Raw genomic sequence first — 60,978 nt, 5'->3', positions numbered from 1 at the left:
CTTTAAGCCAGAGAATTTAACACATATTGTATATCAATACAGCATGCAGATTAGTATGCAGATCTCATAACTTTCTGTGATATCAGGTCAGTGTCACATGTATGTTTGGTTCTGTTTTAGGCCTAATCCACACGTACACAAGTTTTTTCTCTACCATGAAAGTGCAAAAAAATAAAAAATAAACACGCTATGAAGCCCTGTCAAGAGCATGCCAAACCAACAGGCGGTGATATAACCCTAACCAAAAAGCCATGTGTGCACTCCGACATCACAAGCCAAAGGCCCTGTCCCAAATGGAACACTTTACGTGCATTTGCGGTCTTACAGACTTACAATGGATGTCTAGTCCTCATGTTAAGTGCACAAGACCATAGAGTGTCCCATTTGTCTTTTTAATATTCAGAAGGGTGCTCGCATGCGCCCCCTTTGTGGCCCCTATGCGCCCTCGATACGCACTTCTGCCAAGCCCGCACTGAGGCGAGCTCAATGGCCGTCAAAGTGGCATTATGTCACGAAAGTGCAGACTCAGAGGAAGGGTTTAGGGCCTGGCAGAAAACCCTGGCAGGAGTTTAAAAAAAAAAAGCTTTAATGACCTGATACTGCATTTGCGTGTGGACGAATGGCCGTACCCCATAGAAAAAGCTGCGGTTTTGAAAGTACCCATGTTCGTTTGGACTTAGTTCGTTCTAGTTGTCCTTGTTCCTGTGTTCGACCAAGTTTCTTTTATGCCCATTTTTCCTGCTGTTGGTTAGGTTCTATGGTTTCACACCTGTTTCTGTTCAACCTGATTAGTTCTCTGTGTATTAAGCCCTGTGTTTGGTTCAGTTCAGTTGTCTGTTATTGTTGTGTTCTACTTGGCTGTTTTGTCCTGTGTTTCATGCATCCTGGGTTTTGTTTATTAAATTTTAATATTGCTGTGAATAAGTCCCGTTTCAACAACTACTACTTTTGACAGAATAACAGACCAAATTACAATGGATCTAGCAGAAAAACGAGAGCCTCTAGGGACTTTTTGGAGTACATGGAGTAGGTACCCCTCCACAATGGTTCCCATCGCAGACGATGAGTCTGATGAGCCTTCCACAATAGGAGAGCCTGAGCTGAAGCCAGGACAGAAATCTCTCCAGAGAGCGAGCCAACTAAGTCTGACCAGGTGCGTGAGCCAGCAAAATCACCAGTGTGCCAGTGGAATTGCTGATAGAGGGCATGTCGTGGAGCCCTACCCCATCAATAGCAGCAGAAGATGGAGACACCACACTTTAAGAGTGTTTCCACCCTGCCTTTAATCTCCTGTGTCTCAGCTGGTTCCGCCCAGCTCTGATTACCTGTGTTGTCAGAAAACCTGTCCAACCTGCCTCCCCCGCTGCCTCATCCAAAGCCAACCAGTCTTTCGTCTCTGTCTCTGATTGTTCCCTCCAGCTCTCCCCATTGTTCTCCACACTGCAAGGTGGATGAGCCTCAGATCTTCCAATATTTATCTCCGTCCTGGGGTGTCGGCCTCATGGCTCCACCTCAGTCCTCCGAGCTCTGAGCTACACCTTCTGACCCTTCAGCTCCTTGGCTCCACACTCCCTTGGCTCCACCAGATTCTGTCAGTCCTCTGACTCCACTGGGCTCGCTCGTCACCCCAGCTCCACCATGGTCAGTTGTCGATGTGTCTCCACCACTGTCTTCTGCTCCTCTGGCTCCTCATCCCTCCATTCCCCTGGCTCTGCCAGGCTGCTCCTTCCCTCAGGCTCCACCTTGGTCCTCAGTCACACAGGCTACACCCAGGCTTGCCAAGCCTCCGTCTCCACCAAGCCTGTGGCTCCACCTTGGCCCTCCAGGCCTTTAGTGTCACCCTGGGTCTCAGTCTCCTCAGCTTCCCCTGGGTCTCTATTCCTTTAGCTCTGTCTCAGTCTGTTGTCTCCCTGGTTTTGCCTGGTAGCCATGGCTTCTCCTTCGACTATGGGTCTCCATTCTGGCTCTTCTGATTGGAGTTCCACCCTGGTCTCCCTCCTTCATCTCCACCCTGGCTCCTCCTGCCTCTGCTTCCACCTTGGCGTCTCCCTCCTTCATCTTCACCCTGGCTCCTCCTGTCTCTGCTTCCACCTTGGCGTCTCCCTCCTTCATCTTCACCATGGCTCCTCCTGTCTCTGCTTCCACCTTGGCGTCTCCCTCCTTCATCTTCACCCTGGCTCCTCCTGTCTCTGCTTCCATCTTGGCGTCTCCCTCCTTCATCTTCACCATGGCTCCTCCTGTCTCTGCTTCCACCTTGGCGTCTCCCTCCTTCATCTTCACCCTGGCTCCTCCTGTCTCTGCTTCCACTTTGGCGTCTCCCTCCTTCATCTTCACCATGGCTCCTCCTGTCTCTGCTTCTGCTCTGGCTCCTCCTTCCATCATCTCCTCTGTGGTGGTTCCCTCAGTCAGCCTCCCCTTGGTCATGCCTCACTCCAGCTCCACGTCCTAAGCCCCCATGGTCCCTCCTCTGGACTTTAGTTTGGGCTAATGTCACTTATGTCTGGTTCTGTTTTGGTTTTGTTCTAGTTGTCCTTGTTCCAGTGTTTGACCCAGTTTCTTTTATGCCCATTTTTCCTGCTGCTGGTTAATTTCTATGGTTTCTGTTTACTTTGATTAGTTCTTTGTGTATTTAAGTCCTGCGTTTGGTTCAGCTGTCCATTATTGTTGTGTTCTACTGTGTGGTTCTGTCCCATCCTGAGTTTTGTTTAATAATTTCAATAACATTTCAACTACTACTTTTGCAACTATCCGTGAAAGTCAGGTAGCTTTAATGGCAGCTACTTGATGCCACCTTGTAACTAAATTACACTCCTACATACTGGCTATGACTCTGATCAGTTACAAAACGACAACAGAACTGGAACTCTAGTCAATAACAGCAATGTCAATAGTAGTTGATTAAAAATGCAATGTAGGTGGTTTTTAGCAAAGAAACATCTATCTTTTTGTGCTCTAGGATGTGCACTGATTTCCAGCTGGAGCTGAGGAGGTTGGCTGGAGGGAAAGGTGTGAAGACATGTCTTCCTTAGGATGAAAGTCTCATCTCATCATTCTACTCATATGTAGACCTTTAGTCATTGTGACTCAGACACAAGGACATATGTATCAGTCTATTAATATTCTGTACTTACACATTGTGCAAATTCACCCTTGTGCATTCATTGCATTCTGTTCATGCAAGAAAGGAAATACGGCCTCCCTGAAAAAGAAAAAAGCAACATAAGGCCACTTACAATGTAATTACAATGTAATTAATTGCATTCAAAGTGACTGTTAAACGTACTGCTACTGACATGATACATCTTGTGCTACTTAAGCACAGAATAAACTAAAAATGTCTCCTGCATATGTTAGGTCATTTGTAGGACAATCTAGATTTTTGTCATATTGTTGTTGGTGTCAAATCATATGACTTCTACAAAAGTGAGTCAAAAGAATAAAATGCTATTATTACAATAATAAATATCTGAATGTGTAGACTTGTTATGTGTATGGCAACTGTAATAAAACATTCCCCTGTGAAAGTATTTAAACATACTTAATAACACTTGTGTATTAATTAAAGTAGCCACATGATGGCACTGTTGTACTATATTCTAAGTTAGCTAAGTGGGACAGCTTGAGGTTAAAATCATTCCTTCATTATTCGTTCAGTCATTTATACTTTCATTACTTCATTTATTCAACCACTCAGTCAATCAATACATTTATTTTTCACATTTAAATGTAGGCACCACAGGATCTGTTGTTCTCTCAGGCAAACTAACACTAACAATAAACACAATGCCCCATAGTGGTCAGAGTGGATGACACTGACTAACAGTGGTATTCTGGATGCAAGTTGTCCTGAAGTATATGTTTTTATGAAAATGTATATATAATATTGGAATTATGACTGAGTTTGAAGAGTGTCTTGTCATTCCACTGTTCTTAAGTAAGATAACTGAGGACTCTTCGTGCTAAACCTAGTTAGTTAAAATAGCAGCCTATATAACTTCATAATGCATGGCTGTATTGTTTAAAGCCATTTTATTTAGGAGACGGCTATTGTTATGTAATTATACAATACACAATACTAAACTCCTATATATAATACAATTACAATGTATAAATGTATAAATAATGCATTTGATAGCACAGGCTTGTTAACATAATGATACAAGCTGCTGTGGGTGGAAATGCCTCTGTGTTTGTTGAATTTATTTGTTTGTGTATTAATCACAGATAAAATATCAGACAAACTGTTGTATTCCTGTCTGCCATTTGCTACACAGACATATGATTGTGTTTGTGCATATGTGTTTGCAAATGTTTGTTTTTATACACTTTGAAAGGTCAAAAGGAGGTCTTCTGCCTTATTCAAGCTGAACCATATGGCCGAAATGTCTGTCACAGAGCCAAAAGGCAAAAACAAACAAGCTAACTAAGAAATATTAAAATATCATTAACAGTGTTTTAAAAATGAATGACATTTTTCTTCAAAAATGAGTCAGGAGCAAAATTTAGCCGAACACATATTGCAAAAGTCTTTGAAGAGAGTGTCTGTGTATGTGTGTTTGTGACACATGACAGCTGTGTGGTTCTTTGATGTTTGGGATTACAGTTGGATTACATCATGGTAGTTTGGATGGGAGCACCTGTATTGTGATAAGAAAAAAATGGTAAAATACACAGATGAAAAGAGAGGCTGAACTGAGGTCTCTCCTGAAGCAGAAGAAAACAGTAACACTTTTTGTCTGTGTGCCCATGTGAATGTATGTTTGTTTCTTTAAATATTTTTTTACTGAATGTCCCTGTACGATTTCAGTATTGTATTTGTTTTAGAAGCAGTAGCCATCAGGTAGCTAACTGCTATTATTTACAAAGACCTCTTGATTACTAGATTCTGATTGGTCAATCATGGCATTTAGCAAATACATTATATTCATATATGTGACCCTGGACCACAAAACCAGTCGTAAGGGTCAATTTTTTAAAATTGAGATTTATACATAATCTGAAAGCTGAATAAATAAGCTTTCCATTGATGTATGGTTTGTTAGGACGATATTTGGCTGGGATTAAAAAAAATTGAAAATCTTGAATTTGAGAGTGCAAATAAATAAATAAATAAATAAATAAATAAAAATACATAAAGTTGTCCAAATGAAGTTCTTAGCAATGTATATTACTAATCAAAAATTACATAGATCTTCATGGAACAAGACCTTTACCTAATATCCCAATGATTTTTGGCATAAAATCTATTATTATTATTTTATTATTATTATTTTACTATTATTATTATTTTAAATTATATAAATTTATTTATTTATATAAAATCTATAATTTTGACCTATATAATGTATTGTTGGCTATTGCTACAAATATACCTGTGCTACTTAAGACTGGTTTTGTGGTCCAGGGTCACATATTACATTCTAATCTATTCTATTCTATTCTATTCTATTCTATTCTATTCTATTGTAGTTGTATCCTTACATTATCTTGTTTTATAGAGTTGTTATTGTAAATAAAAATTGTTTTTGGTAAATAGAAAAGTATATATATATATATATATATATATATATATATATATATATATATCAGATGAAAAACTGAAATAAATGAAAATAGTTTTCTACCAAAAGTTTCTCTCTCTCTCTCTCTCTCTCTCTCTCTCTCTATATATATATAAAATTGAAATAAATGAGCTGAAGTTGACATACTAAAATTATTAAAAACTAAAACTGAAATAAAAATAAATTAAAGCTATACAGAAATGTTAAATGTTAAATGTTTGTCATTATAATAAAAATGACAAAAACATAACAAAATGACTACAACTTCAAATAAAATATATTTATATAGAATAAAAGCTAAATCAAAATAATATTTAGCATTTATTTATAATACATAATATATCATAATAATAATATATAAATTAGTATAATTTTAATACCAAATAAATAATTATATTACTACAGCAACAACAATACTTAATAATAATTTAACTATCACATTATATATCTATATATCATTATAATCCTTGTAGTAAAATACAGCAACATATCAGCAGCAAACTTCAACCAGTCAACACCAGTCTCTTAATCGAAGCCAGAGCTCTGCAGGGCGTCGAGCTGAATGCTTAATGACTGAATTACAATCAGGTTTGGGTGAGAACAGGATTAGTTCTGTCTTTGAAGGTCCGAGGTCTGATGTGGTTTCTGGTTTCACAGTGCAGCAGTGCCTTGCATTTTGAGAACAGAGGCTGTGTGTGTGTGTGTGTGTGTGTAGGAATGTTGTGTGTGTTTATGGAACAAAACAGAACTGAATGTTGCACAATCCAGCTACACGCCTTTAGCCCATGCTATGCTTGCCACGCTAGTTTTCTTCTTCTCTCTTTCTGCCTTCTCTCCACTGATTTTTCCCCTCTCTTACTGTTTTCCCCCATGTGAGCCTCTGACACCCCCATCACTCTCTCTCTCTCTCACTCTCTGTATCTATATTTTCTGAGATCAGCCCTGGTTGGGTAGATTGAAGTGGACAGCAGTGCAGAGCACACGCTCACTACTGCCTCTCTGCCTAATCCCTGACCTAGAAACAGAGAGAGAGAAAAAGAGAGAATACTAAAAGGTTACTGAGAGGATAGAAGTGTCCTGTGTGGGTGGCTTTACTTGGCTGAGACTTCTGGAAAAACCCCTACAAGTGAGCTACATCTTGCCATGAACTTCCGTCGGAGATGTTCTAGATTTAGAATTATAATCATAGAGTTAGTATTTAACTCACATGTGAAAAATTTGAAGGATTGAGTTTGAGATGAATATAATTGCATGAATTTAAGATGTAACATGTTATCACAGATGAACAGTGTAAGGCAATTTGGTCAGGTTATGAGCTACCAAACAAGTTAGTTGCGCAGGAGCTCCACACCTGGTCTGGAGGTAAATTTACACTCCTGTGTGACTAGGTCTGGCTGGCACGTAGTTAAAAATGCATAAGCCATTTTCTTATTAATATTTCACACAAGCAAGCTCCCTATCACCAGTGCAGCTGTAACCATGCAAGCAGTACAGTGAGTGAGAGAGAGAAAATGTGAGAGAGAGATGAGGAAAAAGACTAAAAGACTATAAAAGAGAAGAAAAAAGAGAGGGGAAAGCGGTAAATTACATAGAAAAAAAAAATAGGTTGAAATCCTGTTTTCCAGTGTTATTGTTATTAAACCAGTTCTATGTAGAATTAATTTTCCAGACGAAATAAGCAAGACGCAGGTCTCATGTTTAAACAGTGTTTCTGAATCATTTCTGAATGGTGATTCTCACTTGAAACAATATGTGTACTTATCACTGTAAGTACAGCAGAAAAGTGTTTTCTCATAATCATGTATTTTTTCTCGTCGTATTGTGCTGAATTATAGTTTTAATGATCACTGTAAGCATAGTGCAGAGCAGCACCATCTAGTGGTAGTATGGCCAAACAGTAAAAATAAGAATACTGTAAAATATTGTTTAAAATAAATACTTTCTATTTTAATATATTTTACTTTTTTTATTTATTCCTGTAATGACAAAGCTGAATTTTCAGCAGCCATTACACCAGTTTTCAGTGTCACATGATCCGTCAGAAATCATTCTAATATACGGATTTGCTGCTCAAGAAACATTTCTTATAATTATTATTATATTATATTCTTATTATTATATTGAAATGGTATTATTTATTTATTATTACAGTATTATTTTTTGAAGAGACCATTATACATTTTTTTTTTCAAGATTCTTGGATAAACATAAAGTTAAAAGCATTTATTTAAAATAGTAAAAAAGAAATAAATAAACAACAAATAAAAACCAATATAAGTCGTATAAGTCTTTACTATCAATGTGCATGAACTGAATGCATCTTTGTGGAAAATACATGCATTTTCTTAAAAAAACAAATCAAAACAAAATGGTACATGTAATTATCACATTTATTTGCATACAGCATTGTAATTGGTCTTCCATGGGTATGTGGACCAGTTTCCATATGATAATACAGTATTACAATGTCGTCAATGGATATTTTCCCTGACATTTACAAATACAGATACAAAAAAATGTAAAGATGTAATGTGTCCTCGCTGAACAGAAGTATGAATTTAAAAACATGGCTGTATATCGGCACGGCTGTGATTTGGCCATAGGTAATCACAGTGTGCTGATATTCAGCCATATCACACGGCTACGTGTGTGATATTGCATTTATACAACCGTTTGACGGCACAAGTGTGTAAATACATAAGAAACAACAATGGAGACTCTTTAAAAACCCTCTTTTGTGCAAACTGCTTCCTTCTGCCATGAATTCAAATTTCAGTTTGACAAATCTCAACAGCTAAACCCAAGTTTTCGTTACTAATTCAAAAACATAACATTAGAACTAGTAACAAAGGAATGTTGAGCACTAAACGCACGTTGACGAGCTCCGAAAACACTGAAGCTAATTTTCAAATAGATATTATCTTATTAACAAACCACATATTTTAAGTCTAAACAAGTAAATTCTCAACTAAAAAACTCTTAAAACTACATTCCGTGATACAAAAACAGTATTATTTATAAAATTATAGAGGATTTGTGCATCCGCCATGACACTCACTGTGAGAAATACTGCAAGCGGAGGGATACAAACAATGAAAGTTCCGATATGACTAGACTATTTGACTCCTCTCAGCCAATCAGTTTCGAGAACCAAAAATAACTGTTGTATCCATCTTATTTTTGCCATTTGCAAATTTAATGTGTCTGGCTTCTGGTCTCATCCACATCCAGCTATTTTTAGCTGCAGAATACAGCTTGTTTTGCTGCTTGATACTGAAAACTAGTGTGTCTTATCATATCATTTTAATTTATTGTCTTAATTGTGAACACACTGGTTTGTAGTGCAAACAGTTTTACCGTTTACTGCACTTCGATATTCTTTTCATTATTTCCCAACGGCGGATTATGAACTGAAAGTCTAACACATTACCGGAAAACAGCTTACTTCCACATCGAAAAATAATGTGGATAAATTCACATATTTAACAGAATCGAGCAAATATATGTGTACATATGAAACTGCATAATTAAAGCACACATTAAAGCAGTAATAACTGAAAGTTCACCTGCCATTTCATCTTTATCATCCTGCATTTTTCCAGCAAGATGCATTTTGTCTAGTAATTTTAGTGATACAAGTCATACAACTATGTTGTGAACACCCAGTGTGTGAACTACCTTTTATTCTTATTCTGGTTAATTATTTCATTTTCCCCCGACTTCGCTAGAAAAGACGTCTGTGTTTATAGCGCTAATTATTTGATTAAAATCATAATCAATTTCTCTTCAACCAAGTAGGCTTGGTGACACCTAGGGAAAAGCTGTGTCCCCACAATTCTTTAAAAATGTTAATGTGTCCTGATTTCATCTGCTAGACACATTCGCTTAAAATTATGTATCTTCAGTGCCCTTCTACCTACTGTCTCTGGTATAGTTTGTTCTTCTCAATAGCTGTTTCTTTGCCATTGCAAGTTGATTTGCTGATACTTTCATTCTAGAATGTCTTTTCGCAAATCACTTTGCAATGTATCTGGCTGCCATAACAATAACTTTACACGCTCGCTGCTGTTCGCTGCCGTCCTCTCAGTGCAAGCAGCTTCTCAATTTAGCTCGCTAGCTAAGCTGGAGAAATGCCCAAACGAAAATGCGCTTTCAACGATGCAAGTGAAGTGTTTTGCTGTCACTGTAAACGTTCATTTTCTGTTGCCAGCAAAGGTGAATTAAACATTGCAGATCACAATAACCTCTAACACTGTTATATGTGGAATTACATTTCATTGTTTATGTTGTCATATTTTGTTTTTCAAAATTATTAAATGAAATGTTCATAATGCATTTTTTGAGGAACACATTTCCTTAAGTTTTTTTGTATCAGTGCCAGAGAACTGATGACAGTGGGACAAAATATAATGTGTTGATTTACATGACATTAGGAAGTGTGCTCATCGAGACTCAACATTTTGGTTAATTTTGCATTGCAAAAGGACATACACACTCATATAGGCACAGGCGTACACAAGAACAATTACACGAGAGGACACTTTTTGCAGTTCCTGCCAAAAAAAAAAAAAAAACACTTTAATTTGTAAAATCTCATTTGAGTTGGACATAATGAACCAAACAACTCTGAGTAAATCAACAACCGTTTTGAACGATTCATTGATTCAGTGAGATTAGACTGATTCAAACTGATAACTCTTCTGAACAAACTGGCTGCAGCAGTTGTTGTCGTGTGCAACCAGTAACGATGCAATACAAGGATGTGTTGTCTATTTATAGTCTTATTTATTAACATCACCATAGTTTTATACATTATACTTTATAGGTAATAGGTCTTATAACGTATCCTGTTATGCTTTGAGAAACTTCAGACCTTTTAGCAAACCTATTTTACAGATTTAAACAAAAAAAGTAATTTATCTGTCTGGTTAGAAAACACATGGCATGATTGTGGAGCTGTTATCACGGAAAATGATCGTCAGGTCGGTATTTGGTAATCTTCATTGCCAAACAAGCATTTATCATTTTACCAGAATAATTTCGCTAGGACTCCTGCCCCAACAAATTTCTTTTGCAGTGGTGCAGTGGATTCAACACCATGCCTGGCAAAACATTTTTTGCCTTCAAATAGTTAAGCTTTGTAATATTTACTACATATAAACTATACATAAACCACCCTTTGAATAATCCATTCGTGATATAGCATGTCCAGGCTTTCTGATAAAATCTGAAACATTTTTTATCATGGCCATTTGGCAAAACCCTTAACACGTTTTGTTTTACAAATGATTTAATTTAACAAAAATAAAATCCCATAAACAGCTATTGCTTGCAAATCATATTTTAATGCAACATTTTGGTTATGCAACCTTCATCAGACACTGTTTTCTGATTTAATGAAATATTGCCATTATTGCAAGTTCACAAGTAAATGTCAAAATCTACATAATCATTTTTTATTCATTTATTTGAAGAAAAAGTTTGCAGAAACTGATTTTTGATATTGTTGTAGATGCACAGAAAATGAAGAGCTGCTTCGTTGCTGACAAGCAATAGAAGATATTTACTCATTTTCATTTGTTTTTTATAGATAAAACCAGTCATCTAGTCAATCTACTTGGAGTTGAAGTCAAAAGTTTACATATACCTGGCAGAATCTGCAAAATGTTAATTATTTTACCAAAATAAGGGATTATACAAAATGCATGATATTTTTTATTTAGTACTGACCTAAATAAGATATTTCACATAAAAGACGTTTACATATAGAAAATAAATTGAATTTATTCAATTTATTCAAATTTATTCAAGAATCACAACGCTTGATTCTTAATACTGAGCTGTTAACTGAATGATTCACAGCTGTGTTTGTTTATTTGTTTGTTTGTTTGTTTAGTGATAGTTGTTCATGAGTCCCTTGCTTGTCCTGAACAGTTAAACTGCACGCTGTTCTTCAGAAAAATCCTTCAGGTCCCTCAAGTTCTTTGTTTTTTCAGCATTTGTGTGTATTTGAACCCTTTCCAACAATGATTTTATGATTTTGAGATCCATCTTTTCACACTGAGGACAACTGAGGGACTCAGGCTCAACTATTACAGAGTGTTTAAACACTCACTGATGCTCCAGAAGGAAAAACAATGCATTAAGAGCCCGGGGGTGAAAACTTTTGGAATTTAAAGATCAGGGTAAATTTAACTTATTTTGTCTTCTGGGAAACAAGCAAGTATCTTCTGTAGATTCTGAAAGACAGCCCTAAATGGAAAAAAAATATGATATTTAGGCAAAATAAGAAAAATATACACATCTTTATTCTGTTCAAAAGTTCTTAATGCATTGTTTTTCCTTCTGAAGCATCAGTGAGCATTTGAACCTTCTGTAATAGATGCATAAGTCCCTCAGTAGTCCTCAGTGCAAAAAGATGCAACTCAAAATCACACAGTCATTGTTGGAAAGGGTTCAAAAACACAAAAATGCACAATTCTAGCTTTTTTCCTTGCAATTGTGAGTTCACATCTCACAATTCAGATTTTTTTTCCTCAGTTGTGAGATACAAACTCACAACTCTTATCAGTCTTTTTTCCCCCTCAACACTGGACTTTTTATATATATATATATATATATATATATATATATTTTTTTTTTTTTTTAAAAAAGGAAAAATTGCGAGAATATATCACGCAATTCTGAGAAATAAAAAAATCACAATTATGAGTTTAAAATTTGCAGTAACCTTTATTACATTTTTTTTATTTAGTGGTGGAAACAGGCTTTCGTAAATATGAGATGATTCATAATGATGGAAATAATAATAACACACACACACACAACCAGCATGCAAGGCTGCAGCAGTAGCAGCGACATGTCTTGGCATCCTGTTGCAAAACTCGGGCCTGTATGCCTGAGTATGTGCGTGTTTGTGTGCGTGCAGAGGATCGATCCAGCCATCGCTAGCACCAGGGCCCTGAGAGACATGAGGCGGGTAGAGCGAGGGGGATGGATGAAGAGAGAGAGAGAGAGCAGCAATAGCTGCAGCACAGCTATTCAAGCTAACTCGTTATGTCCAGGGCTTATTGGAAAACAGTCCGACTGAGGCTCGGCACTGAAATTAGTTATTGATCTTGCCTTCCCATCCCCAACCTGCCTCTCTCTTGCCCTCCTCCTCCCCCTCTGCTTTGGGACCGCAAAAGCCTCTTCTGCTGATTCCTACTCTTTTTCATTTGTTCCCCTCTTCCTCGTTCATTCCCTGGCTCTCGCTTTTGCCATACACCCCTTTTCGTTCCATACATTCATCCGTGTTTTACGTTTGTGGTCCTTTGTTTCCAAGAGCCAGGCTTCCACGGTTTTGATCAGTTCTCTCTCACTCGAAGGTGGCTCTCTTATTGGTTAATCTTCTGCCGATTTCTCTCTCTCTTCTTCTGTTCTAACTTCTTCTCTTCCTTTGCCTACCTATCACTCTTTTTAATTCTGTTTTGTTTCCCATCCACTGCCTTCCCTCTACCCTGTCTCACTATCGTTCTCCCTTGTTGTTCTTTTCTCATCCACGAGTGACTCTTTCTTTTCCATTGCTCTCTTTTTATTTCTCGTCTTCGCCTCCTTTCTCTCAGCTGCATCAATTCTGCAGTCAGCTGCACAAACTAGTTATAATTTAAAGGAAAGACAGAGCGAGAGAGAGAGGGAGAGAGAGAAATGGAGAGAGACAGAGCTGAGGGATAAATGCAGATGTAATTGGTGCAGTGAGGGGGAAAAGAAATTAAGAATGTGTCACAATGGTTATGCCATAATCCTAGAAAATTACACACAAAACAAAATGTGCATTGAAATATTAACACACACCTGAAGCCAGTGCATGATGCCATTGTGACAAATACTATTAAATATATAAATAATCAATCATTTAAAAAAATATAATTAATATAAATATAATTAATATAATTTGCAGTTCCTGAAGAAAACACTAGAACTTACAATGCAGCAAAAATAGTGTTAAACTTTAAGGTGAGTTTGGGTTTAAGGCTTTGGTTTCTGTGTAAATGAGATGCTGTTGTCATGACACTCTTGTGTCTTGTGTTCTGTCAGCTGTACCTGAGCATCAACATGCACAGAAATACCATCTTCATGGTGTAAATGTGGCTATAAATCATTTAACAGATGCTAGAAAGAAAGACCAATTACAATTCTGTATGCAAATAAAAACTTTTTTTTTTCACGCCAAGTTTTCTATTTTAATGTTTTAAAATCATTCTAATATGCTGATTTGGCACTTAAAAATTAGTGGTTATTGTTTCTTATTTATTGTTATTTTGAAAATGGTTGTGCTGCTTAAAGCAAAATGGGCTCACTGGAAATACGTGCCTCTATATACACTTCTGCAAAACTGAAAAAACATACCTAAATGTACAAATCACTTAAGTTTCCAGTTGAAATGATCACTAGAGGCAATAAAACTGACAACTTTTATTCCTTTTCAAACACACAATTACTTGAAGAATATTATTTATTAGCAATTTTAACATCCTGTGCGATGTGAAAACTGATACTTTTGAATGTTGTTGTCATATATACAGCTTTATATGAAAGAGTTTTTTAATTCAGTAGGTTTGTAACTCATGCAATATGGTGTTGAACTTTAGTAATGAAGAGCTCCCAGTTTGACAAAATAACTAAAATCTGCATAAGGAAGGTAAAATAGCACGGCTGCATCAACAATTGCATTTTTATATCACTTTTGCATTTGTTAATAATATCACATAGGTTTAGGGTTGGGTTTGGTGTAAGGGGTGTTTCCAACACGATAGAGAATTAACCTTTAGCAACACTCCCTGGATATTTAAATTCTGAACAGCTGAAATATGTACCTCACGCACCATATTAAAAACGCAGCAATACATGCCTGTACCAACCTATTAAAACTGTGCTATTGAACGTGCGTTTTAGCGGCACTGTCTGGACATTTCACTAGTGCGAAATATGCAGTAAGGTTGTTGCAGAAATGTATATAGAGGCACGTATTTTCATGAGCCCGGGTTGGCTTAAAAGGGTTAGTTAAAAAATCAAAATTCTGTCATTAATGTCATTTTAAACCCATTAGACCTTCATTCATCTTTGAAACACAACTTAAGATATTTCTGATGAAATCCAAAAACTTTCTGACCCTGCATAGACAGTAACGCAACTGACGCGTTCAAGGTCCAGAAAGGTAGTAGGGACATCAATAAAATAGTTTAAAAGGACAGTTCATCCAAAAATCCACTAGTCTAAATCACATAAAAATAACTTTAGGGGGCATTTTGTAGCACTGTCCTGTTGCTTTGTAGCTTTATTACACTCAGGGCAGAGAGAGGCCCCCACATGACTCAGTATCAGTCCTTCAGTTACATGAGCATTAACATGTGGAAAACTAAAATTCCTAATGTAGCTTGACAAACAGTTCAGGGTAGAGTTTCTGACTCAAGTTCCCAGACTGCATTGCTTTCTCATATCAACACCACTAGGAAGGCAGCTTGAAAAGGACTTGACCTCGGATTGGGTCATTAATCGAAGTGTCAATGACTCATGCTCAAATTACAACTGGACAACAGAAATAATCTAACACGCACACTGAGGTGATTTAGACAGGGAACGGGGGAGATTCTGTGCTTGGCAACAACGTTGTTGGCTCATTTATTCTGCTTCTGCCATTTGGCCACCAAACCCACAATTCTGTGGGAAAACAGTTGTCTGTTCATGCTTGTCAGGGTTCAGATTGAGGTTGCACAAATGAAAGGAAAATTTTACATCTAAGAAACAGACCACAAAGTTTATTTCTCTTCTTGCCTCTAAGAAATGGATTTCAGCTTTTCACTATTTTTGTGATAATGACTTTTTGAAAGGGCCCTTCAGATATATGTGATCCTGTTTAATTTATCTTTAAAGAGTTTTCAGGATTATTATATTTTAAAATGTATTTCTTATTTCTATTTCTTTTTTTCTTTCAGTTTGTCTTTTCAGTTTATTTTACCCTATGTTTGGTTTAGTTTAGTGTTTCATAGTTGCATTTTCACATTTAATAAAGGTGGGTTGTAACAATTAATTATACACTATAAATAAATACATTTTTGGGTGAATTTTTTCCCCCCCAAGAAATTAAGATTTTTGCCCATGCATTACGTTGATCAAAAATAATATTACAAAAGATTTCTATTTCAAATAAATGCTGTTCTTTTGAACTTTTGAATATTAAGCACCACAACTATTTTCAACATTTATAATAATAGGAAAAGTTTCTTGAGAAGGAAATCAGCATATTGGAATGATTTGTGAAGGATCCTGTGACACTGAAATCTGGAGTAATAGCTTCTGAAAATTCAGGTTTACCATTAAAGGAATAAATTACATTTTAAAATATACTGAAATAGAAAATGGTTATTTTAAATTGTAATAATATTTCACATTATTACAGCTTTTTGGTGAAATAAATCAGCATTGGTGAACAAAAGAAAAAGAAAAAAACTCTTTTATGTAGTTTTTGTTAACACACAACTTTACCGTTCTTAGGCTGAAGCCATCGAGAAACTCCACAGGACAGGAAGTTATATTTTGGAGTCAAACAGGAAGTAGTAACCTCAGCTCAATTAACCCTCAGCCCTCCCACTCTTACTGCTCCATACGCTCTTACTCTCTTCTGATCTCCCTAGGCTGGGAAACAGAGCTCCAGGAGGAGAAAACGAAGGAACGGGAATAGTAAGGGGGGTTGGTGGAGAACATGGGAACAAAGCAGGAATTTAAATGGAACCCCTCAACCTCCCCCTCCTCCTCCTCCTCCTCCCTTCGAACCCCCTCCGCACCCCCAGCCCAAATGCCTCCCAGCCCCCGCCTTTTCATGCGCCTGTCAGGGCTCTGCAGCGCGGGGGTAGCGGTGCAGCCCGGCTTCAGGGGGAGTGTGGAGCGATAAGGGTCTGCACGGCATGCGTGGATGTGGGATGTGGCAGGGAGGGTGTTTTAGGGTCACGGCGAGAGCGTGATGGTGAGGTGAAAGGAATGTTTACATTATTGGGATCCCCCACTTGCTCTCCCAAATGGAAAAAAGAGGCCTTCCTGGAGCCTACCACATATCACCTGGCTCTGGTTTAGCCTCTTTGTGTGTGCGTGTGTGTTAAAGTCCATTAGACCCCTAAATTCCAGTAAGGTAGTCCAATAACCCCCGTTCCAGAGAGCAGAGCTGGTCTCATGGCTAACCAAGAGTAAAGATTAACCGTAATACATGCAGCTCTATAAAACAAATGGCTTACCAGCACCTACTAGAGAAATTACCTCTGTGTTTTATGAGAAAAATGGTGTTCGTCCTTCTCAACAGATGAGATGACTGGTGATGTATAGGAAACAGGAGCTCTTATGTTCCATAGGAGTAATGACCTCCAGTATTCAGTGGAAGACAGGGTTTTCTGCAATACAGAAATAGCAGTCATTCATAGTGCAAATATATCAATGGCAAAATCAATTTGCTGGTCTTGATGGGTGATTTTGTTCTGTGCTGCCTTTAAACCTTTGCGGTCTAAAACATTAAATTTCTGTCATTATTTACTCACCCTCATGTCATTCCACAGTTTCTTCTATGAAACACAAAATTAAATATTTTCAAGAATGTTTGTAACCAGTTTCAGTCCCCATTGCATTTTTTGATGTTTCCAGCATTCTTCATAGTTATATTCTTTTGTGTTAGTCATATGGGTTTGGAACAACATGAGAGTGAGTAAACGATGACAGAATTTTCATTTTTGGGTTAACTATATCTTTTTTTAGCACAATAATAAAAAGGAAGGTCAAAATCATTTTCAACAAATGTACACTAAAACAGCATATAATGTATCTCTGAGGTTCAGCTTCTCTTCATCATGTCACCTATTGTTGTGAGATTAACCTCTTTCTCCCTCCACATAATAGTGATGGAATCTGAAAATGTGAGTCAGGAAAACAGTCATCTCCTTCCATGAGTTCTCTTCTCCACCCACTGTTTCCTCCTATTGCACAGAAACCGTCAGGAAGTGCGTCATAAGTAAGGAAGCACTTCCAGGAAATGGAGCAAAGGCACAAAATAAGGAGGGAGGATATAAATACGGTAAAAAATGACAATCCTTTCTTTAGCTTGTTTGTTTCATCAAAATGTGCATAAGGATAGAACAGAACCAGAATATAAAGAATGAGGTAGACTTTCAGAAACTAAATTCTGAAAATCAAAGTACTTCTGTGGGGGAATAAAAATGTTAAGGGTAAATCTCTGATGTGCAGTTGTGGCATTTAGCCTGTGGTGGTGCTCTAGTTCCTAGCAACTGTCATGTGATTAATGTAGTAGCAACCATTGGCCATCAGGTGGCACTGTTAGTTAGGGCACCTCCCTGTATTCTTGACCCAGCCCTTGCAAGGTACTCAGTGCTGCTAGCACAGGAAGAGATGAAGTGGACTATTTGGCCCATAAAAAGTACATGGGGCTGAGTTCAGTGACTGGAAATCACAGAGGAGATAGGGCAGGGAGCGGAGGTGAGTCAACCTCATCTGCCTCAGCAGGACTCTGGAGCCTACTCATGCTTTTATCACCAAGTAGATCAGTAACGAATTCACCGCCTCACTTTGTTGATGAAAAATCAGAGTTGTTCCCATTTAGCAAGTAAAAATGTTCTATCAAATTCCACAGTTTTATGAACAAGGACAAGTGGTTCTGTTCAACCTCAATTAATTTGGTTTAAACGAACATTTAAAAAAGTAAAAGGCCTTTTGATGCTTTTTTAAAAAGTCATAGTTTGAAGCTACTCAACTGCTAAAGCTCAACAGGGGTCACGTGTATGTTTTTTTCTCCCCATTAAACAAAATTCTCACAAACTCGAGTTTTGCCAGCTCAACTCATCGCAATGTTCTTCTACCACACTTGACATTTTTAAAAGAGCCAAGGTGCCTTTGCAAAACATGGAGGCATAAAGAAGAGCTGGATGGTTGTGTACTGTAGGCAAAACTGTCTCTGTCAGAGTTAGCTTTAATGTGCGCTCTAAAACCTCTTCAGCTCCAGAGCAGCGCAGCTCTTGTTTACCAGGAAGAGAATGACGTGGGACGTTACATAAGATTGAGTCTGCTTTTCACAAAAAGCAGTATGGAGCAATCTTTATAACCTGCTTGTTGTATGTTAACTAGGCTACACCGCACCAAGCAACAATATCACCTTCTGTATTGGGTGTGTGACGTGCTAAATGGGCTGAATGACTCTTCAGGGTGTGGCAAGGCAGGTTTGTGTATGCTCACATGTGTTGTGTACTGACTCCTGGTAATTTAATACGAGATCTGGTACTTCTGATTTCGCATTCTCATTTTAATTATATAGACTCTTGTAATAAAGGTTTCAAAGATGGGTCTTTGCAGCAATGCAATTTTTGGGTTCCCCAAAGAACTTAAAAGAACCATTTTGATCATTTATGGAGCCATTTTAATAACCATTTAATAATCTATTAAAGAACTTTTTGCAAAATTGAAAGGTTTCATTAATGTTAAAGGTTCTTCATGGATACTAATAAAGAAACTTTTTACAGTGCTGGGTGTTGTAGACTGTTGTAGTATACAGATAGTCACAAAGGTTTGTTTTGTCTTTCATTTCTTTAAAATTTTAACGTTTAAATACAAAGTTTAAAATTTGCAATCTTTGTGTGCGCAAAAGTTTTTGCCCCTAGAATGTGATGGCCAAATTACATGTAATTGTGATTGGCTGTTTTGAAAACAAAATCAGTTTATTTATAAAGGACATCTGAATAACAACCAAGGTTGATCAAATTGCCATATAAGATGTTAGCAACTAGAGAAAAACACACAGCAATGGTACAGAAAAAAAAACAAAAACACAGATAGCAATAATAAAGGAACGTTGTTTGACGAGTTTTTATGTAGGCTGTCCCTGCTCAACATAAATCAGACATTTACCTTTACATTTAGAGTGAATTTGGCAGTACTGTGTTAGTTAAGCCAGGTGCATCTTACCACAAAGGAAGGAAATTTCTGCAGACTGCAAAAAAAGAGTAGCTTGTCAGCCTGGAAAAGGTTACAATGCCATTTCTGAGGCTCAAGGGCCCAGAAGAACCACAAACAGAGCCATAATATCCAAATGGAGAATGTCTGGAATAGAATCTTAAAATGAGGATCGATCTTGGCCTACGATGACGCCTGAAGCCTAAAATACACTACACGATTTTTGTCCTGATTTTCTGCCGACTTACAGTCTAGATAAGTTGATGCTAGTTGCAAAAAGTCAGAGCCAGTCTGCAAGTTGACAGATTCCACAGAAAATCACGTAGCGTATGATGGTCACAGACTTCGATTTTTTAGCTTCAGACTCTGATTCAATCCAATCGGTGGATATCAAACATATTTAATATTTTCTGCCAATTTTAGAACACAAATTGTTTTCCTTTGTGATACATCTCTTAGCAAAAAAGGCACATGTTTCCGCATGAGATTGTTGTGATCAGAACAACTTCAAAGTTTGGTAGTGTGTGATCCTCAGTTGTGTAGTGAGTGATGGCCAGTCTTCCTTTGTCACCATTTGGAAAGTTGGTAAGTTTATGATGCCCAGTGTTTTAAAAATCTGTTCAGATTTTAAAAGTCATGTAATGCATTCCAGCTTTACGTTGTGTTCAGGGTTACCAGGTTTTCACAACAAAACCCACCTAATTGTTACACAAAACAAGCCCAAAACTAGCCCGTTCGCATTCCGGGGGGTAAAATATATGTTTTTTGGCTGGATCCCCTGGTGAAATTCACATTCCAGGAGCCAAATATCACATTATTAGGGTTGTTTCAACCTGTAGACATGAAAAACAACCTGTGGCAACAGTGTTAAAGTAGCTCAATTTGTTCAACTTGGCAACACTGTTTGTGTCAAAAATTTGGTGTTGCAGTCATGCAGTGTGATATTGTTGATGTTGTACAGTGTGGCATGGATTTTACCCAAGATCTCACTGGAATCATATCATACAGTCTCAAAGTAACAATTGTAAAGGACTATAAAAAGATCTGAACACTTTTTGCTTTCATGTCTGCAAGGCATATCTTAAAGTTATTAAAGTTTTCCACATTTATTTGCTACAGATTACTTAAAAAAAAATAAAATAAAAATTTAGTAAACATTTTATTCAACAAAGTTGGAAAAAATATTGAACAAATACATATACTCCATGACTTTGTCTACTCCATGACATTTCTATTTCTTACACTTTGGAGTAAGTTTTGAATTAATGCTATATATTAAATTAAATAAGAGAACCTATTGATTCAGATGACACCTGCACTCTCATTTCCATCCATTCATTTCATCATTCAAGCCAAAGTAACAAACTATAACACAGAATTATTCATACACAAAGACTTTCTCTTATTTGTACACAAAGACCGGTATTGGGCATGTTACTAAAAAGTAATTAGTTACTAGTTACTTCTCACAAATAGTAACTGAGTTAGTAACTAAGTTACATCATCATAAAAGTAACTAATTACCAGGGAAAGTAACTATAGTGTTACTTTTTAAAAAATGTTTGAATATGTTAAATAACTTGGATGCTTCCAACACTAAATATGTTAAATGAATAAAACATTGTACACTATTCTACACTAATTTAATGTTGCTTTGGGACAACATGAGAGACACCTTCCAGGGGCTAAATATCAAGTTACTGGGGTCACTTCAACCCACTGACAAGAAAAACATCCCACAGATAAGAATAAGGCATTGTTTGAAACCGCAAAGAGTCTACTTTTATTTGTGTACAGTCATAATAACAACAAAACAATGTACTTTTGTAAAATAAAGAAAATAAACAGCGCGCTCTCTGCCGTTTCAGTCTCCGTCACCTGTCTTCAGCAACACGTAAATAAAACAACCTGAACCTCAGTGAATACCTACTTTGAGGACATGAGAAATATATGTATAGAAAGCTTGAAATGTCTGCTTTTAAATGAAGTAAGTCACGTCGAAAACAAATATTCTCTGATAAAGTAGTCCGTATGATACCAATGCAAGCTCCAGTTTTTTCCCATCTAAACTGCGTAAACAAACGTGAACATTCAACAACTTAATCTCGGCTACTTTTTGTTTCTGGAAGAAGACGCGCTGAAAGGAATAAGCCAGAATTTACCTCAAAAGAAGTACGCAACGCAATGCACAGCTTTGTAGGTTCTATGGCTGCGAGAGAGCCTACTTGGATGAAAACCACTTCCGTGAGCTCAATTTTAGTAACACCGCATTTTATTGTCAGTAACAGTAACAGCGTTGTAACGGGGGAAACAGTAATTTGTTTGATTACTCGTTACTGAAAAATGTAATGCCGTTATTAACGCTGTTTATTTATAACGCCGCTATTCTCATCACTGACAAAGACAAAGACAGTCTAATGTCACCACTGGAAGCTAATGGTGTTTCTTGTACCTAATTTCTAAGTGGTTTAAACTAACCAACAGTTGTTACAGTTGAACCCTGTGTTACAACCATTTCCAGTCTCCTCTATATGTCGTTGTTTTCTCATTTTCATACATTCACGGGTTTGGAGATCTGATGACATTTAGGGTAAAACTAAGCACAAATACAGAAAACCAGACACTTTTTCAGAGCGCTGTAGTTAATGTGACTCTCTAAAGTAAAATTGTCCTCTCTCCCCCTCCCTTCTGGTGAGTCAAACTGTAACATTTCCTTCTCCATCTCAACTGCTTTGCCGTTTCTCCCTCTCGCTCTCTCTCTCTCTCTGTTTGGAGATTAAATGGGCATCCTGCCAGTTTTTCATATTTCCTGGCAGCAAAGGGGCCAGCCAACTTCCTGGAGGGGAGGGGCTTACTGAAAGGTTACATTTGCACAATGTGCCTATGGAAAAACACAGAGCGGGGAGAGAACACGAGAGAGGGAGAAAGAGAGAGGGGAGGGGCGGCAGGGGAACAGATAGGGTGAGAGAAAGGGAGGGGGAGCTTGAGAGAGCGTTAGGCAGCTTGGGCTAAACTAAACGACTCCACCATTCTGCTGTGCTCGGGTAATGGAAAAAGCCCTCCAGGGGAATATTCAGCATGCAAGAGTATCGAGTTGCTCTCCATCATTACAATGCTGCCTAACACCCCCCCTCCTCCTCTCCGCGCACCCCTTTCGGTCCCTCCCCCGCATCGGCCCCCCTCCTCCTCCCGAGCTTCATTTTTCCCTCCTTTTTCTCCCGTCCATGCGTCTGTGAAATGAAAAGGCTTTCTGGGAGGCTAGCTGAGGGCCACGGGAGGTTGTTTGAGCCTGGCCTATTTGAAGTCGATGTATAGGTGTTCATGTGCATCTATGTGTTTGTGTGAGTGGCAGGAGTTGGTTGGTTAGTTATGAGAATGGGGTTGTAGTGAAGTTGTATTGGTTCACGTGTAGTAGATGTGCGATGGAAACAAGCATCCTTGTCATTGTCTATTCATAGAGTGGAAGGAAAAACAGAGCGAGACTGATGGAGATAGGAATAAAGAAGTGACTGCTGTAAAGCCATTTGGTTGGTAAAAAGCCTCAGTTGGGTTTAGAACGGCAGTGTAAAGGCCACACCAACACAAATGTTTGGTGCGGAAAACATTTTACTTTGAATAAACAGCTGTTAATGTGTCTTTTTAGGCCGTCACAAGTTTGTCGCCAATGCTTTTTATATATATATATATATATATATATATATATATATATATAGGATATGTAGGATACCAATAGGATATGTGCTTTGGTCACATTACTAGTGCTGCTGCTGTTACATAAAACTAAAACATGGTGGTGCTTATGAACAGAGTAATTTGCTAAGAAATAGTAAATAGCAGAGGAACAATCTAGAACCAGCTTTCTTGTCAATGTACTCCTATGGTGATCTTATGGAAGCCCGTTTCTGCCACTGAATAACTGCAAACTCGGAATTCTGACATTTTTCTTGGAATTGTGAGATATAAAACTCTATTGCAGAACTGTGAGAGATAAACTCGCAATTGCGAGTTATAAAGTAAGAATACAGTTAAAAAGTCAGAAGACAATTCAGACTTTATTTTTCTGAATTGTGAATTTATCTCTTGCAATTCTGACTTTATAACACACAATTGCGAGTTAATATAAACTCGCAATTCTGAGAACATCAGTCTTTTTCTCCCTCAGAACTGGACTTCATAACTCACAATTGCTAGTTTACTTCTCACAATTCCGGGGAAAAAGATATAAAGTAACAATTCTGAATTTTTTTTCTCAGAATTGCATGATATAAACTCACAATTGCAAGAAATAGAGTTGCGATAAAACTCGCAATTCTGACTTTTTTTCTCACAAATGCAAGTTTGTACCTAGTAATCCAGTTTTTTTACCAGGAAGTTCTCAAAATTGAGTTTATATCTCACAATTCTCAACAAAACAAAAAATATCAGCGTTGCAAGATATAAACATGAAATTCTGAAAAATAAAGTCCGAATTGTGAATTTATAACTTGCAATTGCAAATTTATATTTCACAATTCTGAGAAAATAGGCAGAATTGCGGCATGTAAACTCGCAATTGTGAGAAAAAAGTTAGAATTGTGAAATAAAAGGTTGCAATTACTTTTCATTTTTTATTCGGTGGCAGAAACGGGCTTACATATGTTCTTTGCTAAAAACCATTGGGATTACTAAAATCTGAACAGCTGTTTGACAACATCTGAATAGTTTGACTTACTCTGTGAGAATAAGCACAACCTACTGTCAGAAAGAAAATTTGCATTTTAATTCAGTTTGTCTGCCTTTTTTTCACATTGTGTGAACAGACAAATCTTGTGGCGACAATTCATGTGGCTGTGAACAGACCTTGAAGGGATACCCCAAAAAAGAAAATTCAGTCCTAATTTATTCACTTTTATGTTGTTCTAAATCTGTCTGACTTGTCCTGCTGTGAAACACAAGACATTTTTTCTGTTCATTAAAAAACTTTTGAATAGACAGAAATTGAAATTACAGTGTCTACACACACTACCACTTATTTTAAAGATTTTTCTGTTCAATCATTTGCAGAGATTGCCACACCATATTTAGATTTTTCTGTGCTGGTCTATAATTTTTGAATAACTATTTTATAATGAATATGATGTGCCCGTAAAAGCCACATAAAAACAAACGGAACTGTGATTGGTCACTTTACATGTTCGATACCCTTACAGACAGAAACTTGAATCTGAGACTTACAGCAGAGAAAACAAATCCCAGTTATCTTAGTTACCCCCTTCAATTACTATGAAGAAAAGGAGGTCTTTCCTAGCCAGAATAAGACTTATTTGTGGATATTCTCTTATGTCCTTCTTTTACGTAATCAATATCTGTGACAAAATAGATTAGCTCTAATGATAGTAGTGATGACATTTATAAAGCCAGGCATACTGCACACTGCTAAGAATGGACTGCACCACACCCTTCCCACTCCTACTCACTCAGCATTTCAAGTGTAAGAACACTGCTAAATTCTGGCAGGACTGGCAAACCTTCAAAGGACTTAGACAACCAAAAATAAACTGTACGTACTCACAGCGGCCTGAAGTGTCAGTGTAAACATTTTGAACTTAATATTGAATGGATAGTCTTCTTGAACAATACTTCATTCCATCCTTCTTGCCCAGGCTTTGAAATGCCTATAAAGAAAAAGGAGGAAAGAAGCAGAGGAGAGGAAAAGCTAAATTATTGTCCCCCAAATCCTTTTCAAGTCTGTTTGAGCTCTAGCACTGCAGCCACCCACTGAGAGGTTAGTACAGTTTAGCACAGCACGGCACGGCATGCATCGTCCACAAGACTCCTGCACACTCTCATACTATCTTTTTTCGCGTTATACTTCATTTTCTCTCACAAACACACTGGTATGTTCTTTGATGTTTAGAATCAAAACTAGTAATGTGTATTCTGAATAAACCTGTGAATGAATCTCTTTTGAGTCAGTTCCTTTCAACAAAATAGTCAAACTAATTAGCAAAATGATCTGAATTGGTTTGTGAAATCTCACTCAGATGTACTCGTTTTGGAGTGGTTTTTCACTCTGTAAAACAGTAAACAGGATACTTTATATAGAAGAGAACATGAACAACTCTGAAAGAAGTTATTATTAGTGTTTTTTGAAAATTAATTCAAACCAGTGATGAATTTTTTATTAGAATTACATTAAGACTGTATATGTTATATAGCTTTGGCATGACTACTGTCTGACAAAGAGGACACAGAATATGCAAAAATATGGCAAAAACAGTAATACTGTGAAATTTTATTACAATTTTAAAAAAACTGTATTCTATTTGAATATATATTGAAATATAATTTATTCCTGTGATGGGAAAGCTGAATTTTCAGCATCATTACTCCAGTCTTCAGTGTCACATGATCCATCAGAAATCATTCTAATTTTCTGATCTGGTGCTCATGAAACATTTTTTATTATTTTCAATGTTAATGACAGCTGTGGTGCTTAATATTTATATATATAATACGTTTTCTGGTGCAAAAAACATAAATTAAACATTTGAAAACACTGACTTAAAAAAAAAAATGAAATAATACCTTTTTTCATGAACAAAACTAAGCATATTCTATTTTATTGGCCCTAAATTGATATTAGCCATTTGTAAGTTGGCTTTTGTAGTATTAACTATAACACCAAAGTATTATAGTATTACCATTTTCTGCACTTTGTTATTCTTATAGTTATCTACCAATAGAGACTAATGAAACAGAAATCTTATGCATTCAAAGAAAAAAACTTACTTCGGTGTTGCAAAACAAGGCGAATAAGGTGTTTTTATATATAACTTGTGAGCTGAAGCTCAAAAAGGGGTCCAGTATGCTGATTAATAAGGCTTACTGTGACTAGTGCAAAGAGACACTGAAGTGCTATCCAAAATAAAGCTGTAGATGTGTAAGACACCAACTTTATCAGAGTGAAAACAAAGCTGGTTTGAGGTCAGTAAGCCAGCAGAACTCATTTGCTCACCCCCATAGACCACAGGAGGACTGACGCTGAATGAAACACTTCCATCTAATGCAGCTCTCGTACTGTAAATCATCCACCCACTGCAATCAGGCTCTGACATCCTTTATTTCACTGGAGGGATCCAGACCGTTTGTAACTCGTTTTAATCCCATTGCATTCTCTCCTCATCCCCCTCCCCCCTCTTATGCTCAATGTGCGTGTCTGTTTCCCATACCAGACAGTGTCTAGACCGAAGCAATTACAGACAGCGCTTGAGCGCCTTGCCGCGGCCTGACGTTTGAGGGCCCTGGGACTGTCCTGGCAGCGGACAGTAAGAAGAAGGGAGGGAGGAGGCTTAGTGGAAGGCCTTATCACCCAAACACTGCATTTGCTCATATGGTTACAAGAACAGCTCTTATTGTTCATTTCACCTCTTAATCTCACCTCCAAATCTACTTGGAAGATCAGGCTCTCTTATGGAGTCCTGGAGAAGTGAGGATGAAGAGGTGAAAGATATGGACCCCGGCTCCCTGTGGCCAGGCCTACATCTTGAGTATTGTGCTAGAAGCTGCAAGGAAAAATTTCATGTGCTGGAAATTCCCTGCTGTATGGAGCTGGAGGAGGGCTGCTGAATCTAAATATGAAGCTGTGAGATTGAGAAAAGTAACATAAATATTTAATCCTGAGCAACTCATTATGGGGTATCTAAGATTTGAATGCATTATCGCGCTTTGGAAAGATCACCTCTTAATTACAGATACAAAGGAAAATGGAGGACACTGGATGTACACATTTCTTCTATCTCCTGCTAGTTTGAGAAACTGAGATTGTTGTTTAAAAAATGTTTATGTCTATTCAATCTGGTTAATAATAGCATACTTAAATCCCTGAGAAATGAACAAGTCACTAACCAAAGCTATATAGTCTATACATCAAGTTAAACTTTTAATCCAAGGTTTTCAAGTTTTGTGATCTAATATTTAGCTCGAGAGCTCAGTGCCAGCACATCAGTCTTGACTGGACATGGGAAATATAAAGGAAAATAACAATTCTGCTTCTAATTTCAATTGCATTCAACTATTTGATTTCCTTAATGGTTCTGTTAACGATTCTATATGTACTTTTGTAGAAGAAACAAAGGACAGTATTTGGAAAACAGTTCTTACTGCACTGCACTTAGAGACATTAACAGAACAATAACAAATCAGAATAATACTGAAACAGAACTAAACTTATATATTTTTGGGGAGGAAAAACAGTTTTTTATCTGGTAACTGTGTTGACAGTCTTGACCATTGGGTTTGATGCTCATGTTCTATTTTTATTACAGTGTATTAGTGTTCTGTCTGCGTCTGAGGAAGAATGTACGTTCCAGAACACTTAAAGAAGTCGTTCACACAAAATGTAAATTCATCATTAAAAAACCTTAATTTACTCACATTCATGTCATTCCAAATCTGTATGACTTTCTTTTTTTCTCTGGAATGTAAAAGATGTTTTGAAGAATATTTTTTATCAGTGTTTATCCATACGTTGAAAGTCAGTTGGGGTCCAATGTTGTTTTGTTGGACAAACACTGATCAGAAATATTTCTCAAAAGAATAAAGTCATGTATGTTTGGAACAACATAAGGGTGATCAAATGGCAGAATTTTTATTTTATGGCTGAAGAATATAACTGTTCCTTATCATAACACGTCTCCACCTTATTCTTATTTTCCATTTATTATCCCCTCGTTTATGTCTCATCCCACTTTCTTTTTAGTTGTAAAAACTCTCACTCTTCCTCTTTCTGTCCAGCCTCACTATAGCTCTCTTTCTCATCCACCTCTATCTATTTTCAGTCTTCTCACCTGCACTTGTTTTACCCTCTCTCTCTTTCCTTGCCACTATCTCTCGTTTCTCTCTTATTTGTGTCTCTCTCTTTCCATCCTTCTCTTTCCACTCTCTCTCTCTTTCTCTCGTTCTATCTCAACCCAAAACCCCTGCAGTGGTGTACTCCCACCCACTCGCACCGACGCTGACACACAGAGACGGCTGTGTGTGCGTGTGGACAGCACTGCTCTCCCATCGCCACAGACAGGGTGACTTCAGCGGGAAAGAATGCTCTCTCCTTCTGCTCTCGCTATGACTTCCTTCTTTTCCCAGAGCCTCTGCCCTCCACACAGCACAGAGAGCGCACACGCAAGCACACACACACACAATGAGATGAAGACAGAAAGGACACACACACAATACATTTATGTTAAAATAGATTTCTTTTTTAAATAGATGCTGTTAATTTGTAATTTGAACTTTCTGTTAAACAAAAATATTAAGCAGTACAACTGTTTTCAACATTGCTAATAATAAGAAATGCTTTTGAGCATCAAATCAGCATATTAGAATGATTTCTGAAGAATCATGTGACACTGAAGACTGCTGTAATGCCTGCTGAAAATTCACAGGAATAAATTATATGAATATTAATAAATAAATATTATAATAATTATATAAAATATATTCATATAGAAAAAAATTATTTTGAAAAAACATTTCACATTATTACTGTTTTAGAATCTTTTTTTATCAAATAAATGCAGGCTTTGTGAGGATAAGAGACTACTTAATAAAACATAAAAATCTTAGTTACCAACATTTGAACTGACAACATATAATAGCTAAATATATACAGCTGAAGTAAAAAATGTACATACATCTTGCAGAATCTGCAAAATGTTATTTTACCAAAATAAGAGGGATCATACAATATGCATGTTATTTTTCAGTACTGACCTGAATAAGATAGAGAAAATAATAGTTGAATTTATAAAAATGACCCTGTTCAAAAGTTTACATATTTTTGATTATTACTGTATTGTTATCTGAATGATCCACAACTGTGTTTTTTTGTTTATTCATAGCTGTTCATGAGTCCCTTGTTTGTCCAGAACAGTTAAACTGCCTGCTGTTCTTCAGAAAAATCCTTCAGGACCCACAAATTCTTTGGTTTTTTAGCATTATTGTGTATTTGAACCCTTTCCAACAATGACTTTGAGATGCATCTTTTCACACTGAGGACAACTGAGAGACACATATGCAACTATTACAAGGTTCAAACACTCACTGATGCTTCAGAAGGAAACAATGCATTAAGAGCCAGGGGTGTAAACTTTTGAACAGAATGAAGATGTGTACATTTTTCTTATTTTACCTAAATATCATTTTTTTTCCATTTAGTACTGCCCTTCAGAAGCTACAGAAGTTACTTACATGTTTCCCAGAAGACTAAATAAGTTACATTTACACTGATCTTCAAATTCCAAAAGTTTTCAGCTCTTAATGCATTGTGTTTCCTTCTGGAGCATCAGTAAACGTTTGAACCTTCTGTAATAGCTGCATATGAGTCCCTCAGTTGTCCTTAGTGTCAAAAGATGGATCACAAAACCATACAGAGTCATTGTTGGAAAGGGTTCAAATACACAAAAATGCTAAAAAAACCAAATAATCTGTGGGACCTGAAGCATTTTTTTGAAGAACAGGGGGCAGTTTAACTGTTTAGGACTCATGAAGGACAAGGGACTCATGAACAGGTATCACTAAACAACAACAACAACAAAAAACAGCTGTGGATCACTGAGTTAACAACACAGTATTAAGAATCAAGTGTATGGTCATTTTAATAAATTCAACTATTATTTTCTCTTGTGGACTACATGTATTTATAAGGTCTGTATTTTATATTAACAAATACAAATATTTACAAAATAAAAGAGTAAACATAAAACAAAACAATAATAATAATAAATTCAATGGATATACAAGATATGGTACATTTCTTGTGAAACCCAAACACACTCAGTTTCACTTGAACTTTCCAGCCTTCTAGATAAAGTCTAATAGGCCTATCAATGTCTTTCGTGTCACCGACTCGGCCCGCTGTCCTTCAAGCATCTTCTCATTCTCCTCTCACCCGTTCAGCACAATCATTACGGGATGGAGGCTGTGCCCTTGGTGAGACCATTTGCTAGGTGCAGTAAAGGTACTTTGTTTGACCTGCCTTTTCTCCCCCAAAACACATTCTGATGCACCAGCAGCAATTAAAGACTCAAGCCCGGAGGCTTGTAGTCAGTCATTAATGAGGATCGATGATGGACCCCAGTGGTGTTCAAAAAGGAAGAAGTCTATCACCTTCCCCACATCTTTTTCTCCGATGTGGTAGAGAATTATAGGCATTGCATCTTGTTTGACTCTGTCGATGAGCATAAACTGCGGTGTGATATACATTGCCATTCAAAAGTTAGGGATTGATAAAATTTTTTTGTAAAGAAGTCTCATATGCTCACCAAGGCTGCATATATTTTAATCAAAAATACAAAAACAGCAATATTGTAAAATATTAGAATTTAAAATATTATTTATTCCTGATGACAAGGCTGAATTTTTATCAACCATAACATGATCTTCAGAAATCATTTTAATATGCTGATTTGGTGCCGAGGAAACATTTCTTTGTATTGTAAATGCTGAAAACAGTTATGCTACTTAATATTTTTGTGGAAACTGTGATATGGTTTGCATTCTTTGATAAACAGAAAGTTTAACAGAACATCATTAATTTGAAATAGACATTTTTTGCAACTATATAAAAGTCTTTCCTGTCACTTTTAATCAATTTAATCCATCATTGCTGAATAAAATGATTAATTTCTTTAAAAAGACAATCATGTAGACATCATCAAAATGCATCAAAGATACTCAAAGTGTATTTAGGTTAATTACCAATGTGTCATTTGTAATGCCTGCTGGTTAATATCCTGTATCGGCTGGGTATGGTATGTCTTTGAAAATATGTGACGTAAGTGTTTTTTAACATCATCCTAGATAAACAAACAGCCTGAGTTTTTGGATTACGGCATTACAAAAGGATTGCGGTTGCAGATTAGAGAATCTGGATCTCCGGAGTGTATATGTGTATGTGTTGTGTTTTTATTCTCACACTCCAACTGTGTGTGCTTGTGGGGGATTGTTAATGGCAGCAGGGGGTTATGGGTAGCCCTTTTGATTCAGATCCGTCAATATGAGGAACTTTTAACCCCACAGACAGCAGAGCAGATCTTAGAGAAGGGAAATCCTGCTTTCATCCTACCAGTCATGTCCTCAATGATATCAACAGGACATCTATATTGGAAATGTAAATTCCTTCTTTGTAGTTATTTTCTCAAGTTTATTCAGTGTTAAAAGCTGCAGAGTAGTGAAAATAATAACAGTTAAACGATAGTTTACCCAAAAATGAAAGTTCTGTCATTAATTACTAAAACTCATGCTGTTCCAAACCCATAAGATTTATCTTCGGAACACAAATTAAGATATTTCTGATGAAATATGAGAGCTTTCTGACCCAGCATAGACAGCAAAACAACTATTCTTGTAGCTTCATAACACTGCGGTTAAACCACTGATGTCACATGGACTATTTTAATGTTATCCTTACTACCTTTCTGGGCCTTGAACATGTTAGTTGCATTGCTGTCTATGCAGGGTCAGAAAGCTCTCAGAATTTCAAAAATATCTTCATTTGTGTTTCGAAGATAAACAAAGGCCTTACAGGTTTGGAACAACATGAGAGTAAGTAATTAATGACAACATTTTCATTTTTGGGTGAACTATCCCTTTAATGTATCAACTGTTATAGAGCACAACTGTCTCAAAATGTTCTCTCTTATGAATAATATTTTGTCCTTGATTAGATGCAGTTTAGCTTTAAAAGAATAATCATAGATTTGAATATTGTTTGTCATGTGAGTCAGGTTTGTCACTGTTCTTATTATAGTCAAGTATAAAACAAGATCAATAGAAGCACAGTGTGATATGTCACAAGGGAGATGACTATAACAGTTTTTTAGCTGAAAGTGGCAGCAGACACAGACTTCAGACGTTCTGCAATACAACAGAAGACAAAAAACACTAAATACAAAAGAACAGAAAATACAAGTGTAAATAATATACAGTACCGTATAGAGCAGGGATTCCCAACCTGTTTTGTCAGCTGAACCTCTGTGACTGGAATTAATTACCTGAAGCAACTTTTAGGATGTTAAGTGATCAAAAATCTTAAGAGGTCAAATCTTAACGGAGAAGTCCACTTCCAGAACAAAAATTTACAGATAATGTACTCACCCCCTTGTCATCCAAGATGTTCATGTCTTTTTTTCTTCAGCCATAAAGAAATTATGTTTTTTGAGTTAAAAAACATAAGCATTTTTCTCCATATAATGGACTGCTATGGTGCCCCGAGTTTGAAGAAAATCAAACACCCTCAACAAAAAAGGTAAAACAGCGATATAAGACTATTTTGAAGTTGAGGGAGAACATGAGATGGGAATTTTTCGACATACCATAACTGTCATGAACCGGACCAAAACAGTTTAGGCAGAGTAACACAAGACGAGCGTTTGCCATTAAAAGTATATAAACTGTATTATTTTAATGAAAACAACCGATCATTTTGCTAGATAAGACCCTTCTTCCTCGGCTGGGATCGTTTACAACCGCATTTGGGATTGTTTGAAGCAGCATTTAAACTGCATTTTGGAAGTTCAAAATTGGGGCACCATACCAGTCCATTATATGGAGAAAAATGCTGAAATGTTTCCCTCAAAAAACATAATTTCTTTATGGCTGAAAGAAGAAAGACATGAACATCTTGGATGACAAGGGGGTGAGTACATTATCTGTCAATTTGTTTCTTGAGATATTACTATAACAACAGCGATGTTTCCATCACCCTGTTTTTATGCGCATTTTGAAGTATTGCATCAGAAATGAGTGATGGAAACACCACATTTCGAATAAAAATCACTTAATTCACAAAAAAATTTTACACTCGCTTGAGGTGGTTTTTGACCTTATATGTTTGTTAATGTGAATAATAGGAGATGGAAACGTATTTACCCAATAAATTCCTCTATACGCAACCAAAAAGTCATGTGACTTTGTGCTATGGGACAGCAAAACCTGACTAACCAGCAAAACAATCTCTCTGCACAGCATCTAGAATGCTGTTACGGTCATTTTTAAATGCCCAATCAAAGTCTATCATCAAAGTATTTTTGTTTAATGGCCATTAGAACTGTCTTACACAACTGCGTTCCCAAACAGCAGGCATCCACCTCCGAAAGCAACGACCACGTTTATTTTGTTTCATCTGCTCGTTCTGAGGTGTAAGTAATTTATTATATAAGAAAATCATTATATTCAATGGCTTCTCCTACTTTTCTTAAGATCCTTGCACATTGAGTCTGAAAGTTTCGCATGTTGTGTCAATCAGGTTTACACAATGTCTCAGAAACTTTTGTCCGTCAAAAAAATCTGTATTGGGTTCAATTTTCAGCATTTTTCGCATACATAGGAAGCATTTTGAGAGGTGTTTTGACAGTTCTGAGCCACCATGATGTTCTGTGCATGACAAACTTTGGCAAATATGAAAAACACATATGAAAATTTCAGACCTTGATACATAGTGTCAGTTTATCAGGAAGTGACTATTCTGTTTTCCTTGACTTGTTTGATGGAAACTGTGCTTATTTGCAAATGTTTTATGTGATACACCAATTTTGCCCACAAGTTAAATTTCTGGATGGAAACCTGGCTAATGTGTACAGGAAATCAATTTTAAAATATACTGGTATTATCTATATACTTTACTTTTAAAAATGACTGGTAATAAATTTACATGTTTGGAGTGACTCAAAAGTGTGTGTTGTGGGAAATGGGAAAACCCTGAGAGGAGCTGGAATTGAGTATTTACAGAACATTTTAATTTAGAGCGTTTCTCTGCATTAGTCTCAAATGTTTGGCATTGAGTAAAGTGTTGCTGTGCCTGGAAGATTTAAAGCAGATCATTTTAGTCAGAAGGAGTTGTGCGAAGAAGCTGGTTTTCGGTCCCCTTGTTTGTCCAATAAATCTGCTCTTCATGTGATCTTGAACTGCTTCAGTTGCAACTTGCTCTCCTTAATGTATAATGACCAGGTTAAATTCACCAGATCGACCCAATTAGCTGACTCAATAGCAGCTATTAAGCACCTGAATCTCAAAAAAAGAAAATTAGAGAACTTAACCTCAAGCTTTTTTTTTTTTTTTTAGATTGAATTTAGCTTCATATTGTTCTTTGAAATATTAGCTTGTTGACCAAGCACTAGTGAATCTGTGAGAATCCAGAATTGACTCTGTTTCACACCAATAATGGTGATCCTTTGACCTCAACCCTTGGTCTGGACAGCAGTGTCTCAGGTGACCACTTCTTGTCTCATTAGACCGAAACAGCCAAGATGAGACACACCAGCCGTTCTATAAAACTTCCTCTCGTCACGCTTTCTTTAATTCTTTTCATCTATTCGCCCTCTCTTTCCTCTACTCGCCCTTTCTTTATTTTCCTCCTCCATTTTTCATCCTGGAGGCCCTTCACTTCTGTTTTTCTCAGTCCATTCCCCTCTATTTCAATATATCTGTCACACAGCCACACACCACACATGAGAGGCAGTAAAAAAGAGAAGCACAATACGGGCTGCAAATACACGTATTTATTGCACATAAAAGAGAATAAACAAGAAAGCGTAAAGACGTAAAACTCCAGCTAACAAATAGAGAGTGTGTGTTTTGGTACTACCAGCCCACTTTCATTATTATGTCCACTTCTCGGTGTGTGTCTTTTTATTCTTATTCCCTGTGCTATCTTTCTGTTTTCATCTGGTTGAATTCAGTCTGAGCCCAACATTTGGAACCACTTCTGGTCCGGGGCGTTTCACACTGAAACACTCTGAGCCTTTCCTTCTCCAGAACAGGCTGTTCTCTCTCACTTTTTCCCTCCCTCGCTATTCTCCGTACTCTTTCGCATACACATCCACACAAGCACACAGCGCTCTGTTTAGATTCTGTTTATGTTTCCCACACAAAAGCCTCTCTGAACTAGATTGCATGTTGGTTTCTAGTGGAGTGAGTACAGAGAAGTGAGAAGCAGCAGGTTTACAGCGTTGTGACTCTGCTATGCAGTGAGAGTTCACTGTGTTCATGTTTGCTCCATCAGGCCTCAGCACACTGTGGGTGATGAAATGAACAGGGGGGAAAGCAGATGCTTGGGTCTGGAATGCCTTCCGCAGCCTGAAACAATTTTAGGGTGGAGAGGAACGAACGGCCTGAGAGGGATGTATTGACAGGGCGAACGAGCAGGAATGTGTGATATATGCTGGATTTACCATTCAGTAAAGACTATATGTTTGTTGTGCAAAATTAAACATTTTGTTTTGTTTTGTTTTTCTGTTAAAGTATTGATTAATATTTGGAATTAGCTTTTTTTTTTTGAAACAGTTTAGATTAGGCACCACACACATTCACTATTAACTAAGAGCTTTCCCTCAATAAACTTCTATTTAAACTTACTGATAGTAAATAAGGTAGCTGTTGTAGTAGTTATGTTTCAGTATTGGGTAGGGTTAAGGAATCTAGAATATTGTCACATGCTTTGTAAGTACTAATAAACAGCCAATATGCTAGTAATATGCATGCTAATAACTAGTGCTACCCCCTAATAGTCGACTAACCATAAGTCGACGATAAGAGGCTTGGTCGACCAAAATAAGTCACTTAATCGCAGGGAAAAAATTCCACATGAAGTGCCGAAGTCAAGCAGTCCGTAATGGACAGATCGTTAACGGCTGGTCTATGTGGTAATAAACACTGAGCAGAATATCTATATGCTCACCTATCATTCATCGACTTCAAATATGGCTTTTCATCAGAGAGATGTATGTAGTAGCAACTTCACATGGCCGCTCATTCTAATGTTAACCTAAAAAATGTGTGCTATTCAAGTGTCTGTGGAGTGTGGAAGCTGAACAGTAGCGGGCTCACTGCTCCGTCATTTTTGGTCATACAGATAAAACTAATACATCTTTCGAATCTGTAAAGATTATGTTAATTTGTGTGCACTCACAATAACAACAAAGCGTTGCGCTTTTGTAAAATAATGAAAGCAAAAAGGATGCGCTTTCTGCCGTCTCGTCTCTGTGAACTTGAGCGTGAAACTTCGAAACTCCGTGTACACTTGCCTAACAGACATGAAAAAATATATCTGTAGAGAATGAAATGTCTACTTTTAAATGAACCAATTCAAACGGAAAACAAATATTCTCAGATTATGTAATAATCCGTAATGAAACATGTATACAGACGCATCACTACTGCAGAGATGATGAGTCAGTGTCGCCACCTTCATCTCGTAAGACGAAAACAAAGAAAGCACTAGTTTATCAATAAATTATTCAAATGTGGATGTAGTCTCCTTGCTGTTTTTCCCTGACACATTTATAATTATTATATCTGCCAGTGCATTGTGGCAAGCTTTTTTTGTGTGTGCTTGAGCGCTTATCAGGCTGTGTAGGCAATTAAAAGCTCACTATTATGATTTATACGGTTTATTTAATAAACATGCGACTAATAGTCGACTAATGCTGAAAATGAACGACTACTAGTCGACCAGAAAAGCCCTACTAATAACCAACTAGTTAATACTATCTGTTACCAGCTTTTTTATATTTTAGTTAATTTTAGTAATTTGATATTTTAATTAGTTTTTCTATACAGCTTTAATTTATTTTTATTTCAGTTTTAGTTTTAGTAATTGTAGTAGTTCAACTTTACTACAATCAATAAACACATTTGTAACACAGACAAAAAAAAAAAAAAATTATGGTACAAGCAATAAATAGACAATCTTTTGCTTTGCTTAAAGTTACAACAAAGTGTTTTGCAATTTGTAGGAACGTTTACTTGTCAGCATTTACTGACTAAATGCAAATAAAACCTTTAAATGTCATTAAAGAGGAATCTGTAAATAATGAAAGCTAAAATCATTTTACTGCAGACTGAAACTACTGAACGGAATGGTAAATAAAAACAAACAAACAAACACGGACCAATCAGTTTGGCCCATTCATGAACAGAATGTACAAAACAAAGACAAGTTTTTTAGCAAGAAAACTATAACAAACCTACTAGTTCAACTTATTTTAGCTAGTTGCCAAGACACCATTTCTAATTTTATTTATTTATTGTTTTTAGGTTTAAATTGAAGTTTTTTCAGTTATCTTTAATTTTGTATTCATTTCAATTACAAAAAAAAATAAAAATAAAAATAAAACAATTTTTAGTAATTTTAGTTAACAATAACAACAGTATTTTTCTCAAATAAAATGATTTCTTGAATAATATTAAAGAATTAATTCCCCTAAAATGAGAATTGTGTTAATAATTTACATACCCTGACAAAGTGTAGCTATGACAATTGGGGACTGAAGCTTTCAAGTTTCAGAAAAGATGCAGAAGCACCTTAAAAGTTGTTCATATGAGTCTGTGCCCTATATTTCAAGTCTTTGAAACCATACAATAGCTTTGTGTGAGTAACAGAGAGACAAATGCAAGTCATTATTCAGTGAAAATCTTGCTCTAGCAACACGATGCATTCATGAGTGAAGTGGCAATGATGATTTGCGAACAAATCATTTTAGGTTTAATCTTTCGAATGAATCATTTGATCCAGTTTATATTTAAGTGAATCATTCAAAGTCGATTTGAATGATTCATGTTTTTAATGTGACTGAAATAAAAAGAAATGACCAGTAATTCTTCAAAATATCTTGTTTTGAGCTCCGCAGAAGTAAAAACATTAAACAGGTTTAACGCAACATAAGGGTGAGTAAATGATGACAGAATTTAAATTTTTAGGTGAACTGTCCCTTTAAAAACAACTAGACGAAAGCTGTGTGCAGTGTTGTCGGCATAAAGCCACATAGAGAAAAAAAGAACAAATCTCAGTCTAAAATAAACCTGAAACTAAACCGGCTTCGCCAAAATCACGATAGCATTACGCATAACGCTACTGTGTCGGCATCATCAGCATTAAAACTACAATCGTCTGCTTTGTATACTTATTTATTAATTTTTGATGCCGGCCACAAAGCGAGATAGCTAGCTTAGCATACACCCGACACCTCCGCCCGCTTCGCCTGTGTGGCTGTCGCTTTTGAAATAACAACCCTTTTTCTGCTACACTCAATCACCCACACACATACACACACACACCAAGCGAATCTCTCTCTTTCCCCCCGCTTGCCTGCTCTCCCTCTCTCCCTATTTCTTGCTCGTTTTCTCTCTTCCATCCACCACCCCCCCTCCCGTTCAGCTTCTATAATTCAAATCCTGTCAGCCCTGTTCCAGACTGCTGGCGCCAGCCTCTCTCTCCAGGAAAAAAAAGAGAGAGGGGAAAAAAAAGCAAAGGAAGAAAAAAAGCTCTTTGAGGGACAAAGCCGACAGAGCCACACACACACATACACACACACACACAGAGGCCGAAAAGCAGAATGAAGTTTTTTTTTTTTGGTTAAAAAAAAAAAAAAAAAAAAAAAAAAGGAGGCAGCTGTGGGTGGACTTTTCAGGACCCAATATTTTTCCTCTTTTTCACTCCCTTCTTTTTCCCTTTTTTCTCTTTTGTTTTAATCTTTCTCTCTCACTCTATTCCCCTCCGTTGCTCGCACTCTTTGATCTTTCCACTGCCTTAACTGGTCAATGCTATAAAATCCCACTCTGATATTTTCTTAGCTAGTTTTATTGACCTTTTAAAATGAGTTACAACATGGACAACTTAAGCGAATGTTTTAAACCTGGACTAAACTTCTATTTTTCCATCCACATTTAATATTGTCTAATTCAGGCTTTGGCAAATTGTATGGAGAGAGAGCAAGAGAAAGGTCCAAAAGTCAAATGCAGGACCTGCCACTGCTTGTCAGCATTTAAACTGGGCTAAATATAGCCCATGAGACCAAATCCATCTATTTCAGGTCTTAATGAGCAGTCTAGTCATGTGACGCAAACAGGCAGAAATGACAGCCATCGTCTGCGACTCTAGCGTTCCCTCACTCCTCATCAGACTCTCCCACAATCCCTCGCTCGTTCGCACTTGCACGAACTCTCACTTTTGTCTTCCACGGGTGTGTGCGACACAAACACACCCTTGTTTACTTTAACACACAAAGTATCCCAAAAGCTTCTACACTCTTAAAAATAAAGGTGCTTTAAAAGGTTCTTCACAGCGATGCCATAGAAGAACCATTTTGGTTCCACAAAGAACCATTCAGCCAAAGGTTCTTTAAAGAACCATCTCTTTCTTACCTTTTTATAATCTGAAGAACCTTCTTACACCACAAAGAACCTTTTATGAAACAGAAAGGTTCCTCAGATGTTAAAGGTTCTTTATGGAACCATTCAGACAAAGAAGGTTCTTCTATGGCATCGTGAAGCACCTTTATTTTTATGAGTGTAGTGACTTAAACAGTCCTTCTGTATATGAACTGTTGTTCATTCTTTCTGGAACAATAAAGGACTACCGCTTCTTCTCTGTTTCTTTATCTGTCCTCACACAGACCGATGCTGAGCGCTGCAGCCGCTTCTGCGGGACAGGACGACCCCTACGTGTCCTGCTCAGAGACAGAGCTCCCATGAGACATGAGAGAGGATGAATACTCTCTCCTTGCCCCACACCGTCTCCCCCAGCCCACCCCGTTTTCTCTCCATCGCCTGGACGGAGTCTGAAGCTGCCACACGCACTGGCTGCAACGGTAATTGGAACATAATGGAACATTTTTGCAGACTGAACTGAACCCTTTGCCCCTATCACCTTCTGAACCGCTCGCAAAATAGGCCCTCACTCCACGGCCTACTGCACGCGCTCACACACACACCTCTCAGTGCTGATTGACCACTTTGGCAGGCATCAAACAAGCACATCACACGTACTGTACCCTCATACACACACCAAAAACTCAGAGACTCAGAGAGACACTCATATATGGCTTTAAGAGTTTGTTGCTTAACTTTTTTCAAGGGATTCAAAGAAAACACATTATGAACAGATGATACTCACTGGTGGGACTGAGTGAAAATCTAAATTTTATGTATATAACTATTTAAAAAAACTGGAATCTGAGGGTGCAAAAAAAAAAAAAAAAAATCTAAATACGGAGAAAATCACTTTTAAAGTTGTCAAAATTAAGTTCTTAGCAATGCATATTACTAATCAAAAATTAAGTTTTGATATATTTATGGTAGGAAATTTACAAAATATCTTCATGGAACATGATCTTTACTTAATATCCTAATGATTTTGTGGCATAAAAGACAAATTAATCATTTTGACTCACACAATACATTGTTGGCTATTGCTACAAATATACCTGTGCTACTTACGACTGGTTTTGTGGTCTAGGGTCACATTTTAATAAAATCTAATTAATTCTACCATTGATGCGGACAGAAAAATGTACTACAATACTCTGTTCCCTACATTAATAATCAGCACAAAACACAGTGAAAATGTGATTCCCGAATGAAAGACTTTTATGAGATGGTTCTTTTTACTGAATCAAAAAGTCTGATTCTTGAGCTAATGACTCTTAAGAACTGGTTCTTTTTACTGAATTCAAATCATAATAATTATTAATATATATATCAGGGGCATTTCCTCTGAGGAGGCAAGGGAGGCAGTGCCTTGCAATATGATTGGATATGGATATTAATTTCGGCTGTGTTTGGCTCAAGCGATAAATCCCACCTCTTGTGTTCATGTGCATTCCATGTAATGAGTCTAAATGAACAATATAATAGTGTTTATGAGAAAACTAATTTTAAAAAGTAAGTAAACAACTCACACACTTAAATCATAATCACTTTGTTCACTTGCACTGAATCAGGGCTTTAAAAAAAAAAAAAAAAAAAAAAAAAAAAAAAAAAAAATCTGATAATGCAAGTAAATGAAAATGTGAAAATTAAAGACTTTAATTGAACGAACAAACAAACAAGTAAATAAGGAATATTTGGGATGACATCAATAATTTACTATAATTATTTCATTTTTAGATAAACTATCCCTTTAATCAACAATACTTATTAAACTCTTTATGATTGTGTCATATTACATTTCCTGCACACCTATTGCTGTTTTTAAAATGTTATTATGAATTGCCACATAAGACCTCTAGTTATGGTTGTAGTCTATATATCAATATGAAACTGAGCGTATTATGACCTCTCCAAGCCTCCCACCAACCAGCAGCTGAGCCAGAGGTGACAGGAGACCAAGCCCCATCTGGCTCCACCCCTGCCCTCAATGTCAATTACGCATCATCCCACCAAACTTAGATTACCCTTTCACTGCTGCTTCGTTCTGATATCCTTTCGCTCCCGTCGCAAACTAAAATCAGTGGTCCAAACACCGCAGCCAAAATTCAGTCGACCCGCAACACAGTCCCCCATTACAGTCACTTCATTTGTAAATTGGCTTTTACATGGAGCGTATCCCAGCTGAGCCTCCCCCTGCCCGTCTCCCTAAAGGACCCCAGTCTCAGACTGGTCACTACAGCACTCAGTCAATCAGGGAACCCACCAGGGACACCAAATCGCCTCTTTCTGTCTGTCTGTCTGTGTTTTGCTTGTTCTCTTTCCCTCATGGCACAAACAGGCACACAGAAGGGCTTCAGTGTTTCAATGTGTTTTGATTCAAATAGGCCACTACAGTGTCCTGTATTTTGCCAAATCAGTTAGGCATTTTGGAAACACTATGGGGGAATTCATGAAGAATGGATTGTGTAATTTATTTGCATGCAATGTTGTGTTTTAGCAGGAAATTATGCAAATAAGCCAACGACACAAACTAAAAAAGTACTGCTGAATGCAATTCGCATTGTACAATTTCACGTTTACTCCTACACTGTAACAAAAGATCTCTACTTCAAATAAACAGGTTTTTTCTCTTCTTTAAATTCTTTAGATATTGTGCAGCACAATGGTCTTCAACATTAATAATAACCTGAACACCAAATCAGCATATTGCAATGATTTCTGAAGGATCATGTGACACTGAAGACTGGAGATGACTACTGAAAATTCAGCTTTGCCATCATAGGAATTAGGCATTAAATATATATTAAAATATAAAACTTTTCTATTAAATTGTAATAATATTTCACAATATTGTTGTTTTTACAGTATTTTGACATAAATGCAGTCTTGCTGAGCAAAAGAGGCTTCTTTCAAAATATTTCTGACCCCAAACATTTGAATAGTATTGTGCACATGGAAATACTCTCACAATTTAGATGCTCTCAATACATTCAGATATCCAAATATTCAAATACCTGAAAAATACACAAACATTTCTTTTAAACAGTCCATTTACTGCCTCCTTTCCATTGCAGCAGGAAAAAAAGAACATATTTTTGTAATTTAGTGGCAAGTAACATGTTTTCAGAAATGGCTTATCCAATTTTAGCAGCACAAAATTAGAGTAGTCTGAATAACTAGTGCACTTATTAAACTATCATTATGGCTATTATTATATAGGTTTTCCCTGTGATTACTAAAGCAGTGTTGAAACTATTCTTTAATATGTTAAAATTACACGTTACTTGCAGTAATGTTCATTTCTGAGTGGTACTCATTGTTGACGATTACCATGTTAGACTCTCTTTATCTATTAAACAGTTCACCTGCAGCCTCACATCTATTATACTTACTTATGGACAAATTCAAACACTCCACATTTATTGTCCATCTAGCCCTTCAGCCTTGGACGGTCTGGTTCCAGCTCCGTCGAAGCTCTTAATAACTGAGAAGGCCAAACATGAGGGCCTGTTGGCTGCAGCCCTACCCATCAGCCCCCACCCACAGGCCCCCGGACTAACCCACAGGCCTCTCTGTCTGCTGCTGAGCTTTGGAAACAGCTGTGCAGTCATAACAGAGTGTGTGCCCAGACTCAACTCATGTTTTTTGTTGCTTCAAAGGCAATCTGATACACCATCCCCTGAAACACGCAGACACAGTCACACGCACATGCTTGCCCACATGTATATTCACAGTGAGCACAAACGGTGCTAAGATGAAATGTTCAGGATACCACTCTTCTGTCTTGCCAAAATCTAAAACCACATAATTAAGAGAAATTATCTTTAGTCCAGGATACTTTACAATTTCAGGTGCATAAGATAAACTGTACAAACATGGAATTATTTGAACATTTCCTTTTTACCTACATTAACCTCTACAACTTCACCTACATTAACTGCTACTAACTACAAAAAACGTAACTACACATATAATTCACTGCAGTTTCTGATTAATATGAACATTAGTGACAGTAAAACAACAACTTTCAGTCCTTTTCACACAAATTACATTTACGTGGGCAAATCATCAATTAATAAAGACTCATTCTCACAAGGTTCCTTGCTCAGTAGTATGTTTTGACTTCAAAATGCTTTTACCATAGTGCATGATTTGTAAACCTTTATATTTTGGTATCTGACGATAAAAACTCAAAGATTTGTAGAAGCAAGCTATAATAGCATGACTGCCTGCAATTTTGTTTTTATCTCATGTTTGCTTTTATTAACACTAGGGCTGTCATTAACGATTATTTTGGTAATCAAATAATCTGTTGATTATTCTGAGTTAATCTGACGATTACTCAAGTAATCAGATATTTTTTTGTAAAAGACCTAAGTGAACAATAGCCTTTAAAATGACTTAAAAAAACAATTTTACGCAATAAGGCAATAATAATTAGTTTAAATTAAGTCTCAAAAGCAAGTAATCATATGGTTTTATTGAAAACTATTAAAATACATTATTTTAAACAGTAGAGCTAACGTACATTACGCATTCTAACAAATTTCATCTGCTGCAATACGTACAACAACCAACATATTAAAGTTGCTAGTTTCTCAGATAAAAACTGAGCACACTTTTATCGCAACTAACTGGACAATTCACTCTGAAAGTGTCGTAAAACCTGCCAAACCAACAAAATGTTGCCACAGGTATGTTGTTTCAATGAGTCTGGGTTGAAACTAAAAGAAGATGCATGAAAAGATAGAATATCGAAGATCCAACTTTGAACCTGGCTAATAAAAACATTAAATTCAGACACATTAATGGAAAAACATGACAATTTTGGGCAAGGTTGTGTGCCTCTGACTTTCTGATTTTTCAATTAGAGGAAAATGGCATGAAATTGGTAAGATTACCTTGTAGAGTGAATTGTAAGTGCACTTTTAAAGGCTGATTCATGCCTTTTACAGGCTTACAGGACTTCCATGGGCTCCTAATAATTTTCAAATATGTTTAATTGGTTTCCGTTGGCTCGAGTTCATTAACTGCAGGTAACTCATATTTGATAAGCTGGTGTGAGTTTCAAAGCCCTGACAGTTTCATTTAAACAAAGCCACCGCTGACAATGAGAAAAGATACCAAAAATGTGACGTTCCTCTCAGAGGGAAGGCACCCTGCTGTCTGCAGAGAGAACAAGTACATTAACTTTTTATGCATAGACTGTTAAGGCTACTTGATTTTAGCCCAATTTTGGCAAGATGTACTTGACGTGGGTGTCGCGGGGCTTTGTAAATGCCAATGGGCGTCGGGATGCAAGATTCAATCATTTCATCTTGTGTAGTGTGTCATAGTGGACCACAACCAATGACAACACTTCACAATGTCACCACAGAAAGACAAGCATGTTTCATTTTTTTTCGTCATCTACGACGAGTTCTGTCACACCTGTGACACTGACCAATAGGAGCACAGGAGCGCCTTCATACGTGATTTCAAACATGCCAAAACGAAAGAGAGACAATGTGAGCGGTCCTTTTAGGTGGAATTTTACAATGGAGGAAATGTTCGTGGAGCTATGTCAATAATACTTCTGCATTTATGATGTTTCCTACCGGGAGTGAAAGAAGGTCAAATAAAAACTATTTCACCTCAGTTCTCTTTGACAGTCCATCCTGTCCTTTCATGCAATCCAGATTTGTGTCCACTGTCAGATTTTTCTTTTTTGGGCTTTTCTAACAAGACAGAGCAAAAAACTCTGTTTGCTAGCCATTGTTTACACTCATGGCACCTTCTGTCTAGTCCTGCCGTATCGATGAAAGCACGCATGTCGTTAAAGACGGCAAGCGATGAATGGTCGGGTAACAACGTGTAGTCTGACATGTTTTTTGTTCAGGACACAAGAGTGACTATCATAACCGTCAAACAAATTGTGTCTGAACCGGGCTTTATAAGTAACTATGACCATCAATAGCGGAATTTACTCTAAAACTCCTTATATCAGCAAAAAACTGTACCTAGGGAACAATATTTTCACCTACTATCTTATGGGGAATAAATAATGTATTTTATTGACTTTTGACAAAATAAAAAGTACAAGTATGGTTTAATATGACACCATCTTACATCATGTAAACAAGCTATTTTATATCCAACTATGTGTCTTTAAACCCGTTCGTAATTTCTAAATTATTTTTCTACTTAATTGCAGACTTTACAGCTAGTTTGAAGAAGTGTGCCTATATCAAATTGCTAAGAACGGGAGAAACTGCAACACACAACATGGAGGATCCAAGACAGCTCTGATGATGCATTTTACACCTTCTAAATAAAATAAATAATCACCAATTGGTATAGTCATTGCGTGACTGCAGCTGCCACTGAAAGCATCAATTATGACTGCACATGCGCACTGGCAGGACCAAACTGAAATATCTGCTTAAAGAGATGAAAATTCTGTCATTAATTACTCACTATCACGTCATTCCAAACCTGTCAGACCTTTGTTCATCTTCGGCACACAAATTAAAAGAATCTGAGAGCTTTCTGACCCTGCATAGACAGCAACGCAGGCCTAGAAAATTAGTAAGGACATCATTAAAATAATCCATGTGACATTAGTGGTTCAACCGTAATTTTTATGAAGCTACGACTAGGGGTGCACCAATCCAATATTCAGTATCGGTAACGCTCTGATACTGGCATTTTCTGCGCTGCGCTGTGACTCCGTGTTGCTTCAAGCGCATCATTCTTCACACAGGATGTGCATAAGTGCTCTGTGCCGCTCTGTATTTGGAGCCTTTCGTATCATAATACTTTTGCGCAATGAAAGATTATTAATAGCCTTTCTTGTTTGTCATACCTATCATATGTTGCTGCCTCATGACTGTGCTATACATCTAAAAGAAATGTCTTTTAATTTATAGTTTATATTTATATATAATGTTTATATATATTAATGTATTTTACAAAAATACAAAGAGCAATGTGCAACATTTTACTAGATTTAGTCCTACACTTACTCACTTTTATTTGTTCCCCACTAAATAATGTTTTTTTTCACTAAAAGGTTAGATTTTATAAATGATTGTGCACTCATGATTATTATAGAGTAACTTTTGCTACTGAATTATCCACTAACCTAGTTTGTAACAGTATTTTTGTCATGGATTATGACTACGTATTTTTTCGTTTGCCGTTTTTCTTTATAACAAAGTTGTCTATATTTAGTAGATTGTGTGCTAGACACAAAATAGTGATGATCAGGTCAACACACACTGAGGTATAGAAATATAAAAAAACTGATATCGATATCAATCCGACATGGTATTGGCCGACACTCAAAATTTTTAGTTTCTGAAAAAGTGGTATCGAGTCAGTCCCACTTGCAATAAAGACACAGCGCATCCGGCTTCTACATCAGAACGCTAGTTCTAATATCAGCAGAACCAATAATTCATGTTCCTAAGATGAATAAAGGTCTTTTGGGTTTGGAACAACACAAGGTTGAGTAATTAATGACAGAAGTTTCATTTTTTGGTGAACTCTAGAGCCAATCTCTTTAAGAGCTACTTGAGTACACGAAAACAAATAAAATGTTAAAAATATGAGTTTTTAACTCATTCAAATAGATAGAGTTGGTCTTGCTTGGCCAAAATAGCTGCCCGGAGGCACTGCAAATATGGCCGCCGAGTCAATTGACTTTTCTTGAAAGGGACTTTGTTTAAAACTAGTTTTACAATCATTAGTGTATCCCTGACATCACCTTCTACTATTAATTCACCTAGTTCACAATGAAACGACCTTTTAAGGTCTTAAATTTAGGACACGCTTCTTTTGTCCATCCGATACGTTAAACACATGCAAACGCGCTGAAATGTCAGCGTTAATCTCTAATGAACAAGCCAAAGACAAACTGCTAGTTTAAACAAAGCGAAACGCTGGTAGAAGCAGCACGCTAGGCTTTCTTTTGCGCTCTCCTTCCCTCCCTCCCTCCCTCCCCCAGCAAGTCGAACACATAGGGAGAGAAAGGGAGAGATAGAGCGAAATACCGAGAACGCAGGCACACAAAGGCGGGCGCTAGCTTTCCATCGCTGGCTTACTAATCGGCTCCTTTGTTGTGCTCGATGCATGCCTGTCCCTGTCACATGACCGCGTTTCCATGGCTACCGAGGTCTGAGTAATCATTTGCGCAATGACCTTTATTCCCTTGAGGGAAGAGGAGGGGGAGGTTAGAATGAAAGCAGAGCCAGCAAAAGCAGGGAGAGGCGGAGGGAGGAAGGGAGGGGGGAGAACTGGTGAGCAGCGGAGCGAGGCAGTGGGGACCTAGACAAGAAAAAGAGGAGAAGGAAAAAAGCAAACTGATTTTCTCTTAGCAGTACTGAGAAGAATCCGTTGGGTTTGGTTAGATAACGAACAGAGCGCACAAAAACAGGCTGAGAGGGAGAGGAGGGAACGAGGGATGGATGCAGCGCCGCTGGAAGAGATAGCTAGAGATAGAGACGGGCCAACTGTGGGAAAAGAGGAATGAGCTTTGCGCTCAAGCCGCTTGAATGAAAGAGCCTTATAAACCCAACGGCAGCCTCTCTATGCTCCGACGGTTCCCACGTCGAAGAAAAACACGCTAGCTGCAAACGCTACCGCCAAACCAGCGCTGGACACGGTTCGAGCGCAAGACTAATAGTCTACCGGCGACTGCGCAAACTCTGTGACGATAATCACTTCTGAAATCTCCCACACATGAACGTTATGCCTGAGAGATGAATAATGATCACGGTGGAATACATGCTAAATGCTTATTGCTGATGAGCACCTTTGTTTACATCTACTCCCCAGCTACGCTGTAGCCGTCACACGGAATGAGCCCGGCACGGATGACACATGCTGACAGTCTAAGCTCAGTCATGTTTGGGTCACTGAGTTTCTCATTCGTTCTCTTTTTTCGCTTAGTTGTTTCTGCTTTGCCCTTTTCTGATGAGTATTATGCTAATGCTTTCGAGAGAAAATTCAGTTAGCTGCTCTCTTCGCGCACACACTCGCAGATTCAAGAGGACAGCCTATTGTCTCTCTCAAAGCAGTTTTACACGTATACTGTATGGAGGGTTTAAAAGCATAAACATGGCTTTTTTCAAGGACAGGAGTGTTTATTTAGAGACACCAATTTTGCTTGGAGTGATCACTTCTTATAATTGAAGTTTTAGTAACAATTCACACTCCTTCCTTGAGGGGGCAGTAGTCTACTTTTCCGACAGCTCGCTTAATGGTTCTTTGGGCCAGTGAAAGGTTTTTTGTGTGTGAAAATGCTGCCGAAAGGGCTGTACCCTAGTAAATAAGTAATAGATTTAAAATGCATTTATTTCCTACTAAGTATAATTCAAGTCTATTAACATAATTACTGACATATTGCTCAAGACTGATATAAAAATTTTAATTAAACTTTATTTGGATTACTACTTGTGCACAATGCACATTACTTAATATTTAGCCTAAAATGTATTTTGATGTCACTGTTAATGACGACTGTATGATCTTTGAATAATATCGGTCTTTAAATGCAAAATATTTAAAGTGTAACTAATATAAACTTGCAATAGTTCCCCTTTTTTTTTTAGCAAAATCAAATATACTTAAGTATATCTTTAGTTGGACTTCAGCACAATTAAAGTGCATTAAGTACAAAATTAGTTATTCCAATCTAGCAGACTTTAAATATACCAGTTTAGTATACTAAAAGTACAACTACAGGGTATTTTTATTAAGTACATAATATGTAAATGTATTTGCAGTATTCTTAGCATTAAATAAATGTATTTTAAATCGTTTTAGTATATTTATTTTTCACTCTGATGTGAAAAAGTTGTACTCTTCAGTAGATTTGAATCTCAAACACAGATTTATCTTCAAAAGCAATGTAAAATGACAAATAATCAGCAAGTATTTGCTCCAGGATGATATGTGTACAATTTAGCTAGAGAATGGTTTAAAGAAAGTTCACCCAAAAATAAAAATTCATCATTTACTCACTCTCATGTTGTGGCTTTCATTGTATAGACAAACATTTATCTTTTGTGTTCAGTCAGTCAGGTTTGGAATGACACAAAAGTGGGTAAATTATAGTTTTCACATTTGACTAAACTACTCCTTTTAGGCAGTCAGGCATAGTAAGTTTATTTTTCCAAGACTTCATGAAAATAGTTGTATGGTTGTAGTTCTAGAACACAGAAGGACATGCACGCACTTTGTTGTCTCCTATAGAGTTTTGACTGTTGATTGTAAGCAGGCCATTGTGCCGTTCAGCCTTCGGCAAGGACACCTTCCCTAAGACCACAGAAACATAAGGATTCACCATGCAGACCTCAAGAGAATGAATAGCACCTTCCTTGAACACCAATCAGACACACTATGCACACACCAAACACGCATACACACACTCTCTTTTTCTTTCTTGCTCTCTATCATGCTCCTTGACAAACACATGCTCATTTTCTTCACACACACACAAACATCCACTCTCTTCCATACAAATCACACGGACAGACACACACACAGACTCTGCCTATCTAAAAAGACACACCAGCCAGCTGGGACACTCAGTAAAGGAGAGAGAGAGAGAATATTGGGCAGGAAGTAGCGCGGTTGGGTGTTTGATGGGGTCGGCAAGACCGTTAATCACAGAAATGGTTCTGTTAGCCATGACAGCTGAATCCACGGCAAAGCGCACAGGACGACGCTGGCATACACATGACGTCATCCTTCCTTCCAGATCCCCTGGATTAATATTCCAATAATAGGAGAGCAGGGCTGGCTGAAGGTTGAGACGACATCCCTCCATGCATTACTCACCGTTTCACCACATGACCTGGGCAACCCAGCACTCACATGGCTTGGAGTGCTACACGACGATAGGCTTTCTGTTGCCAGTGTACAGTATAATAATATATACTTTGCTAAACTGTTTCTTGTAGTGGTAAGAGTATAGAGCTTTTACTACATGTAAGCCTTCTATTATGACTTATTTACAGCTATTAAGTCAACAGGTCAGCTTGATAAATTGTTTCTTAGTTATAACCACACCTGCACATATATCCAAGGTCTGAATAAGGAACCATTCATTTACATTGTTGAGGGTAAGCTCACCTGAAGGCCACCCCTCCTCCAACACATTTGCTGTGTTCTCCCCCATCCACGCTTCCTCTGCAGCTGTCGACCCCCCTGACCTCCTGGTCAAATCAATAGCTCTCCCTCTCAGGCCTTCTGCTGGCAGGTAATTGCTAGTCAACGTTCCCTCACCTAGACAAAAGCTAACCAGGAGAGATGAATACTTAATCCAGTGCAAGTACAAATATAGTGCAAAAATCTAAATACAATATACACATATCCAGGGCTGGATAGATTACTTATAAATGAGTTAGTCTGTTACTGATTACATGATGAAAACTGTAACCAGTGTTGGGAAAAGTTACTTTTAAAAGTAATGCATTACAATATTGCGTTACTCCCTAAAAAAGTAACTAATTACGTTACTTAGTTACTTTTTATGGAAAGTAATGTGTTATGTTACTTTTGCATTACTTTTTAAATCTGGGCAGGGCTTGCTTGTTTGTTTTTAATATAAGAAAGTTAAAATATTTTATTTATATAGTACTATTTTCGGCAAATATAAAAGCCCTATCACAACAAAATCCTCAGGCTGAAGGAAAAGTAAATTTATGTCTCTACAGTAGAACGCAGAAGAATAAAGTTCAACACTCTTTGGCAATAATAAAAAAAAAGAAAGAAAAGAAAAACAAATGTTAGCCTATCTTGAATAATTTTTGTTTATTAGTATGGTTGGATTGGATCACCAAAGGTCAGCATCAAATGGAATTAGATACATAAAGGATATTTGTATTAGTTAACATATTTAATTATTGCAGGTTGCATTATATTCTGTTGCATTTCACTGTTTTAATTCATTTTGAGGAATACATAGTCTGTTTTTTGTTTTTTTTTTGTGAGTGAAATTAATTAATGCATGTTTACATGTTTACATTGCATGTTTATTCTAGAACTAAAGTAACATCTTACTCCCGATTTCTCTCAACATAGGGACAGGAGAGCTTACAATCAAAAAATGTGAAAAAAGTAACTGGCATTACATATTTGAAAAAGTAACGCAGATATTTTTCTTGTAAATTAAAAAGTAATGTGTTACTTATTAGTTACTTAAAAAAAGTAATCTGATTACATAACTTGTGTTACTTGTAATGCGTTACCCCCAGTACTGTTCTAGATTACTCATTTTAGGTAATGTAATCTGACTACTTTTTAGAGTACTTTTAGATTACTTTTTTTTTTTAATCAAACTTTAAAACTTAACATGAAACATTGATATAAAAAAGCAAAGAGAAAGAAAATGTTTCACTTTTTGATGTCAACACCATAAAATGCATTAAACATTATATTAGTGAGCTGACAGAGAGTGAACAGTGAGTTGATTAAAAACCCAATAATTAATTAAATCATAAAAATGTAAATACTACTACTAATAATAAATTAAATGAAATTAAACACTTGAATATTAAAAATATTAATATTTTATTTGTTTACCTGCAGGTTGATGTGACCATTAACCAACATCTGAGAACTGTAAACATGTGAATAAGTTGTTAAATTATTGAAATATTAACTTCATTAGTGATATTTCAAGCAAATATTGTATTTTAAAGGGTGACAAAAACATTTGGGAATCCCTGCATTAAACGCACATTAATAAAGAAACAACAACATGCCAAAAGTCTTTCAGGTTTGAAATATTTTTGCCTATACTTCCAGAATCAATAAATCATGAATAATTACCTCCATTGTGTGAATATCATGTAATCCAATCCATAAAAAAGTAACTGTAATCTGTTTTAAAATGTATTTTTAAATGTAATATACTCTAATTATAAGTACTTAAATTTTGGAATCTGATGGAATCCCTAATTCAGACTACATGGAATAAGTAACTACCCAGCACTGCACATATCTACTTTATTTATTATATGATTTTTTCCAAATACATTAATACTTTTATTCATCACAAACTTATTTTGATTAAAAGTAAAATAAATGGCATTTCAAAAGGTTCCAAAGATTTCAGTTTTAAATAAATGCTGTTGAACTTTCTACAAAAATATACAAATATTACCTAGCACAACAATTTTCAACACTAATAATCAGAAATGTTTTCTTGAGAACCTAATCATATTAGAATAATTTCTAAAGGATCATGTGACAATGAAGATTGGAGTAATGGCTGCTGAAATCAGTTTTGTTATCACAGTAATAAATTATATTCAAAACAGAAAATTATTCTTAATATAATAATATTTTTTTTACATTACTACCATTTTTACTGCATTTTTTCATCAAATAAATGCTGCCTATATATATATATATGACTTGTGGTATGTCATTCAAACGGCTGTCTGTCTGTTGAACCAGTTGCTCTTTGACACCAGACAAGGTCACGTGCATAAAAAGCAGAATCTCCTTGACTAAGGGGATCCACTTTGAAGGCCTATGGGGAGCTGAGGAAGGTTAACTGATTATGTGGGTATGTGTTCATGAGAAAAAAAAACAGAACTAGGTATGTAAAGCGAGAGAAAGAACTTCTTCTGTGCCCTATGCTTTCGGTTTAAAAACAGAGCCTCCATTGTGTCGCTACAGCCTCTGGCAAGAGTTGGAGCTCAAGTCTATGACTGACAATGAAAGGGCCTTAGAACCGTATGAAGTTCAAGCTGCAGCTCTGTGTATGTGTTCGTGCCTCCGCGCTTGCTGGGGGAGGTGGTGGGGCTGGTTCAGACACCAGTGCTACATGATTCACTCCACAAGACATCTGGCAAAACTGAGCAATTTGGCTGTGTATGCCTGGTTTCCCAGCAACTCGCTCCTGTGGCCCAGTTCAAGAAGCCACAGCTAAAGGAGGAGATGAAATAGGCTTTTGGGTTTTTTTCTCCAGGAAGGTCACAGAATGGAACTGGTCCTGTGATAGAAAGAAATACTTGTTATTAACTAAATACAGCTGAGGTTGAGGCTGCATCTGATAATATCAAGCCAGCCAATCTCCTTATATCTATTTCCACTGAGGTAAAACCAAACAAAACTAACCAAATATCACTGACATCACTGAAAACAAATGCTGCTTACCAGCTGTGCTGGTCTTTCCACTGGACGGCCTGTTCATTTCTTGCTTGCGGTATTGTAAGATAACACTGCAAACATGTATGTTTGAACATAGTACTGCAAGCAAGCAGTCTGTTTATCCTGAAGTTCAGCCAACATACAGTATTAAAATTTTGTGTAATAAGTAGTCTAGATGGCAGCTGGATGCAGAAAGAGTGCAAACGTTATTGTTGCAGGTATGACTGCCAGGATTAAATAAACTTTATCCTTTGAACACTCTTGTTTGTGACAGTAAAGACTTTTGAACAGTCCACAAAAAAATATTAAGCAGCACAACTGTTCCCAGCATTGTTTTTGTAAGATCATGTGACACCTTAAGACTGGCTGCTGAAAATTCTTAAATATACAGATAGTTCACCCAAAAATGAAAATTCTGTCATCAATTACTCACCCTCATGTCGTTCCAAACCCGTAAAACCTTCGTTCATCTTTGGAACACAAATTAAGATATTTTAAGAGCTTTCTGACCTTGCACAGACAGCAATGCAACTACCATGTTCAAGGCTCAGAAAGGTAGTACGGACATCGAAAAAAAAGTCCATGTGACATCAGTGGTTTAACCGTAATTTTATGAAGCTACGAGAATACTTTTTGTGCGCAGAGAAAACAAAAACAATGACTTTATTCAACAATTTCTTCTCTTCCCAAATTACAAAACAAAAGAAAACAGCTTTTGGATTTCATAAAAATATCTTAATTTGAGTTATGAACATGAACAAAGGTCTTACAGGTTTGGAACAACATGAGGATGAGAACTTAATGACAGAATTTTCATTTTTGGGTGAACTAACCCTTTGAATTGTAATGGTACGTCTTTCTAAATATTACTGTTTTTACTGTATTTTGATCAAATAAATGCAGTGTAGGTGTCATAAGAGATTTCTTCTGAAAACATTACTAAAATTCAAACTTTTGAAGGGTAATCTGTTTCCAATTTTTCCAATTTATTTTTTTTCAAAAATTAACATCAGCTACAGAATTTCTGTCCCTTTTCTGTTGAATGACAGCAGCACTTGAGCTCCATGTCCAAGTGTCAAACCTGTTGATCATGTTCTCCAGCATGATTTAAGATCATCCAAAGAGCATTGTGTGCTTCAATAAAAGCAAGAACATTTGACATCTGCATAGAGTCACATGGTACATGTAAATTTGTTAATTCAATAACTACAATCTAGAATCTCCATCACATAACATTTGTATTTGATTTTTTTTTTAAACCCAGCTTTGTTTATTTCCAACAAAGTCTAAATTAGATTCTTTCAATGTGGTTTTGGACTTTTGCACCCTATGTCTACATTATCAAACTTATCTTTAAAATGTCTAGAAAGTGAAACTGAAAAGAGTTTTCTATTTCACAGAAAGAAAAGGGAAATGGAAAGAATGGGGTTTAAAGAAAGAAACGGTCAGTTCATCCATCTGCCAAGCTAAATCTGGTACCTCCCTCTATCCATCTTTTGACCACAGCTGTTTAATCCCCCACTTTCCAATCGTTTGCACACGCACACGTACACGCACACGCACACAATAAGACCCCCCGTGTGGTCACCACCCAACGCTGTCTCAGTGAGATAAAGCAGTCATTGACAGCCACGTGTCTCAGTGTTGAAGTCTGTGTGCAGACCAAGTGTCCAGACAGCTGACCAGACATCAGTCTGCCAACCAGCCAGCAGACACACATACATGCAGCTCAATGGGACATGATGAACCAGGATTAGCATTGGATTTCACCTAGAAACACTCATATGCAGTGCCGACGCTGGTGTCTAATCTAGACCCGTTTTGTGCATTTCCACCAAAGAAAAGGTTGTTCTGAGCCTGTTGCTAGACATGTTGTCTACATTTGTCATGCTACTTCAGCCATTTTTTTCTCACTCCATCTAAATGAAAATACTTTTATTTACAAGTATCTTACAAATGAATACTTTTTTATGTTTTACTTTTAAATAACTTCAAAAGCCAGCTATCAGGGTAAGAAATTAACTTTTCCATTAATTGGGCAATATTTGCCCCCTGGAACTGACTTTCAGGGGTACTTTTTACCATATTTTGGTTAAACCCATATGTTGCCTTTAATGTCAAATACATATATTTACTCAATTAGTTTAATCAATATTATAAAACAGATAGTTCCGGTCCTTTATTCTGATTGGTTGAGCCGTGTTCTAAGCTGTTATAAATTACAAACATACACCTTTGTTTACTTCTGTGTGTTGCTTGGCAACCACTTTCTTGCAACCACAACTGTTTCTGAGGAACTACATTGTTTGGTGGAAGAATACTGTTTTTATTCATATCATTACACATTATTTGCTCTGTTTTATTTTGTGAAACCTTACTACGTACATGGAATAACCATTTTATAAAAGCAGTAAGCCCCATGAAGTCGTGATTTACAGTGAATTTATAACAGCTAAGGGAGTTTTAGGCACTCCGCTTCACATCATGCCTAACAACGCCCATTAGCTTTTATAAATTCACTGTAAACCACTGCTTCTTGGGGCTTATTGGTTTATTTTAAACTGTTGTTAATAACAATATACTGTTTAAAATTGTGTTTAAGTTATACATTAAAAACCAGTAAAAAGTAAAAAACAGTAGCTCATAGGGCTGCAATATTATGACAAAAATCATTATTGTATATTATTGCTCTTTATATTGTTATAATGATTATTAATATCAATATAGAAACCAATATATGTTCTTGTTTTGTTTTGGGCACGTCACTTTCTGGCTTTACAGACAAACATGTCCATGACGTTAGTCTAGCACAAATTCTGCAAAAACTCCAGCTGGGGTTTTTCAGCACTGACTAATCTAAGTGCCTCTGATTGGCCAATGCATTCCTAGGTTCAGCAGAAATGTGTTTGATTGGTTACAAGGCTCAACACTGCACAAAATTAAGTAAAAGCAATCTGATGCAGTGTGAGCAAATCTAAATGTTATTTTGCGAATTTCTTCCATAATAAGTTGTTTAATTTTGTGCCCCTTTGTCTTAAAATTATGGGGTTATTTTGTTCATTTTGGCTGCATTTTTTTTTACAACAACCTCGTTAACTTCCAAACCTGCAGCCTATGATGGAAAAGATGCTGAAATAAACTATTTTCTATGTAAAAATATGTTCTCAAAACCAATAGTAATACTTAATAGTAATTAGTCATCGTTGAAATCTCAAGTTGGAGGAAACATGGGCAGGGCTCTAATAAAATGTAAAAGATTCCCAGGCTGGGGAACAGCACCAGCACTATTTTGGTGGAAAATGGAGGTTAGAATAATAAGTTCACATCTTATGTAGACAGTCTTCTGGCTTTGACAAGAAACGACTGTCTGACGTACATGTAAAGCAACCGAACAGAATTCATTTCGCTTTAAGCAGCAAGTGGGTTTACTAAAAACAGATTATATCACAATAAGCCAAGTTGGAAAACACAAATTTAATTATTGCCACAGGATTTTCCATGAGTCAAAACAGAAAAACAGTGGAAATTCTAGTGTATAGACAAGCTATGCAAAGCTAGTCAATCAAATAAGAACAGGTTATTTTCCTCCAGTATTTGACATTTTTGTGTGCAATATTCATTTGACAGTAAAATGAATGTACTGAGGGTGGTGTGCAGGTGTGGGGTCTGAGGCTGCAGCTAGCATAAAGTTCACCTCTTTTAATAGCTGTGCCACTATTAGCTGTAATTTTGTTAGATGCATTACATAACAGCAACTGGCCTCATCATACACTACTATTCAAAAGTTTGTGGTTAGTAAGATTTCGAAGGAAATGAATGCTTTTATTCAACAAGAATGTGTTAAACTAATCAAAAGTGACAGTAAAGAGTTTCATAATGTTGCAAAATATTTCTATTTCAATTGATTGCTGTTTCTACACGACCAGTCAAAAAGACACTGAAGACTGGAGTAATGATGCTGAAAATGTAGATTTGATCACAGGAATAAATTACATTCTAAAATATATTTAAATAGAACACCGTTATTTTATATATTAAAAATATATAAAAATTATACTGTTTTTGCTGTACATTGGATCAAATAAATGCAGGCTTGGTGAGCAGAAGAGACTTCTTTAAAAAACATTAAAAATCTTACAGTTCAAAAACTTTTGACTGGTAGTGTAATTATCAAAAAATTCTTTAAAAACAGTTTTCACAAAAACATTAAGCAGCATAACTGTTTTCAACTGATAAAAATACATTTTCTTGAGCACTGAATAAGCTTATTAGAATGCTTTTTTAAAAGATCATGTGACACTGAAGACTAGAGTAACGGCTGCTGAAAATTCAGCTTTGCTATTTCAGGAATGAATTAAATTTTAAAATATATTCAAATAGAAAACAGCGATTTTAAATGGTAATATTTAAAGTCTACAGAGAACAGCAGTTCACATAAGAGTGTCCGAATTTTGTGTAGTTTCATTAATGTTTTTAATTTCAATCAATATTTTAGTACAGTACTTATGAGCAAGTAATGTCATTAGCACATAGGTCAAAGGTGAACCTATGCGCCATACCATGTTTCAGAAAGCGAATCACATCCATTTCTCAGTCCTTCACTATCTCCTTCCCTCTCTTCCCTCTTGGTTGCACTGTGTACTCGCTCTTCTCCTTCTTTCTCTGGAACGTTCCACCCTCCCTCCCTCTCTCTCCCAGTCTCCTCTACATTCACTCCTCTTCCTCTCCTCTGTTTTCTCCAGGGTCATTGCAATTACTCCTCTCTCCTTCACTCTCTCCCTCTCTCTGTCTGTTTCACTCTCCCTTTTCTATTCTCTCATCGTATACATGCGAGATATACTAAACGCGTCTCTCTTCTGAAGTCTCTACATCTTTCGCCTCCTCGACTGTAGATCTTTTTGTTCTCTCCTCGTCTCATTTACTTTCCTCTTTTCTTTGGACTTTTCTCTCGCTCATAGTTTTCTTCCAATTATTTAGCCCGTACACCTCGTTTCATGCGTTCTCTCTCTCTGGTATGGGGAGGAAAGCGCTGCTGCAGGACTGCAGGGCTCAGCAAAGCCACATTCTATTTTCTGCCACTTCCTCTTCCTCTTCCAACCGTTTCTATGGTTACAGCAGGAGCCCACAGAGGCCGCTCCCTCCTCAGTCATGGAAGAGGAGCCAGGGTTATCACTCTCCTTTCTCTAGAATTCTATTTCTTTTTCACTCTTATCTCTCACTCTCTCTATATTTATATCACTCCGTCCATGCATTTCCGGGTGTCTTCTCTCGTTACATTGCACTCGCTCACTCTTCGTGTCCTTTGTGACTCCACTCTCCTTTATACTTTCTCCCATTCGTTTCATTGATTTGACGTCTTCTCTTTTACTCAATTTTCTAATTTCAAAGTAAAAGTTCAAAGTATTTTTATACATGCAATTTTTATCAAGACATCAGATATACAAAAAAATGACAGTAACTGTCCTTCCCTTCAAGGTTTTTGGTTCTGTCAGCTGTTTGGGGCCAACATACATAGGAGAGATGCTTCTTCAAGGGCAAGAAGAAAAACGCGACCTCTGTTCCATTACAGAGACACACCAAACCAACCACCTGCTGAGTTACACTCACAAACACGGAGCGTGGTGACATTTCTTGGCGATGACAGGGAGAGGTAACCAACACCGCTTGCAGTGGATTTCAACAGGCATGACGTTCATTTTAAAACGGGGCCTGTGCGATGCGCCACATGAGTCACTGGGCAAAGGTCAATGACAATGAGAAGGCAGCAAATTCTTCTCCATCTTTGCTCACACAAGCGGCCATTAACGTGCATAAACATTGCTTCATGTCTACTCTTCAGGGTCTCTTGCTCAATAGTGCCAGTTCCCTGAAGTAGCTCTATTTGAGCCAGACTGTAAAATGTTGTGATTTCTTTCTTCGCAGTGCACTGTTATATTTCATGAACTTCATTACTTGGCACTTCATTCTGTGTTGGGGTGGTGGTAAGTACTCAAGGTAGATCTCTTCTCTAACCGACAAGGTCCCCAAACAATATAGCACTCACGCACGCTGTATCTTGCATTGATCTTAGAGCTAAAAGCAGCTGTTTTAAAACCTCAAACAGAGGATGAATGGATAGTTTTGATACTGGCTCGCATTAAAATGCTGAGTATTTTTTAAGGATATTTCGACTTACTTCAGTGTTGACTTTCAAAGCACATATACCAACTGTTTGTGTCGTTTTACCAGTATCACAGTGTGTATTTGTAAATTCCTCTCACAAAATCACAGGAAATGATCCTCACGGCGAAGTTATTGTGATTTCAATCAAAGGTCCATCAGTCAACTTGAACAAACCTATTTGGATTGCAGCTGCTCATTTGGATATTGAGCATGACATTGTAAATCAAAGGCCACACGACAAAGCTCACATGGAGGTGGGGTCGAGCCACCGGTTGCCCATTCATTTGACAGCAATGGGCTTTCAAGTGCTGACAGTCATATTGTGTCACTTGGAGGCTTAAAGATGTTACGAAACACCCCTCATCAGGTGGTGATTTGTTGATGGTTTTTCTTGAGCTCATTACTTCATGAGTTATAGTTCATCCAGAAATTAAAATTCTGTCATTATTTACCCATATACATGTATATATATATATACATTATTTTTGAGTAAAGTTGTTACGGATCCCATTAACTTGCAAGTCTGGGATTAGTAAGATTTTTTATGTTTTTTTTTAAAGAAGCCTTTTAAAGATGTATTTATTTGATTAAAAATACAGAAAAAAGAGCAATACTGTTAAATATTATTGCGATTTTAAAAAGTGGTTTTCTATTTTAATATACTTCAAAATAGAATTTATTCCTGTGATGCAAAGCTGAATTTTCAGTATCATTACTCCAGTCTTCAGTGTCAAATGTTTTGGTTTTTTGTTTTGAAATCTGTGATACTTTTTCAGGATTCTTTGGTAGCTAAAAAGTTTAAAATAATTTTGTGTTACAATATACACTACTATTTTAAAGTTAGGGGTCAGTAAATATTTTCCTTTTTATGAAATTAATACTTTTATTCAGCAAAGGATGTGTTAAATTGATGAAAAGTGATAGTAAAGACAAAACCATAAGT

At 36.9% G+C, this 60,978-nt stretch overlaps 1 long non-coding RNA gene across 1 annotated transcript; it reads right to left on the bottom strand.

Moving 5' to 3' along the window:
• Positions 1-12,421: 12,421 nt before the first annotated feature.
• On the bottom strand, positions 12,422-50,922 carry LOC127164921 (uncharacterized). The gene is made up of 3 exons (XR_007827720.1): positions 50,844-50,922; positions 16,851-16,981; positions 12,422-13,263 (listed from the first exon to the last, which is right to left on the bottom strand). It is a non-coding gene; the product is annotated as an uncharacterized LOC127164921 (long non-coding RNA).
• Between the last annotated feature and the right edge of the window lie 10,056 nt (positions 50,923-60,978).

The sequence above is a fragment of the Labeo rohita genome, chromosome 5, assembly GCF_022985175.1.
Source record: "Labeo rohita strain BAU-BD-2019 chromosome 5, IGBB_LRoh.1.0, whole genome shotgun sequence".
NCBI lineage: Eukaryota > Metazoa > Chordata > Actinopteri > Cypriniformes > Cyprinidae > Labeo > Labeo rohita.
The sequence above is the reverse complement of the archived record's forward strand: the minus strand, read 5'-3'. Positions and strand labels throughout refer to the sequence as shown.